The sequence below is a fragment of the Acanthisitta chloris genome, unplaced genomic scaffold, assembly GCF_000695815.1.
Source record: "Acanthisitta chloris isolate BGI_N310 unplaced genomic scaffold, ASM69581v1 scaffold11369, whole genome shotgun sequence".
Taxonomy (NCBI): Eukaryota; Metazoa; Chordata; class Aves; order Passeriformes; family Acanthisittidae; genus Acanthisitta; species Acanthisitta chloris.
The window spans coordinates 1-53841 of record NW_008692009.1 but is presented as its reverse complement, the minus strand read 5'-3'; the positions used below and the strand labels follow the sequence as shown (position 1 = coordinate 53841).

The following is a 53841-nucleotide window of genomic DNA, read 5'->3' as shown; positions in this document are numbered from 1 at the left end:
GGTTTAGGTTGGATATTAGGAAGAGATTTTTTACGGAGAGAGTAATCAGGCATTGGAATGGGCTGCCCAGGGAGGTGGTAGATTCACCATCCCTGGAGGTTTGCAAGATGAGACTGGATGTGGCACTTAGTGCCATGGTCTAGTAATGACAGTAGGGTTGGACTCTATGATCTCTGAGGTCTTTTCCAACCCGGTTGATTCTATAATTCTATGATTCACAGCTTCCCAGTTCATCACACAGAAGCCAGGCTGCTGCTGGCTTTCAGCAACTGCTGACTAGGCTAGATTTGTACCAGCAGCCTCTAGGTTAAAACCTTCAGCAGCTTTAGCTCTCTGAAACAGGCTGTCCTTTCAAAGACATGAAACTTTCTTCTGTAATCCATTATAGAGCATCAGTAAATACACATTACAGTACAGTAAATTTCTAGAACTTTCTCCATCACATTAGGATGTCATAACAAGAAGAAAGAAAAAGACGCCTTATTTCATGAAAGTACATTTAAGGGCCAAACTTAAAACAGGATTCCCAACAGGTCTTGAAGAGTGGAGAGGGAAAACGCAATATATTGTGTTACCACCTTCCCCATTCCAGCCCCTCTATCAAGCAAATGAAATGAAACACATGAACCATGTCTTGGTTTGCAAATGAAACTTGGTATATGTATTTGCTGCCATGTCTCAGTGTGTTGTTTTTCATTTTAGACTTTGCATGGTAGTAAACACTGCAATGCTTTACATTTATTAAGCTCGGGCCCATTTACTCTGTGCAGGCAAAGCAAGAGCATATATCTCAGACCCTTAAAGCATCAGTTCAGAGTTACACAGGAAATAAATGAGACTAAGCCAGAAACCCAATTTCCAGAGTTCAGCTCACTAAACCTAAACAAGCACCTCAGATAAATATAGCCTATTCTAAATGAAACGCTAGTGTAATTTGATAACTGTCAATAATTCCCTCATTATGCTTAAATGAGCTTGTCATCCAAGAAGATTGCTGCATGGCTGCTCTTAATTTGCTAATAAAAACTGCAGAGAAGAATTTCAACTAAGCTGGAACTATTTGATTCATAAAAGTGCAACAGTGCACTTTTTAAAGCATTCCTTCCCAGTCCTGGCTCCTCACTGGCTGAAGCCCAAAGCCAGTTTGCTCTGCAGCCTGTAAGAAGGCAGCTTTGCTATGTAAGAACAATGAGTGATTGTCTCTCTAAATCACTATTATTCCTTAGCCCATTATAGTTAATTTATTTTTAATCATGTTGTATAATAGAAATAAAATCATTGGATTAAGCATATATCTAGCAGCGGGAGCCCGTTATCCTATGATAATGTTCTGTTTCATTGACATTATATCTTTACTGTAGACAGTTTCCTTGCCATCATTAGTCCTAAAATGACTATTGGATTTCAAGGGTTTCTTCCTAATCCATAATAAGATTTACTTGCTAACAGCAGAAAACAAAACAAAGATATGCTTCTATTGTTTAATGCTGTGTAATTCTTATTTTAAGCTATTCAGAAAAGTCAAGTACAGATCCAGATATTAAAAGTATTAGAAGTTTTCCTGCACAATTCTGATTCAAGGGAAAGCCTTGGCAACTTTGTAAGCTTTGGATCTTTGTTACCCATTATGGCTTTATTTTACTTAAGCAATCACCAATACTTTGTCAGTTCTTGAACCAAGTTCTACTTATTCCTTGCACAATAATTTTTTCAGACCAGCTAAAGGAAATCTCAGTACAGTCCATTTTCTCCAGAAAGGCTACAAGGGGGTCATCAGATTCCTTGGGAAGAAAGAGGGAGAAACGTTGCTGCTAAGGTTGCCAGTGATTGCTCTGTGGTAAGTGCTATGTAATGCACTCATGTTAGGAGGTTAAAAACTCCTCTAGCATGCTGATCCCCATGGGGTAATTCAATGGCTCTTAATTTGTACCAATGGCAGTCACAGTTAAATCTAAAACTAGATTTTTCCATACCCTATTAACACCAGCATTAGAATGCAGCAGGGACCATCCGGAGAAAAGAGCATTTTCTGTTATCTCATAGTTATCTTTGAGGAGGTGGCAGATTTCCCTGTGAAAATTATCCTTATAGATTGCCTCTTATTTAAGGATATGCTGGTACTATCAAGGGTGCTCTTTTTATGCTAAAATTGCCAGCAACACTTAGGAGTCTCTGCACAACTCTTTCAGCAAGGAGAGCAGCTTCAATAGGTACCTATTTTCCATATATGTAGACAAGCTGTGACACTTTCACCCATACTGACATGATCTGCATAAGCCATGTGGTTTCCATTAAAAAGGGTCCATTCAATTAAGTCAACTCACCATTATCTTGGCTAATAGGAGAATAGAATAACCCAGATAAAGGAAAGACATGCATAATTATTACTTCCAGATAAGAGCCAGCTCAAATATTTCTGCACTGTTCTCCCCAGACAGACCTTGTACTTCTGTCAGAGCTTCCCAACTTAGAGTTTATTAACTCAGGCATTACCTGCATCCATCTGATACAAGCAAGGCAGCTTGGGTGTCTTTATGATTTAATCACCCGACAAGTATTTTACTAACTGATAATCATCTTGGCTATAATTAAATAACAACTTCCATATTCACCCTTTCATATGTGCTGACACTGATACAGCATAGACCCAGTCATGCATGGCCAAGTCAAGGTTGAATGTCGAATAATGAGGAAAGGCAAATTATGCATGAAATGCAAGAGGAGTATGTTCAAAAGACAAGGGAATGCAGAAGGCATGCAATGATGTGGAGGGCTTTATATTCACATCTATCAACCTGGAATTAACACAAGTACTTCCTCTCTCATTCCCAGATAGCCCTCACAGAGGAAGCATGCTCAGGATGGTCACGGGTAATAAGTGTGAACTAGAACTAACTTTCTACGAGAATTGTCAGATGTTTCTTTTTTTATTGTGTTGCAATTACTCAGCCACATTGAACTTTTGTCAGTTGTGAAATGTATAATCCCCACAGATCTTTTAGTACCGATACATAGCCCTCTTGATCTCAGCACTGGTATATAAATTGCATTGTTCAGTCACAAGAGACACGCAGTTCTCTCACAGATATATGGACAAAACAATGTCTTCACCACTATAGAAAGAAATACAGATTCTCTTACAAACAAAATGAAAATGGTGCAAGTAATTTTTTCTTATGGATTCTTATGGAAGGAAAGGGATTATAAAGACATAAAATAAGACTTAAAAAAATCAGCAACATCATTTGTTAAACATCGAAGTGAATCATCTTACGGAAACAAAACCACTGCCAGGTAAGTTTTTAATGGTATACTTGTACATGACACTGTGTTGAGGAATTGATGGTTATATTTTGCCACATTCTGTATTGCATTTACAAATTAGTATTGCCTTGTTTTTTCTGCACATTACAATTAGACAGAGCTACACAATGATGCAAGCCACAGGCCAAGCTGCAAAGGGAAAACTGATGGGTTTGAGAAGTTAGACATCTCATGTGACATAACTGGCCACAGAAAGAGCAACTGACAGCAAATCACAGTGCCACACATATCAAATCCCTAAATATCGGTTCATTTTGCTTAAAGCATCACATACAGTGTTTAAATCGCTGCGGAGGTCCTGGACAACATGTTCTATACTCCTGGTATCCTTCAAAATCTCAATGCTTTGTGTATATGGATTGAAATATACAGAGAAGGGACGATTGATTGATTTGGCGAAGTCCCTGAAAGAAAAAAGGAAATTAACATCTCTTTTTTTTTTTTCAGCCACTAAAGAAGAGAAAATTAGATTTTTGAGTCAAGGGAAATAATTTACCTCATCTTTTCTTTGGCTTCTTCAAAACTTTCTGAAACAAAGTAAGCTTCCTGAAAAGTAGTGATAAGGCATTCTTGCAAACAGGTTGTCTTTGGATCAAATGTTTTCACATTGGCCTTGTCAGAGAGAGCATGCTGCAAAATACACCACAGGATCTGTTAGACCATATTTTGATATTGCTGTGTCTTCTTATACAACTGTTCACATATACAGCTTTTAGATTGCTGTGCTGTATGCTTCCCATTAGTTGGTAGCCTCCCTTGTTTTACATACAGTGGTTTTTTAGTTTGAACAGTAAACAGAATTTGCTAGTTAAAAAACCTCTTACTGTGGGAGAATTGTTTTCCCCCCCAAATAACAGACAGGAGATCAGAAATGCACCTGCCATGGAGACATACAGACCAAAATGATGAGCTGGAAACAGGAAAGTCATCAAATAACCATTCCTGAAAAGTTATCTATACAACTACAAATACGCATGTCCCTAAAATGTCACATATCTGGCAGAATTCATTATCATCTTGGTGGGTGAATTGAGTCTGACCAAACCATTCATATGATGTGTGCTTTACATTTTCAGGCCAAAATCACATACTATTTTCTTGTCAGTGAGTTTAAGAGTGAAATCATGTATCTGAAAACCCATTAAATAACATCAATTTATTGCATGATGATGAAATGCATTGCCCTTCTGCCACATACACCTGAGCAATAATGCTCCATATAGTACTGCAAGGAAAAAATAACTAAACAAACAGATATAGGTAAGTATAAAGCAGACACTGGGCACATGAGGCATCAAATGTTGCTATCCAGAATAGAGATTTCTTATTAGCCTTTTTCTTTAAATGACTTGCACAAGCCACTTGAGAGGACAGATTTCAGAACTGAAAATCAGGTACTGAGACATTTTCCAACACAATCTTATCTAGCTCCCCTTTCCACTTGAATACTTGTGTTAGCTTTTGGATCTACTTTATCTTCTAGAGCACACATTTTCATTCTCAGAGTTCTGTTACAGAAGTACAAGGTATGGAAGGAGAGCATATTTAGGTCATCTTTCAACCATCTTCAGTCCCCTAATGTCTATACATAGTGCAGATGGGCATGAAAAGCATAAAGAAATGACAGGGAGGAAGCAGATCCCTGAGGTCTGAAGGTGCCTCTGATTTCTTCACTTTCTATCTGCATGGACATTACTTATAGCAGAGTAAGGTATTAACCTTAAGGTATTCACCACAGCTTTTAGCCAAGCTCTTGCTTATGCTCATTCCTAAATCCCTGCAAAAGGCTCTGAAAATATCACACTAGCTCTCAACCTGCAGTCTCCAAATAACAGGACAGAAAACTGGAACAAGAGCCTCTTCCTCCCACCTCCTCTCTCTCCAAAAATAAATACATGAAAAATTAATCCATGGAATCTTAAAATGTCAGGGAATTAAATTTCTTTAGTACTTGTATCTTTTCCTTCTCGCAAGGTTTACTGCTTCTAGCCAGCCATCAGTTAAACAGGTTTGAAAACAAAAAAAAAGGTCTAGCAACTTACATCCTCTTCTAAATGGCTTGAAAGAACAGGCACACCTTATCAGGCCCCTGCCTATTATCCCTGTGGTCACTTTCTCTTTGCAGAGCCATGATGTCATTGAATGCTTGTAAATTTAGGCATTTAGCTCCTCCTATCAAAATGAATGTGTTTTTCTTCACTGGGAATTATAATAGATTCCCTGGAAGGTTAACTATAGATTTAAAAAAAGTATCCACTTATAATGCCTTTGTATTTCCAGGTGAGACTTGATGCCTCAAATGTCTAAAGCACAAAGTTTTAAAACTCTGAGTGGACTGAGTGAAGCCCTATGCAGGGAATAAAGATTATGACACAGGCTATGATTTCTTAGGAACTGAATCAGTAGGTGGCCACTTCTGGCTCATGGATTCTTTCCTGCACTGTGACAGCTTCAACAGAAAGGGTGACAGTGACCTCTGCTGGGCCAGGCCTTATCCCTGGGACTGAAGCCATTAGGGACAAGAAAGGATTCAGCCAGTGGCTCCTATCATGCACAGTCTGCACTAATCACTGAGCCCTAATTTTATAAAAGGAGAGAGTTTAAAGAGAAGGAAAAGCTAATTCTTTATCACAGGGGGGCGTCCTCTGAGAAAGCCTTTCTAGTTATTTTCCTCAGATTACCCATATGAGATGGACACATGAGCAGAGCTGCTGCTTCACAAAGCAACTCTGCAGAGACTGGGATGTGAAGACACCAGAAATATGCAACCTGGAAATGAAGGGTAAAGAATTCAGACATGCCTTCAAAGTTCTGTGACGACTGATCAGTTATTCTTAAAATGGCAGTTTGAGAATGAAGTGCCTAAATTCTTAATTCCCACCCAAGATACCTGTCTTTCTTCTTGGATATGGTCTTTTGGCTCTTGAATCAAGTAGGCATTGTCATGGCTACCAAAGCAATGTTTCCATCTTTGTAAATCTGGCTGGTGTTTTTAAATTCTGCAGCCTGGCATCTGTAACATCTACTACTGAGCTGATATGCTGAGACCAGCAATGCCAGAGTTCAGGAACTGAACTGAGCCTGCAGACAGACCTTAAGAGAGACCATAAACTGTCTAGTGTGAACTAGGATGTCAGGACACTGGCTCAAAGCTGACTAGAGAGTTTTTCAGAAACATTACAGTGCTCTAAAATATTAGTCCTTGGCACTCTCAACAATATGAAGTATATAATCTCACAAAAAACCCCGTGGTCTGGTAAGTCCAAAAGCTTTCAAGTTGAGGCCTGTATTTTTTAGATACATGCTATTTTCATGCATTGGTTGGACATCCAGTTCTTCAGTGAACTCAGATTAGTAACTACTCAATATGGATTTCTCCATCAGAAACCTCTTGTGTTATGCACCTCCAGTGAGATGTCATGGCTAACACTCATGGAAAATAGCTTTTGGCAAAATAAAGCATCTTATCATCTTGTGGATCTGTGATTAACTGTCTCTAATGGCCCATTCATACAAATCATATTGCTTATGCTAATAGAACTATTGGTGATTCTCCTTCAGTTCAAGAAACAAGAGTTTGGAATGAAACTTCCCAATGAATCACCACTGATTCCCAAGAAAAGTAGCAGTATCAAACAACTGGAAAGTTTAAGAATTAGACAACTACCCATACTGAAAATAAGGGTAACAATAAAGAAATGCCTCCACTCCCTGCTAGAGCAAAGGCTAAGAGTGATTGAAGTACATAACCACTGGTGTCGAGGGCCTAGGTTGTCTAATGCATTGTACAGAAGATGGAAGATATAGCACAGGATCTGAAGCAGACATACATTTCTGGAGTGGCAGCTGATCAGAAATACTGGGGCATGTCAGATGGCACTAGACATTTACACTGCACAACTGTGAATCATTTCCTAAGTGACCACTATCACTGACACATGAAAAAAGAGTTTTGTCTTGTAATATCTCCTTTGAGTAAAAACAAATGCAGTGTAATAATATAACTCAGAGCTTTTCAGTTTCAAGAAAAAGAAAAAAAAAAAACAAACAACAAAAAACAACAAAACCCAAAAAGTAAAATCTTCAGCTAGCAAGGGGAAAACTTGAGATGAGTTATAAATACTGCACTGTCTGATGAGTTACAGGAGGGCAGAACACAGGTGAGAAGTTGTGTGTGTGCCAGTAATGATTTTACCATCTTGCTATTCCAGCAAGTGGGACAGAGTCTTGGAAAACCTGCTCTTAAATGTTTTCTTTCTTATCTGCAACACAGGTTGCAAATCTGACAGTGTCCTGATATTAACACAAAATCTTTTTCAGTGCTATAATTTTATATATTGTTTGGACAAATAAGGAAAAGGCTCTCTATTTGAAGAGTACTGAAATGAGCATCTGGGATGCAGGAGTTGTTTTCTTCATCCTCTTAAGAAAACAGCCAAAATTTGCATTTGAATCTTTCTGGTTATAAAAGCTAATGCTGTCTCTTCTTAAAACATTAAAACAAAATATGAGTGGATATTATATTTGACTTTAAAAATTGATACAAAAAGATTTGAAGTTTACCTCTATGTTTCATAGAAGCATACAACATGACTTGATCTACAGCCAACTGAAGTTGATAGGAGACTCCTTTAATGAAAGAGTTCAAGAGAGCATCATACGAAATAAATGAATTAAAGTTTGTGAAGACATTTGAACTGCCTTTTAGAAATTGTTTTAATAATTGAAATGTACATTATTTCTGCCTTATCTCTAAGCCCCAAATACATACTGTGTAATAGCGTTAGCTAGAGTTAACCTGACTATATTAGGCAGAACATTTTATAACTACTTACTGTATTATTTGTTTTCCCCCAGGCATCATTTTTAATTTTCTCTCTCTCTCCTTATTTTGTTGTTACTTGATATTTCCATAGCATGCACATTAGGAGATGCATTTTTCAGTATCTGAAATTTTAAGTCTAAATATTGAGCAGAGAAAAAGATCTGAAGGGAATACTATATTGATAGGTTGGTGCCCACATTTCTCTAGCCTTTCCAATTCTTTGTTACTAAAGCTGCTGACCAGATTTGCAGAGTGGAGCAGTGTAACACAGAAACAGCGATGGCTGAACAAGTCATTCCCTCATCTGAAAGGCCCAAATACTGTTGACCATTGCCACCCTGCAAATAGCGTGACTCATTTATTTCTAGAAATTTCTAGAAATTATACATAAAATTGGCCCCCATTTTGTTTCCTGTGAATACTGCTGCATTGAGAAGACAGCAGACAGGAACAGCAGTTGGAAAAGGGCTTTTCTTCTTGCTCACAAAAGTATACTAATAACAAATGCCTGTGCAGTCTTGAGTGCACCCTCAGTAAATTTGCAGACAATACCAAGTTGGGTATGAGTGTTACTCTGCTGGGGGTAGAAAGGTTCTCCAGAGGCATCTGAATAGGATGGATTGATGGGCTAAGGCCAATCATCTGAGGTTCAACAAGGCAGTGCCAGTCCCTGCCCTTGGGTCACAACAACCCCATGCAGCACTACAGGCTGGGGGCAGAATAGCTGGAAAGCTGCCCAGCAGAAAAGGACCTGGGGATGCTGGTCGATAGCATACGAACACGAGCCAGCAGTGTGCCCAGGTGGCCAAGAAGGCCAATGGTCTCCTGGCTTGTATCAGAAATACTGTGGCCAGCAGGACTAGAGCAGTGACTGTCCCCCTGTATTTGGCACTGGTGATGCCACACATTGAACACTGTGTTCAGTTTTGGGCCCCTCACCACAAAAAAGACACTGAGGTGCTGGAGCGAGTCCAAAGGAGGACAATGAAGCTGGTGACGAGGCTGGAGTGCAAGTCTTATGAGGAAGAGCTGAGATAGCTGGGGTTCTTTAGTCTGGGGAAGAGGAGGCTTGGGGAGACCTTATCACTCTCTACAACTACCTGACAGGAGGTTGTGTCCAGGTAGGGGTCAGTCTCTTCCCCCAAGTAACAAGTGACAGGACAAGTGGAAACGGCCTCAAGTTGTGCCAGGGCAGGTTTAAATTGGATATTAGGAAAATTTTCTTCACTAAAAGGGTTGTCAAACATTGGAATACACTGCCTGGGAAAGTGGCTGAATACATCCCTGGTTGTATTTAAAAGACGTGTGGGTATGGCACTTGAGGACATGGCTTAGTGGTGAACTTGGCAGTGCTGGGTTAACAATTGGACTAGTTTGTCTTAGAGGTCTTTTCCAACCTAAACTTTCTATGATTCCATAAAGTCAAGATAGCAAAATTCAACATTCAAACAAGATCTGCCCTCCTAGAGACAAGGATAAATATTTGAACTTCTTTCACAGAAGTGACTATGTGCTCACAATCACTGCTGTCTTAAGAATGGCAGTAGTTATTTCTGAAAGAAATAACTTCATTCTGACACCTATGAGAAGTACAGGTGTTGCACACACAATGGGGAGACTTCATAGCAACAAAACCTGAGTCTCCTATTCATCACCGCTCACCACTGAAATAGCCAGTATTGTTATCATTTTCAGATCATTTGCTGCCATCCACCAGGATTTCAGTTACAATCAGGATAGCCTGTTGGCATTATTTTTCAGACACCTTCAGATCAAGGAAGAAATTTGCCCTCCCAATAGGTCTTAAGAGAAAAGGGTGGTAAGGGAGGTTGTTTTCCCAGGAAACAGCGGAGACTGGCAATGGTTTGATGCAAGGCTGTGCACCAAAGTCACAGGCACCCAGATATTCTCCTTCCTAAGCACCTGCTTAATGTATCTTGTTGACAAGAAGCACATTCACGCCAGGTTTCGGGCCTAGAAAGAGCTTCTCCCGTGGTCAGATTAGCAGAAAATTTAGGGTTTTTTTTTTTTTTTTTTCCTTACCTCTTACCATCTTTTCTACCCTGGAACATGGTCACACAAAGACTTTGAGAACATTTTTCACCTTATTAGTCTGTTCATGGAGACTATGTCCTCTTGTAGTATGGTGCTGTTTGATTCCTGTAGCACACAAGTGCTTAGTTTCTCAGCAGCTGAAATGTCTAACTAAAGTCTCTATGCTCAATATATGCAAGATTTGATGATATTTAAAAGCTTATGAAACATAAGAGGTCAAACCAGATGATCTAATAGTCCCTTCTGGCATCACATCCACAAAATATATATGTATATATATTCTACTAATGAAAGGACAACAATTTGACTAATGAGCTTTACTAGAAATATTCTCAGTTATAGATGAAACAAGCAGCAAAAAGAGACTGAGATACTTTTATTAAACCGCCAGGTAGTTCACTAAAAGACAGTCCAGAAGGGTGGCAAGATGTTTAAAGACAAACAAACAGTATTGCAAAATAGCTTGTAAATACTATTCTGTATATGCTTTCTAAAACCAATTTACCTGCAAAGACACCAAGAGCTCATTTTGGTCTTGGAAGATAGTACTCCCCCTCTCTCCTTACCTTCCCTCCCATCTTGCCAAAAGAGGGAAGGTATGTATTATGTCTCAAAATACTACACTTGTGACAAAATACCTTTTAATCATTCACTATGTTTTCTAGGCATAAAAAGAGGCAATAAACAATCCACTACAACTAGTCATACCATGCAAAGTTAAATACTTTCACCTTTGTAAGAATAGGGGTCTATGTATTGTCACACAGGCAAATCTAGCATGAGCTTATATGCACTCCTTAATTTTAAATATGATTAGTCTACTGAATTAGGGACCTTAATGAATGTTAGTCTTTTAATATCAATAATGAATGCATTCAAATACATTGGATTACTTACAACAGAATCATGTCTGATTTCCAAACATTTTTTGTGGGTAGTAAAAATATACGCTTCTCATCCAAACAAAGCTTTTGGAGCCCAAGGCACCCTTCCCTGTTAGACCTCATGAGCCTCCTTTTACAAGAAATGAAAATTCAAACAGAAATAAATTTTGTGGTTTACAGTCGCTTTGGTACTTTGGGCCTTACAAGTCCATTTCATGCTTCAAGTGCCAGCTGATACTTCAAACAAAGCTTTTAGGGCAGTTCCACATTTTAAATATAAGCGTTTTATCTTGAGAATTTTAACAGTTATTTGAAAGTCGATATATTTATATCCAACTATTATTTTGTTAAGATTAAAAGTTGATTCTGCTTAAAGGTACATACCTTTAATTCTCCAATAGAAGACAGAAGTCCTGCCCCATAAGCACGTAGTTGTCCTTCTTGCTTGCAAAGGCCAAATTCAATTGTAAAAAAATAACACTGTAAAATAAACAGATATTCAGATACATATCGTGTAGCTGCAAACAGGCACTTCAGCAATGACAATCAGTACCATATTCACTCTCTTGTCTCACTTCTTCAGAATTATCTGTCTTGGATATGAACTCAGATAAATTATATTATTACTGCTAAATAATTTAAATGTCATGTTCTGCAGTAAGGGAGCTTTGCACAAAAATGTGAGATTCTGCTTTTTGTCTGGGCACTCAAGCAGTTCACAGGAATGGCCAGTTAGGAACAGACAAGAAAGATAATTTAGGTACCAAGGTGCTGACAGTAATCTGCAGAGATTTTTGAAAACTTCCGAAATAAATGAGATGCCTTAAAATAAATCTTGCAAGGTAACTGGTCTGCCTGTCTAGGAACCTCTGAAGATCTCTGAGATCTAGTTCAGAACAGTCAGCTCTAAGCTCAAGCTGATCCCACTTCAAAGTCTGCAACATATTTAAGTCCTGTCTTGAGTAAGAATGAACTTACTTATATGCATGTGCTTAAGAGCCTTCTTGAGTTGAGGCCTTAGTCATCACTAGATTTTACTCTGCCATAAATGAAGAACTAATATGGCACTTGGCTTCTCAAATTACAGAAAGAAAATTATAGGCAAATGAGTTCACTTGACTAATCCCTTACAATTGTTCTTTAGGTCTACATTCAATCAGCTAACATATCTGAGCTGTAAAACTGATGAGAAGCTGTGAAAGAGATGCACCAAATCAACATAACAGTACTATATCTTAACTTCGCTGTACCCAGCCAACAAATTTAAATGTTAGGAAGACCATAAGAAGCACAGAAAACCCACTGTCCACTAAATGCAAAAGACAGGTCACTTCTGCTCCTATAGTACTGAGTTTTAGTTTGGTTTTGTTATGACACATCAAAATTGCTCTTTGATGCTAGATCAAGCAGTTGAGATTAAGATAGCAAATATTTCTACATATGAGGGTTTCAGGAAGTTGAATTCTAACTTATACAAAAATATTGCATATACACACGTGTGTGTCTGTGTGCTTATTGCATTATCTGACAGTTTCAGGTTTTGTGCAAAGGAACATAACTCCACTGAACAGAGAAGGTTTACATGTCTTTGCAGGAAATACGAATTTAGGATAAGAAACAACACAGTATTTTGTACTGAATCTCAATTTTTAAAGATAACTTAAGAATGGATCCTAACACAGTTAATTTTTTCCATCCACTTCCTCCTTAACCCCCCACTCTTCCAGGCTGAGTACCATACCAAATGTAGAAGAGCAGAAATTAACAGCTCTTTTAAGTTCAGCAGATGTTTAGGAATTGAAAAATTATTCATTTCTTTGCCTCATAAAAGTTCTGTAGAGCTAGTGATTCATGCAGTACGGCACTATGTAGAAGGGCATAATAAAAGAAGAATAAAAACATGAGCCCTGTGTCTGCTTCAAACCTACTAAGTCAGCTGGGAAGGAACAGTTGCAGAGACTTCAAATGTCTTAAGTCGGATTCCATCACAGCAGTAAAAGGCACAGATATCCATAAGGGGTGGACATCATCAACCGGAAAAAAAAAAGTAATCACAGCTCTACCTCTGGCTTTGCTATTCACTCAAAAAAGTCAAGCTGGTATAAAATTTTTCATTATATACAATGAGCTGATGTCACCACTTAGAAGGCCAAGACAACTGGTTTGATAAGCATCATCTCAGGGACAAACGGCCACGTACACAAAATGACAAAGGCATCACTGTAGTAGTGATGAGTAAAGCTGAGAGACCTACCACCGAGAGTAGCTTCCCTACCTAAATATTTTGCCAGAAAAGCCTTCAGAAGACTACAGTTCTGGTTCTGTACATGCTGACACTGTCAGCAATGAACTACTTAGCTTTACACTTAAATTCCACTAACATCTTTGAACATGCCCCTTCCTCCTCAACTCTCTTAAAGAAATGCATTAGGTAGTAGTTCTTATGCTGTGAACATGCACATTCTGACAGATACACAGCAGGATTGGGCTCCTGATAAAACACAGTCATCATGATCATTTTCATTCTTAAAGCCAACAGCAGCAAAAAAGAGAAGGTCTGGTGTTTGTTACAGATCTGTAAAGGCAGCCATGACTTTGTTCCCATATGTGGAACACCTTTACTGTCAACTTTTCTCAGGCTGTGGAAGACCAAACCAATGTCACGTTGCTCTCAGAGAATGCCCAATGCTCACTTAGCAATCTATAGGGCCAGCTGAGAGAGGGAAGAGAAACATCCTTCAGTCCCCTGAGGATGTGCACTCCAGGTGATGGCAGGGGCAGAAGGCAGAGAGCTAGAACAGGCACAGGAGAGAGCAATCCCTGATGTCCAGGGGTAGGGTGCTCATAAGACAGGGAGACCTTGATTCCACTTCCTCCTTGATGGATAAGCAATACAAAGAGGGAGATTTATTGTTTTATTTTAGTGTAAAAATTATACAACTGTTACTATTATAAAAGGGAGTCATATTCATGAGCCAAGACTTGCTGATGAGAGCCAATCGTCGGCACTTATAAGACTTGCACTCTCAGTATAGCTAACTCAAACAAAACACATACAAAATAGCAATACATCTGCCTACTACTAACTTGTGGTACGAAGTTAAAGTATTAAGAAAAGCCGTTCAATTGAAAAGCAGATTTTTTTATAAATTTGCCATATGCAACAACTACAATTTTGTATTTAAGAGAGCTCTGCTTAGCCAAGAAAGTGCAATAGCTCACCCAATACTGCCATCTTCAGATCATTAGTCAGTGATACATGACTCCCCCCCCAGACTTCCCACTTACAGATACACAGAGGTGGCTTAGTGCATTAACAGAGTACACAAGCTTTGGTAAGCTGTGCTCTCAAATCTACAAACATCGAGGCATACTGATAAGAAGGTTATATATTAACTATATAGAGACACTTTTTATAGACCAGACACACAGATACCCACTAAATACCTCTCTTTGTATAGCAAACTACACCAATTGTGGTACTGTATATAACTGCACTGGAGTGGGAATGACTAAACAAAGAAATGGCTGTTGAGAAGAATACATATTTTAAAGCCTCACCTGAAGACAAATAGCTGATTATTACATTGTTGTTACATATAGGCTGGAGAATGCAAGCAAAAATGGGGGCACCCCAGACTCTCGTGCTCTGATTTCAAATATTGGACCTATCTCTGGCATACTCCCTAGTCTGCAGCACCAGACATGTGGCTCCAACAATATTCTGTCATCTGCCTTTACACTTTCAGTTCCACTTCATCTTTGAGACGGAGTGTGGCTTTACTACAATCTATAGATAGGGTCTTGAAGTAGGAAAGATGTCTTTCCATGTTCTACAAATTCTGTAGTTCCTGAAGAGCCCTACACTAAAATGCTGCTCCATTAGCCAAATCAGCAAAACAAGATGAAGAATCAAAGTGCCAAAGAAAGGATTAGAAATAGCTTTTATGCCAAGTGATATCAATCTAAGTAATGATCAAGACTGTGCCAGGAGCACAAGATAGCATTCGATATGATTTTAATTTATTTCTCTTATTTGTCAAAAAAAAAGCAAGATACTTTACAGTCATGCTCATGAAACACCATCTACAGGGGTTCAAAAATTTAATTAAACAGATGCAAGAAAGACAATCCTATTAAGGACTATTAAATACTAATATAACAGATTTCTGCCTTTGGAGCCCTTGAATCAAAAGTCATTGGCAACTAAAGCAGTATATCAGGAAAATATCACCGTATGGTTTTAGACATACACTGTCCTCCAGATGCCTGCAATTTGCCTGTGTCAGAGACAAGATACTGGGGTAGCTGGTCTAGCCAAGTATATGTGTGATTTTAAGAGTCAGATAAGCTGTCCTCCTATTGAAAGATACAGAGAAGATCAAGCCCTAGCAAACTCCAAACCTGGTCTCCAGGGTAAATACAATGTCTATCCTTCATGTTCAGGCACTGCCCTGCGTTATAAACTGGACTACTAAAAGAAAAAAAAAAAGAAAAAAAATCAGTGACAGCTATGACAGCTAACAGAAAAAATCGTTATTCAAGGGTGTTTAGAAATCTTCAAAGGCAGGAAAAAAGGTCTGCTAAGCTCAACTCTCCTCACCTGCCTGGTTTCTAAGGCTTTGAAAATCGCTTCTGATACCACATCATTTTGCATTTGAGAATCTTTCTCCTGGTACCTGTGCAAAGAGCTTGTTTGTGCATGGTGTTGGGTGCTAGTGTCACAGAGTCAGTGGTTCAAAATCTGACTTGTCCATAAAAAGGCCTTTCAAGCCATTCCACTTCGCTTAGTTTTCTTATGGTATAGCTTAGAGACCAATACTTGTGTTCACTGGGCAATTTACAGCATGATGTATAGCATGAGATTTTATCTGTTCTCTAAAAGTATCTTATAAAAATGTTGTCAGGATGAGTCCTGAGAACACCAACCATGTCAAGAGCTGATTCACTTGTGCTCCCTGTCAGAAGGGGGGAAGAAGGAGAGTTTGAGTAACTGCATGAGTGAAACCCTGGCACATAGGCAGGAAGACTCACCACTACAGAACTGTTAATTGGACAGGGCTACAGGCCCAAGATGACATGCAACAGCACAATCACTTTGTATGTATATAAAATTCATTACTATGAAGACAATACAACTACTAATGTATATAAATACTTGCAAGACCAGTGCCAAATAAACACCCTTAAGAGAATATCTTACATTGTTTCTACTGGATTTAAGATTTCAAAGGATATGTGAATGGACCACTCAATTCAAATGCATGTGATATGCTCACAGTATGCAAAGACTAATCCATTTCTCTGTAGAAGACCTTTGATAGAGTCTTTTAGCTTTAAAAATATTCATCTAGAGGTTAAATCTCTCCTATAGTTGTAATTATCTCATAAGAAGATAGTTATATACAACTGACAGACTTTCAAATATCCCACCGTTAGAAATTAACCTAAGAATTAATGAAATAAAGGTGTTTTCTTACCCCCTGTAGAAGTTGCTCAAATTGTAAGTGAATCTTGATTCAGAAATACCTATGACTCTCATTTGTGCTTTCTTTCTTCATTCACAGCTGGTGCAAATAAATTTTTGAATAGTTGCTTATTTTTCAATCACAAAGACATCAATAGTCACCAAAAAAACCAGCTGGCATTTCACATTTGACTGAATTATTCAAAATTTACAGTCTGTTGAATAGTATCAGGAATGCTCCAGTACAGGAAACAGATAGATGTAACACAGGTAACCCAGGCAACTAGCCAATACAGCCCAGTGTTGGAGGCCAGACATCAAGCAATACCAGCTATTTGACAGCTATTCATGTGGGAACGTTATTGAGTAGAAATGCAGGGAGATTTTTGAACAACAAATAAATCTCATGATGAGCTTGTGAATAGATCAAAAGTAGAAAAGAAGTAAAATTCAATAGCTAAGTCTCATTATAGATGATTCACCTACCTCCAACAAAGGCAGTGACCCTATTCACAGCCAACAGCATTTCTAAATAAGAAAACAAAGTTTAATTTTTCAGAGTTACCTTCTGGAAGCATTTTGTTTAGTCTGCCACTTTGAAATGTATTTAGACTCACTCAAATGGGGTTTCCTTTGGGGATTTCAAAGTGAACATATTTAACAATAGTCTCCTTTTTCCCCTCATCTGACTGCTTTGCATTCAAACCTTTCACTAAGGGTGAATGCTTGGAACAATCTCTTTATAAACAGCAGAGTAGATGTGGTGCTGCTCATTGGAGCACTCAGGGCTAGATGCACACCAGCCTTCACACTTCTGTTGACAGCTATAGCACACAGTACCACTGCATTCAAACTCCTGTAACGCAGAGGCTTGACATACTCAGAGAAAGCATGACCTACAGTGAGCACAGTGGGGCTTAACCCCATGTGAATACTTTGAAATTAGGTTTCTTTTTCAAGAGTTTCTGGTTAAAAACTCATAATGGTAACCAAAATAATATTATCATCATTGAGTCTGTACAGAAGCAGAAAATGTACCTCAAACGACACAATGCTACAGCGGTATCAGTAAGGAGGTAACTCTATACCTCAAACACTAGGGAGCCCAGCCAAGACAAGACAATATATATGGCAGCTGCCTATCTTTCAGGTACAATATGACTTTTGGAATAAGGTCTGGAGGACACCTCTACTAACAACTTTGTGTCTCTTGAGAGAGTATGTCCTGTTGTTCATTCCTACCTGGAGGAGGCCCTCTTGCACGGTGAGAATGGAGGATGAAGTACTTCTGGGATTTTTATGCTATTCCAAAAGAAGTTAGTTCCCACATAGTTAAAGTGACTGGATATCCTACTCCATGCTTGAATTACTCAAAAATAATCTGAATTTAGGTTTGCTCTGCATAAAGATTATGTCTGTCCAGCCCTCTCATTTTATCTCAGTTGAAAACCTTGGAGACCTTTGGAGGTGCAGAATCAGAAACCTCAACACTTAATGCAGAAAGTCTTTCTGTGCAAAAGGTTGGTGTGTCCTGGCAAGGCAGCAATTCCCTTCTACCAAAGGCAGTTGTCACAGAGATGGTGCAAAAAATTAATGCCACAAAAAGCACACATGCCTCAACTGTCTCAACATACCAGAGAAAGAACTCCTAGTATTTTCAATATAATTAATTAACAGTGCTGAAGCTTATATGCAGCTAAGGAAATGAAACCGTTGAAACTGTAAACTGCTGCTTAGAATATTTGCTAAACGTAAGGCACTGAAGCCCTAATGCTTTGCCCTTCCTATTTCCACTTCCCTATCATTTGACTCTTATCTTGAACAACTTCTAAACCTGGAGGTTTATTAATTTCATGTGGAGTTAGTAAAAAAAAATTATGTACAATAACAAGGCATTCCCCTTCCACTTTATTTTACAGCATATAACATGAACTCACATTCAGCTCTCCCTATGGTAGCTGAAGTATTTGCTCATTTCTTTTTCAAGCCATTGCTTCAAATTTCAGCCATCTAGAGATTTCTCACAGGTAACGTAAGAGGTCTTTCAACATGTTAGCTGTGACCCCAGAGATGTGGTCCTCTGAAAGTCAAACTAAAAAGAAAAAAAAAGCTGAGTAAACATGTCACTTCTGTCCCACCACACTCTTCAGTCCATGTTGCCTCATACCACATGCTTAGTTCATTATAATCCTTCACAATTCACAGGCTGCAAAAGGAGGGACTGTCTTTATGGCTTTGCAATTCCTGTTTTCCAGGTCTTTGTTCTGTTACTCTTTGTGTTACTTTGCATTAACACAATTTATCAAAGCAAAACCAGTCCCAATTTTACATGCTACAGGGCCAAGGGCTCCTTCAGCAAAGAGATGGGGATTTGAACACTGACAGGCTGGCAAGAACAAAATTTGAAACAAATACACATACAAGAGATCATTGATCTTGTCCACTGCCTGACAACATCCTCATTTCATGAGTCATTGACCCTAGGACTGTTGCCCCAAATTGTGAATTGCATTGCTTAGAAGAATACACAGAGAACAGACAAGAACAACTTCAGACCCATTTCTTCAGAAAGAATCTCTACAGAAGTCTAGCTCAGTCCTCAGGACTCATTTACCACAGCTACCTGTAGACCTCAGCACCAATCCAAAATCATTTGTCCTTTTCTAAAAGACCAGCTTCCACTCCCCAGCCAAGTATGCTAAGAAAAAGTCACAGAAGAGAAGGCATTAAGTTGCAGCACTCCATGAAATAGGAGGAAAACCTCTTCCATCTGGGAAGGCAGAGTTCATTCTTTTGAACATGCTGCAGTGCTCTAAGGAAACAACCTAAGGGGAAGAACTGTCACAGGATTCTCTTCCACTTATCCTGGGAAAAGCTTTTGACAGACTGGTAAAGTAAGTCCACAGATTAACAACAAGCAAAGGTGCAGCAACTAATCACAGTACAGGTAAGCCTCACTTTATAAGCCGAGAGTTTACTGAATCACTGCCCTGTGCCAATCCACTGTCAGAATTAATTACTGCAGGCTGCAAGGCCTCTTTAATAACTACACTTGGCCAGCCCAGAAACAGACCCCCAGTGTCCTACCCAACAGGCATTCCCCGGGGGAAGGCACCAGGCTCATGTGGTGCTTCTCAAGATGCCACTCCCTGGAGCAGGTTGTGTCCCTCCTAATTGCCAGGCCAGTTACTGCATATGACAATTGCACTGCAGGGAGTGATACAGAAGAGCCACTGAGCCTCCCGTGGCATTTTAGCAGAGGAGGGGTATGAGATTCTCGTGTTCATGATCAGCTGATGAAGTCCTAATGTATCTACTAATGAGAGGAAGTTATATCTTCAGAAAGGAGAGCAGCCTCCTGAGCCTGAAAAGATCTCAGAACTTTTCCAAGTCCTGAAATTGTGGGGGCAGAACACATTGAAGAGACAAGGACAACTGGCCAGCAAAGTTTTAAAATTCTTATTTCAAGGAAAAAAACGCACTATTGCTTTGCAGTCATATCAATTTCAAATTTATTTCTAAAGAGCAAAAAAGGTTAAGACTTCATTCCAAAATTACCACCACCCACACTAATTTCTAAACATTTTAAAAATAAAATGAAGTTCTTAAATCAGTTTTCAGTAAATAGATGCAATAGGTAAGACTTGCTTTCAAAAATCACAGTTTCTAACAGCAACACTGCATTTAAACTCAATGTTCTTTTAATCACATAACTGCAAAGGGACTCCCAAAAGCTTTTGTCACTCTTAATGCATTTGCTTAACCTGTCTTGCAAAAAAGAAGCAAAAAAAGATAGGAGGCATAAGCACAAAAGTATAAGTTCTATTCATGTCAAGCTGACAGACAGATCAAAGAAGAAAAGTAGCTCAGGGAATTTTAAATATCTTTTAATTTTGCTACTAAAAATATATCCAAATTGAAGATGTTTTTCACAGCCCCAAACAAAATCTTCTTCAAGTGTAGAGTATCTCCTTGCAGCACCCTGATTTTCAGTAGTGAGAGCATGTAAAATGCATCTATCATAACCACAGAGCAGTCAACTGAGTCACCATTGAGTTACTTGCCAGAAGTGTGTAAACACAAGGTGAACCACATTAACATGTATTCAGCAAGGTGGAAAAAAAGTATTACTGTACCTGTGAGCTGAGAGATCACAGATCTTCACTGTACTCAAGCCCGAGGAATTTACATAGGTTGTGCTCTAGGAGTGACTTACCCCATGCAAAGATCACTCTGAAATGGTCACTAGTGATCAGGATCCCACTGATATACTGCAATTCTCTGCTTGTATGGATCCTAAAGTCATTCCAGAGGTATAGCATGGGCCTGTCTATAAGCTAATATGTTTATTTAAAGCTGAAAAACTAATCCTAAAAAGGGGTTTACATTCTTGAAATATAAAATGTCTTGTTAAACTATTGTCTTAGCCACTTCTATGTAGTGAAACAGTATAATTATTACACTTAGAGCCTACTGATTCAACGGAGGGAAGAAAAATCTTTGAGAAAAACAGAATAGTATATTTTATGGGGGGAAAAATTATAATCTGTGAGTACCCATTCTTTCCAGCATGTCTTGAAAAAGCTCTGAGCTCAAACTGCTTTATCTAGCACTATTAGTAGATGCAATCTTAATGAACGCCACAGTGATATTCTACACAAAGTTCTCTACAATGTACAGAATATATCAAACTTACAGCTTACAATGGAAACAAGGTTACCCAGTCTAAACTAAAACCTTGTCTGATGCAAAAGCAACCTAACAGGTTAAGGGATTGAAGGAATTGTTCAAAGTGTGCCTGAAAGGGTGCCATCACGTTGATGTTCTGCTGACCTCACACCAACAACTTCAGCCACAGCCGGAATCAAACCAAAACAACCAAAATTAACAATCACAAGACCTTTCTTTGTAACCCCTTCTTTGGCTTCTACAGTGCTCACATGTTTAGAGTATTTGCCTTAGCAAATTAAAAAATACCTTTATACAGTAACTTCAGAAGGCCTCCCAGCTCTAAGAAGTAGCTAACCGAATTTGTTCCATGCTGTAGCACAGGAGTTTGAACAAAGAAAGTGACACAACTACAAAATTACGTGCCCTCCAGAGTCAATTCCTTCCCCGCAGAAACCCATATTCCTAGATAACAGGTTTCGGCAAGTAAATTATGAATATAATATATAACATATATATATTACATATTATATGTATTCTAATTACATATAATATATAACAATATCATTAAATTACAAACATGCATCAAAAGAAGCGCAACCAGCAGGTCAAAGGGGATGATTCTCCTCCTCTACTCTGCTCTCATGAGACCTCGCCTGGAGTAATACATGCAGTTCTGGTGTCCTCAACATAAGAAGAACATGCAACTGTTGGACTAAGAGGAGAGGAGAGCCACAAAGTTGGTAAGAGGACTGGAGCACCTTCCCTACAAAGACAGGCTGAGAAAGTTGGGGCTGGAGAAGAAAAGGTTGTGTGGAGAACTCACAGCAACCTTCCAGGATCTGAAGGGAGTCTACAGGGAAGCTGGAGAGTGATTCTGTTAGGAATTGTAGTGACAGGACAAAGAGCAATGAGTATAAATTGAAAGAGGGAAAATTTAGATTGGATATTAGGAAGAAACTTTTTACTGTGAGGGTGGTGAGACACTGGAACAGGTTGCCCAGGGAGGTAGTGAATGCCCCAACCCTGGCAGTGTTCAAAGCCAGGCTGGATGAGGCCTTGAGCAACCTGTTCTGGTGGGAGGTGTCCCTGCCCATGGCAGAGGGGCTTGGAACTAGATGATCTTTAAGGTCCATTCCAACCCCTTAACTTTCCATGATTCTATGATTAATTTTACAGCAACAAATTCTACTTTCATTTGCATGTGTACAATTCTATTGGCTTTTAGGAAATGGTACACATGGAAACTAGGTTAGTATTTAGCCTAAGGACTTAAACTCATTGAAAGTAATGGCAAATTGCCCCTTGGCCTTCTGTAGCATCAGCATTGGACTATAAATATATAATTAAGCTATACTTACAAAATCATTATGGTAGATCAGCCAAAAACATCTCAGTTAAAAATTTATGGGACCATATTTCATCCAGAACTTTGATGCCATTTGATAGAAAGATGTCGACAGGCACAAGAACCACTTCCAAAGCTGCAGCATTAAGTAATTAAGCCCTAGGCATAGTTAATTCTTTATGGGCATCAGCCATATTTTGTCTTACTTCCATACTTTTATCCATGCACACAAAGAAAATATCCAGGAACATGCTGGGTGAGAGAATTAGACTGAACACACGAGGTATGTCCAGTCCTTGAATTAGTATTTAAACAAGTCGTGTTAGCATGGTAAGCTAGGATTTTTTCAGCTCTGTACAGATATGTATTTTAAGACTATTTCCATAAGAGAGTATTTGAGTTATGCATAGTAGCTACATGTATGAATGTCCCTTCCAGAAGCAAAATTATTTATTGAATCAATATTTCAGACAATAAAAAGATAAGTGTATGGTTTGAGGACTTTAGTGATGCCACATCTGGAGTACTATGTCCAGTTCTGGACTCCTTGGTACAAGAGAGACATGGAGCTCCTGGGTCCAGCAAAGGGCTACGAAGATAGTTAAGGGACTGGAGCAACAATTTTACAGGATAGGCTGAAGATGGGCCTCTTCAGCCTTGAGAAGAAACTACTGAAAGGAGACTTCATTAGTGAATTGAAGTGTCTGCAGGTCCCAGCCAGCTAACTGGGCAGCTGCATTCAGGGAGGTGCTTCCAAGAGAACCCTGCCTGCAGTCACCAAAGCTATTTTTACAAGGCACTCCTCAGTTGCTCTGGCTCCATGGAAAGCAGAGGTAAAGCCAACTCCTCCACCTGCGCACCCACAGCACAGACATTCCCTCAGTCCTAAGTAAGACCTAGATATGGCTGAAATGAGCTGCCACATACTGAACTCCTTCACTTCCCCATATATTTCTGTGCTGCTGCTGGAGAATGTCCATGTCTTGTACAAATGACTCAAATGATTAGCACTCTATGTTACAGAGTCTTACAGATTTAAGTTTGTAAACAAACATAAAAAGCAGGGAGCATTATAAAATTTAATTTCTTACTTTGCTTCGACATCTATATATTCCTCTAAGAATACTTCTTAATATAGTATGGAACATACTATGGTAGACAAATATAGGTTTAGCTGCATGAGACCCCCACAGTTCTGGACTGCATGTGAATGTATTTTACAAGGGAGTTGCACATGTATGTGCTACAACCAAAGGAAAATAAGTGCAGCACTGTCGGTATGACCAATACCTACACAAGTAGGTGTAGGTATCATAACCCAGGATTATCTCTTTTCTTCCACATACTGGTGAAAGCACAGGGGCAGTCAGGAACAGCGGTAGCAATATATTCCAAACCTTTCCTCTATAGCTTTTCCCCCCCCCCCATCTTCTTTAATTCAGTTTTTATTCCTGCAACATATGATGTGCTTTATTTGTAATTGTTACTCAAAGTGTTTGTCCTATTGCTGCTCACTGGAAGCTGGTCCTTTCTTTTGTCCCAGTTACGTAAGTTCTACAAAAGACACTTCATGCTTTTTTGCTAACACATTATCTACTGTAGGTCAAAAGAGAAAACAAATATGCAAAAAACCCTATCAAAATTCATAGACTCTTTTCACCTACTCCTCAACCTATCACAAGTGTATCCAACACCGAAGCGGCAGACACTTGCCACTTGCATGCACTCCTAAATTCCATATTTTTTCATAAGCTATTTTTGAAACTCACTCTCATTATTGCTGTAGCAGAGCGAACATTCAGAGTGCAAGCTACTGAACTAATGGCAAAGATTACTATTGCAGAATCTGCAATTTCTTACCAAAAATTAAGTTGCTTCTGAAAATAAACAAACGTAATTAGCAAGCCAGTGCTGTGTGAAATTTGCACCATTCTCTTGTTAACCTATATGTCAAAATGTATTACTTGTGTGCATGCAGACTTGCATTTGCAGTTCAGTAACCTCACAGATTATGATCTAACCACTTTTAGAAACAAAATGCTACGAGAAATAAAAGCAAATCCAGTGTCTAGCTGCAATTTGTTATTTTAATAGAGCCTTTTTCTTTAGCATTTCTAACTGCTTAGGGCTTGATCTTCATAAATCACATCCTGTCTAAAAGGAGCTATATTATTTCTATGGCAAAATTTCTAATTTCTTCCCTGCTCCCAATCAAGTCAAATTAGTTGTCTCTTGCATCTAGCTTCCTCATTACAGGGCTGGGCCCAAACATACAAACTTACAAGCACATCATAGACCAACACTATTTCTAGTTATTTGTTAGCACAAAATTTTGTCTTTTAAGGCAACCTGAGATCCTTTGAAGAAGCAGACCAGAAGACCTGACGAATTGGGCAGTCTTATAGCCACAGGTGAACTCTCCCCCACCTTCTTAGCTTTGAGTGACACAGTACAAAGCACAAGATGTTTCTTTTCCAGATTAATACATCCTGTGTTGACCTATCTTTTGTATTTTCTGCTGATCAGAAACTGCAGGGACTCATATTCTTGAACAGCAATGCAAGATGGATCCGCTGAATTCTACTTCCCTCCTGCACAGAGCCTGTTTCTTCCGTCCCAAAGCAGCAAACCATACCAGCTCTACACCACCAGATCCACTGCCATAGAAAGGCACCCAATTCTACAGCAAGCACATCCAAAACTGGCTTAACTCCACAGTGCTACTCTTAACCAAAACTCAAATTATGGTTCAAGCTGCTCATTTACCCTGCTCCCCAGTCTGTTAACTGAGATAGCCTCTCTCTTTTCCAGTTCTAGCTGGAAAGGGTTCAGGGAAGGAATAACATGAGGACTAACTAAACAAAATATTGGTTTTCAATCCAGAAACAGAGAGATCTAAGTGAAAATATGAGTTCTGTAAAGGCATGATGGCAGTCAGAAAGTCTGCAGGAATTTGATCGTTCTCTCTTCAAATACAAAAAAATCTAGTAGGAATCAGGTTGAAAACAACAAAAGGAGATAGGTCACCAGACACTGAATAGTTGAGCCATAGAGCTCATTGTCAAAATTACTGCAGGTACTAAAAATTCATGCATCTTCAAACATAAACAGCTGTCTCTGGACAGAAATCCTTTCAGGATAACTAAATGCACAGATATCACATTTGACTCAAGAGTTCTTCAAGTTTCTGAATGTTCAGAAGCTTGGAAAGCATTGGAAAATAATTGGATATGCTCAGCCTGTTCTTACATCTCCCCCCTAAATAGCTATATGACTTGGGCAAAAGGCACCAGCCATGGCCCTGACCATCACAGTAGTTCTTACAGATCCAAACCTGGAAACAGATTCTCTAAGCCCACAACAAAGGCCTTATCAAACTGTCACAATTCCTGCAGTAAACATTGAGCATTTGCTCCCATTCCAGCAACAGAATTCTTCGCATTAACCTTGTAGTAACTTCTCTGGAGTGCTAGCTTATTTTTATGTAATACAGAGCCACTTGGTTTTGAGCTACAAAGCTAGTTAGGTATCTCTGCTGAGATTTTTTTCTTATATCACAAATCTCTGACTTGATGATTCTGAAAATGCACTGTTGGGAAACACTGCAGTATTCTAAAATACTGAAGATTTATCCCTCGAATATACAAATTTTTTCCCCTTTAGTCCTGTTCTGTGTTATTTTTTTTTCTGCCCACCTATTTGATTATGCATACTGTAGGAAGGACTTAGCATCAGTGCTTCAGCTACTTTATCAAAAGTATTGCTGAAAGAAAGAGACTCTTTAAAATGGACACCACTACTTTTTATTAATTCCTCTAGAATGTTTTGCAAGAGCAAAACCACAATTATGGAACGCTTTTTGTACAGTAGCCAGTGTGCTCAGCAACACCTGATTTCCTTTGAATCAAAGGAAAGTAATCCATCAGTAAGTTATCCTTCTCTCCTTATTCAAACACCTGTGTGACTTTGTAACAGTTAAGAAAGCCACGGATTTCATCAGCTTTCTCTTCTGCTTCTTTTATAAGTTTCAGGTTCTGTGCTTGGGCAATTTCCAAATACATCTGCATATGAGTGGTTTTGCCTGGTCAAAGTCAGGAACAGAAACACAGCCCAGGCCATCTACTAATGAACAATATGGATCATAGTATTTTGAGTCTCATGCTGTGTAACAGGAGAAAGTCTGGCTGTAGTCATCCATTGTACCTGATTTCAGCTTTATAGTCCTAGCTTTTACCCTGGGAATTGATTGATCTTCCCTGACACACATTCCAAATCAGAGTAATATCAGATGTCTCTTGTAAGTCCATCAAAATTTACTCAAGTAGTTTTAAAATCATATTCACTCCCAGATCTTCATGCTGCAGCTCCTTTATTCATTAACTACAGGTGTAGCTGGACACAACTCCTTTGCAAGACACTCCATTGTGTCACCACTGGACTTAAGGTACTCACTGCATGTGCAGCTGTACACCTGGCATCAGTCACACATACATGGCATGAAATTGAGATTCAGAAAAAAGACCATGCAGAGATTTCAATGTGCAACTTCAATATGCTCAGTGACTGCCACAGGTCTTGGCTGTAATACCATGTTTCAGTTGGCCAATACATAATTATTTTTATATGGCAGAATAGCTTCAGCAGGGCAGTTGATCACAGACTTTCAATAGTGTTCCCTGTCTATCATTCTGCAGCTATAAATGAGAAACACACAAGCAGAGTTGATTTTTCAGATTTACAGTGGGAATGTTCAAAATCTCAATTATTTTCAGTTTTCTTCTCAGCTCCATTTTCTCATCCATGAAGGAAGACAGTAATCCAGTCCACAAGCTGTACTTATGGCCTAGCACTACTAAATAGCCCTTCTGGGAAATCTAATCTGCCATTTGTGAAGATGAGAGACTGCAACAGCCTGCTCTGTCTAGTGAGACCATGAATGCTGTATCTACCATTAAGTTACCAAATGCTACTCTTTATCTGCAACACTTGCATTTCTTCCATTTTCGTTACCTCCTCAAACATAATTCATTCAAATTCAGAAGCAATTATTGTGGTTTTAAGCATAATAGATAGCAAGAACAAGAGAAAGGTCTTGACTTCTACTGTTCCATGCTGTTAAAATACCAGAACAAATATAATCAAGAAAGATGAAAAGGTGACAGTTTTACAGTTCTAGAGGACTGAAAGTTTAAATGTAACTTCCAGTGAGAAATGATTGGGGAAAAAATTAGGTCCTAATGACCAAACTAATTAGGCCCTAATGACCAAATTCTTGGGTGGAAAGATTTAGTGATAAACTCCATACAAAAACACTCTGCTAGCCTCTTTTCTGAATCATCACCAGTTAAGGTGCCCTTCTGGATTTCAGCTACACAAACACATCCTATACACACTGCATCTCAAAAGGGCAACCTGAGCTGTGCTGAAACAACTTAGCAGGAGTCAGGAGTCAATCCTGCCATTAGCAAGAGAGGCAGGTTCCTGCTTATCAACTTGCAGCTTTACAAAGCCAGCTGCTCTCTGGCTCCCAAGTCCACAAATTATAATGCAACACTGAAATGCAAACCAAAATGTATTTTTTGTACAATTTGCCTGTGAAAACCTTACATTATGTGCTGTTAAACATGTTGTAAATGATATATTATATAAATTAGTTGAAACACCCCATGTCAAGTCCTCTCTACAGCTTGTGGTTTGATAGGTAAGCAGAAAAGACAGTCTTTTTTATTTTGTACTATGTGAAAGTAGAAAGACCATACATGCTTGAAAAATTAGGTCAAGAGTGGTTTTAGAAAGTCACACAGAACAGCACAAGACATCAGTGGTGATCATGATGATAATAATTAGCACCCAGACATGCATGACCAATATTGTATTTCCTCAACTAGTAACCACATTATACCACACTGCATGCAAAAGAGTGGATTGTACAAGTGTTTTGCTCTGTTTCAGTAACATATCTCTCAGTTGCGTTTTTTCCATATTTCCTCTTTCTTTCCTAAAAAATCGTAAAGGAAATAAAAAACTCTCAAAAAAACCTCACTACAAAGAGAGTCTTTTGGCTCGTCCAATATTCCACTCTCATGGTGAAGCAGAAGCAATTCCTTTCTCCTGTCCCCCATCTGACTAGCAAGCTCCAAGAGGAAACCATGAAGAGAACTTACATACTTTCTTTTCAGCCCTTGTCCCCTGCAGCCATCCTTCTCCCCCCAGCTGGCCAGCACCAGAGCCCTTGCAATGCTCTCCCATTTAATCCCTGCCCTTCAGCAGGGCTGCACAGCTGTGACTAATTGCAATTTACCGAACACTTCTAGTCTGCCCAGGCACCAGGCTCCAGCTTGCTTTACATCCACTGTAAGCCCTTCAGGGACAAAAGCATCAGACATTTCCTTTGCAGCTCAGGACTGATGGGGCACAAAGAGCAGATCTATCAAAGCTGATACACAGCATCTTTTTGAGAGCAGAATGGAGAAAAAGATTACAAAATCACCTGTAATAATTCTTCCCTTTCTGGTCTGAACTCCTAAGAGGTGTTTTCTTCTCTTCCTAAAGCCATTGTCCTCCCTATAATGGCTTAGCTGTTAATGTCACTATCTTTTGAAACAGGTCATGCTAATGGCAAGCTAGCTTTGGGCATATTGATTCAAGCTCATTAATATGCATTCTCTCTCTCCATTCATTTGTTTCTCTATTTACTTTGAAGTTGCCTTCTTGGAACCTGAACTGCTTTTTCTGTGTCAAGAGTCTTGGCTGGCATTTCTCAGCTTACTGTGTCTCTGGTTTTTATCTAGGATGGAAATGGGACTGAATGTTGCAAAAGTTAGTTAATAGCACCTCAGGTGACATTTGGTGCCCATCTGAATGAATTTCTTAGCCTCCTTACTCTCACCACTGAGAAATATTCTTTCTACTTGCTCTCAAGTTGGCTGTTTACATTGCACATTTAAGGGCAAGTAACATCTCTGTATTTGTCAAGCATTTGCCCCAGGGGACAGCCCCTCATTGTGCTTCTACAAAAAATAACACCACCTGGGTTACTTTAAGTCTCTCTCTAAATGTTTCTTTCACCTGAAAGAGCTATTTCCAGCATAGGAGGAGAAATCAACTTTGACTCAGATATCAAATTTTCAGTATGATAAGGGAAAGCGATTCAGCTGTCTTCTTTTATTTTTGGCTTTGTGATTCAGGAGCAGCTCCTTGTTCAAATGACACAGTCAGTCAAAACTGGGAATTTCTGTGAGGGGGAGGAGTAAAGCATTTATATAATATTCACAGGTCACTTTATATTAATATCTCTCCCCGAAACAGGTCAGTACCAACTTTGTCCTCTGCAATAGGCCCATGTCATCCAAGGTTATCAGGTATCCAAGGGTGTCAGGTTGCTTTCTGACTCTGTCAGTGATTTCTTTTTGTACTGTTGCATTTATTGTTTTGTTTTTCCTATTAAATTGTATTTCTGACTTGGAGTCTCACTGGTTTGCTTTCAAACCAGCACAGCAAGACATTGACCCTGTCTAACTAAGGAGTGAAGCCAGTTTGAGTAACTGAATTTAGTGGCCTCTTCTGGAAGGCTACAGCACTAAAATCAAATAAACGGTACAAACACCTTTTTTGGCAGATAGGACTCTAAGCCTCTGCAAAGCTAGTGCACCAAAATTTTTATAGTTTAATTGAACCTAGTTTGACTCCACCTTCAGCACTGTTATTTTCAACCCTTTCAATCACCACTGCACTTCTTGTGGAGAAAAGCAGTAGTATGATGGATAAGTTCTAAAGGAACCAATTCTTATGCTCGATCTCACAGATTTTTTTCACTAGATAAAATATATAAATATGGGGTGTTTTTTTAATCCACTTTGGATGAAATATTTTGACATATGGTCTTTTGATGAAAAGGGAGGAAAAGAAGATTGAAGCGATTGTTTGAATTTATTTGCAATATTAATTTTACCAAGATCCACAAAAGGAAGCAGAGAGTAAGTTAGCACAATCAGAGAGAGTGGTATAGACCAGGGGTCACTAACCTGTGTCATGATACAAAGGGTTGCATATGAGTTACTGGAATATGGCAATAGAGCAGGGCTGACATGCAGTCAGGAAGTGGGTCCTGACAACTTGACAGGATCCCTCACACAAGGGCCAAGAAGGCTCTACTTGCAGTAGCATTCAACAGCTATAGCACACAACATCTTTCAGTTCACACTATCTACTGGCTTGTGCCTCATTTGATGCAATGTAGAATCCATCTCCCAGCTGCTGCCTGAGGCACTTGATCTCGGGTCTACAACTACTGCTGCACAGCCTTGGCTTAGTAACTACATATTCCCCAATAGGAGCAGTAGCAAGGATGCAGTGTCATCTCAAAATCCATCACACACTGCAATACAACTAATAGCTGCAAAACAGAACAGTGAGGTCAGAAATACCAGTCCTAAGAGTCAAGGTGGCCACCTGTGGAGGAGCTAACCTGAGGAGAGCACACACCAAAATGTTTTCGATTGGGGTTTTTTTCCAAGATTACCTCGCTTACTTGTTTTCAGCACCTTAAAGCAAACAAAAGCCAATTCAGCTAGCCCTGAAAATTGGTGGTTATTGCATGTACAAAATAAAATTGGCTACCTGAAGACTAGTGTGGATCAGCTTTTCTCGTATCAAAAACAATGGAAAAATACATAAAGCTCTGTGATTGTCACATCATAGTCATCTGGAACCTGAAAATACAGCTCGAATAAGAAAATGCACATCACTTCATCAAACAAAGAGGAGGACAGATGAGAGAACATGTCACAAAAAGATTTTGACTCACAGTGGCTAATTTCTGAACATCTTCATCGGATGCTCCCAGTGAAGCAAGTCCTATCTCTTGGGAAAACTGTGCAAACTTGGGATCAGCAAGTAGAGGCACATGTCCCAAGAGTTCATGGCACGTATCCCTAAGGGAATAGAAATGAAAGAGAGTCATTACAGAAATTAATACCATAATAATTCCATAATTAATATTACATAAACCATTTTATATGGGTCTGACCCCTACTTTAAAATTTTTATCAGGAAACATAGTACTTACAATGCAGTAATTCTGCATACACACATAATCATGTGTATGCTTTCTACATGTATGCAGAAATACACACATTTGCTTATGTTAAATAGGTTATATGTCATTTAACCACCTGTTCTGTGATTTCATCATAATTTTCAGACTGAATGGGAGAGCCTGATCTGTCTTCCAGGCTTAGTGCCATGAAGACTGAACTGCCCAAAGGAAAGCCAGATGTCTCACAAGTACAGTTTTCAGCATTTCTCTCCACATGAACCCAGTTTAAAATCCAACACATTAATCTTTCCCCTTCTCCATTCCCCTTTCTGCACCTGGGTACAGCTCCACACCATTTTGCCACCTGCCCCTAGAAATTTGGGGCAATATTTACAGAGGTTTCTGTGTGCTTAATTTCTCAGTCCTGAGATCCTACTGCAATTACTGGGTACTTTTGTTATGCAGTCCACTCTTCACTGAGAGGATTTCAGAAAAAGCAGAGAACCTGAATCATTTCAGAAAGAACAGCTGTTCACATCTGTAAGTGCATTATTAGTCATGACGAAGTGCAGACATAAGTGTACAAAAAACTGATAACAAAAGTGCACATGCATCATCTACAAAAGCTCTCAAACAATTCTGAAAGTTTTGGTGCATTTGTTCACAGAAAATAATGGACTTGGTAGTAAAGTTCACTTTAAAAATCCGATCTGACATTTCCTTTGCTTCTGTCTCTTCAAAGACATTTCTTTTTTTTTTTAATCCTAAACTGTAAACAAATGTTTTAAAGGCAGGGAGAAAACATCAAGTTTTCTGCCTTCTACCCAAAATCATCCAATTTGTCTTTAGAAACTATTTTTGTTTGAAAAGACACAAACCTGACATGTCAGATAAATCTTCAACAGAAAAACAACCTCTATATAATTTAAAAGTCTTCTTACTCAGTATCTTCACCAAGAAGTTTGCATCAACTATGTCTAGGTAGATAGCAGTAGGCAGTAGTTTCTGAATGCATGCAAATGAAGATTAACAGCTTTGGTAGTCCTAGTTTGCCTCATCAAAAGCTTATCAAATATAGTTCCAGTACTGGATGGTCACATACAAGTCTCCCTTCTCAGTTCAAGTGGCCTTGCTGAAAAAGGAGTAGCAACATTTGCTCGTGTTATAGTCACACTTCTTGGTGAGACAGACACTGCTCTGAAGTTGTGTGTTACAAGTTTGAGCCAATTTCATATATGAGTAATTTGTTCAACAAGACCCATAGCTTAGATAGTTCCATTCTCATTGGAGCTCAGACTTGAAAAACTGGTTAGCTCTGCATAGTGTCCATCTCTTTGTTCAGGAGTGGATAACCCTTGAGTGGATAACCATCAAAGGCTAATGACCCTTCTTTAATTCAGTTCCAGACACAATTTTTCCAGACATCTCCTGCAAGACTTAACTCACTAAGAATACAAAGAGCAGCTGGGAAATGGAGTTTGCAGTCTGACAGATACACACTGAAAATTCCCAGTACCAAGCAACTCACTGGAAGAATGTGACTCCTCCAACTATCACCTTCCAACACAAAAATGGGCCACAAAGCCCATTCTCTGCAAGTCCAGCACTCTAACTCCAATTCTTACCTTCACTGGAGAAATCAACACCAAGTGCTGTCCACCTATGCTGCACTGCATCAGTTCAGATATCTTTAGCTTCATATTAGTACTTCAAACAGCCAAAGAAGATACAGTGGAACTGGCTCCAAGTTCCTGGCTTCAGGTAAGCACACTTGTCTGCAGGCAAGCTTCTACAGCAGCATCGCTGCTATTGATACCCAAGCAAGGGTCTAACATCCCTATTTTCCTGTGCTGAAGCCACAACTCCCAGAAGCAAAAAAAACAAGATGTGTTAATCTTAGTTCTGCACAGGGACACAGGGTCTTTGTTACTTCCACCCTTGCAGACAAAATGAGAGCAGACAAGGCCTAACCCCATTAACTTGTCACTCTGTGCTAGTTCAGGCTGAAGTAGAGTCAACTTCACAGTGGCTAGTAAGGGGCTATGTTTGGGATTTGTGCTGAACACAGGGTTGATAATGCAGAGATGTTTTTGCTATTGCTGAGCAGAGTTTACACAGAGCCAAGGTCTTTACTGTATTCCATACTGCCACGCTGGCAAGGAAGTTGGGGATACATGGGAGATTGGGAGGAGACACAGCTGGGACAGGTGACCCAAACTGACCAAAAGGATATTCCAGACCATATGACATCATGCTCAGTATATAAGGTGGGAGGAAGAAGGAGGAAGGGGGGACGTGATGGTGTTTGTCTTCCCAAGGAACTGTTGTGTGTGATGTGCCCTGCTCTCCTGGAGATGGCTGAACATCTCCTGTCTGTGGGAAGCAGTGAATTAATTTCTTGTTTTACTTTGCTTGTGTGTGCAGCTTTTGTTTTCTCTATTAAACTGTCTTTATCTCATCCCATGGGCTTTACTAGCTTTTACCCTTTGGATTCTCTCCCTCATCCCGTTGGTGAGGGAGTGTGTGAGCATCTGCGTGGGGCTTGGCTGCTGGCTGGGGTTAAACCACAACACACTCTCGGCAAGGGGAAGAGAATGAGGAGGAAGAAGATACGTCTTTCATGTCTTTAGCTTGTAGATTCTTCCATTAAAACTATGCAAAGTAGTATTTTGAATGTGCAGTTACAAAGAGCAAAAACATATGAACAAAACAAAACCAAAGAAACCAAACCCACAAAATCTTTCAGCAGAAACATGTATCGGCATTTGGGATTGTCACTGGAGTCTCTTAGACTTCCCTGCCAGTCTGGCCCTTTATAGATAGTCTAAACAATATAATTCTTTGCTTAACTACCAAGGATTGATTCTTTTGTTTTGTTTTATTCAGAAAATAATTAAGTTCCTTTAATGTATTCACACACATTGCTCAGAGAAAATAAGATTTTTGTAATGTACTTTCTACCGCAAAAGATTTTTCTTGGAATAAATTAGTTAGCAAAACAGAGGAGATCTACACAGCTCTTGAATGTAGTAGAAACATAATGAAACTCAGGAAGAAATGTTTTTAAATGCATGTAGTAGTGATACAGATCAAACCAAATGAACTCTCTAATTTGTATCAAGCTCTATAGCTTGGGTGTTAAATCTGATGGAAAGCCCACTGAAGTCAAAGGGAGCCTTTTTTTCCAGGTTTATATCATTGAAATGCAACATTCACCAGCCAGGGACCTGCAGCAAACCTCATTATGGTCATATATATCAACCAGCAGATCTCAGGGCATTGCAGCTACTGCAGAAGATGAAGAGCTGTCCCCACTCAAGTCAATTTAGCTTTGCGACTGAGTTTAAAAAAAAAAGCCAGGATTTCACTCTGCATATCTGGTAACACTCACTAGATGCTCTATGCTATAAAAAAAAATTTAGAAACATTTAAAAGGGATTTTCAAAATATTCCTATGGAGTTCCTCAAAGTCAGTACAATTTAGTTAAATAAGGTGAACAAGCAGATCTGCAAAAAAAGCATAACATCTTTAGAAAATGACAACTTAATTCCTCTGTTAGTCATATTTAGAGGAGTTAAGACCTTAACCAGAATTTTTAAGTTCTGCCCAAATAAGGAATAAAAATCTTCATTCTAACTGAACTATTATTATTACACAGTGACTTTACAGATACCATGACCAGAAAGGCTACAAAAAAAGCAGTTGACATTACTCCTAAGGATCAGCTATGACACACTGCATAATTCTAAATGTAAGCAGCATCCTGAAAACTACAGGGCTCTCAAATGCACAAATCAATGAACCAGAGAATATCAGTAAAAGCACAGACACACTTAATTGCTTCTTGGAAGATGTTCATTCCTTTGATCGTGTTGGAGTTTATATACCTAAATCTACCAGTAGAAGAAAATGTTCTTCTAGTTTGTACAACGTTAATAAGTGTCATAATTCTTTTGCTGAACATTGGTACATGCTGCAATCCGAAACATTGGCTGCCCACAGGAGAGGAAATCATTGGTGCAAACCCTGGCACTTCCCAAGTATCTTTTCTTTTATTTATTTATTATCTACAGATATTTTTAGACAGACCAGAAAAGGTTCAGCATCACATACCCAGGCCCTTCTTTCAGGATTTTACATTGTAGCAATTTGCCTACAAATTTAAGAGATTAAAGTTCTAATTATGGAGGTTATAAAAGTGCATTAATTCCTTCAGGGATCACCACCTCCTTCCCAAAAGAAACACGCACACAAAACTAGCCTAATGGCATTTCGGCGAATGCTTTACTCAATTCAGACGCCGAGGAAAAGGGTAGATGAGTGTCTAACAGCACCACCTGGTGACTCCTGCCAGAATAATGCCAGATCATTTTTAGCAGCATTGCGTCTTACTATGGGGTTCCATTATACCTTTTATACCTGAAAATATTACTCCACGGTTTGGGCAGTCTATTCATTAAATCAAAGTTAGACTTGGCTCCAAAATGTTTACAGGACTGGAGCTGAATATATATGTATGAATCCTTTGTGTAAATTTGGGCAAAATTCAAATACACTCACTAGTCCAATCTGACTAAACCACAGCTACAATTTCATGCTAACTGCCTAATGTCTGATTCACTGCAAAAATATCATTCCAGTGGTTACAAGATCAGCAGATGCCTTTGGTAAAACTGCCTCCATATTATCTAACTGACACAAGACAAGAGCTACAATCGCTTCGATCTTCTTTTTCTCCACTTTTCATCAAAAGACCATATGCCAAAATATTTCATCCAAACTCGCAATATTCTGTTTTGGAAAAGCTGCAATGGTGTCCCATGAAAGTCATAATTAAAGTGTTTGCTATTGCTATCCTGTTCCCTGTAACAGGCATCATATCTAATATTCTCTCTGGGTGAGAGAATAGTGCCTCATGCCTTGCTTGCATTGTGTTACAGGAGAGAAATGAAGTACAGCTGTGGAGCCTGGCCCAGAAAAAGAAAAATTGGCACACAGAAGACCAAATTATAATTCTAAAAGCCACTTTTTGGGAAGGAGATTCAGGGCTTTTTTTTTCTCAAAATCTTCTTTCCTTAGTTGTCCAACAGAAAATAAAATTTAGCCATTTTTTCAAAAATTTTAGTTGAAAACTCCATCTTCCAATGAAATATAATCCAAATAGTATTTCTTGACCCACTGTATAAATAAACCAGTTATTTAAGACTCTTACAAAAAGCCACAAAAAAAGTCTTTGAATTAAATTCTGGCTCGCCATTGTGAAGGATTTTGTCATCAACAATGTAAGCAGTTTTTTACATTTATAGGAAGGTTCCTCTTTTCAATTTTGGCCAATTCAGTTGGATCTTTTAAGAATCTAGTGAGCATATTTTTTTCAGCACTAAAGCATATTGAGCAACTTACGGTTCTGGTGTGTAGAGAGGATCTGAGCCATGTCGTATGTACTGGGTGCAGTGAAAAACTCTATATGCTAAGCCAGCTAAAAAATCTCTGGGAGACAGGTATCCAGCAACTGGTCTCACTGTGAAGCCAGACCTTTCTGAAGTGAAGGAGATAATAAAAGACTACATTATATATATATATATATCACTATATCAAGCATGGCACAAAGAATCTTGACTAAATATCACCATACATCACTTTCACCTGTTATGTACAAGCAGTATTTTGCATTGCTAGCATATGTTTCATAAAAACTGCTTGAGGTATTTCAAAGTGGGTTTGAATACCTTTGCCTAGAAAAAGTGCAAAGGTACCATAAATGATGTTTTTAAAATTTTTGTGTCTGGTACCAAATGGGAGAGAAGTTTCCACATCAGAAGATGACTTCTGTAGAATATATTCAAACCTAACAGAACAGGATAGGATTAAAATAAATCTGTCCTTATTTCTATAGATAAAAGACTGTGACAATAAAATACTAATTTTTACAGCTGAGGTCCTCATTTAAATATTTAAGGAAGTGTTCCTTTGTCAGATTGGAACAATTTCAGACTCAGTTAAAAAAGCACGTTTCTCTCAAAAATTCATTCCTTGCTCTTTCAAGGTTTTTACAGGAGAATGATTCAAGCTTTTCTTCAATAGATACTACTTTTGCTGTATGTAGCCTGAAAACATATTTCTGGAAGAAGTGTGAGACTTTGAATTTCTAGCTAGGGAGAAAGAACCTGTACAATTTAGGATCATTCCTTAGAGATCCAGAAGGGCACAACCCAATTCAAAGAATGATGAGTCAGCTATTAGTGAAGGCAGACATTCACAAACAATAGTTATGGATGAAGCACCGACTGCCGAAAGTCTGTCATAACAAATTTTCTATTTCTTTTAGCTAAAGATTATCCATCTATATCTGGGACAAAATGCTTTGCTAATTATTCTCTTAATGGCACATATATTTTTTTTTTTCAAACATACACCTTTATAATACTTTAGTTCCTGAGCAAGAGGATTAAGGAACAAGTACATGTGGCTGAAGAAACTCTTGTGGAGAAATTAAAACCTCAGATTAACTCTTTGGTGGCTTTTCCTCTAGAGCTAAAAGCAACAGGTTCTTGTCTGCCACATCTTCCATATAGGACACATTTACATTACAAAGGAAAATTAAGACTATTTTCACACTTAAATATGTCATATACTAATCTTTTAAAAAATAAAATGAAAGAGAAGTACCAGATCACGTATGAGGTACCATATATTTTTTTCAACCTACAAATATAATTACTACCTTCATGAGGTGTTGAGTACTCAGGAAAGCCTCATATTCATCAGGCTATACAACAATGTGCCAAACCTGCTTTCCTCTTTAAATTCAGTTATCTTGGCATTTGACTTCCTCTTTTACCTGCCTGGATACTTGGGGGATGCCCACTGTGGTTATCAGAAATCACATCCTGTGCCCTGAGAGAGCAGAGCATACTAACAAAAAAGAGTGTTTTCATGAAACCACGTCTATTGATAAACCAAATATGAATCTTACCTTTAAGAAAAACAGAAACATCTTCCAACTGAGGCACATTATCCTCTCTGTATCCACAGTACTTGGTCAGCAGAGGAAAGTTTTTTAGATATTCATGACAAGCATGAGTTGGATAGAGTTTACTGAGTTCCCTAAAGACCACCCCCCACGTTTTAACTTCTTCAGCTGTGTACTCTATTCTGGGAATAGGTTGACCACTGTAAAGAAAAGAAATAATACAAAATACATCTGAATACAACCAGATTCTAGACAGATTGTGGATAGTGACATTTCTGCAAGAAGTATTTTAAAATAAATAAAGGCAAAGACAATTAAAATAATTTAAAGCTATTTTAGATTGACAGCTAGATGCTTTTTTCTTAGAATTATTTCTTGATGTCAAACTGTACGTATCATTTTCTTAAGAACTGTGTTTCACATTAAACAAGTACATCATTTCTTAATCTTTGTACATATCACAGTAGAAAGATGGATTTCCTATATTCCTATTCCAGACTAATATTTCCCCACTTATTGCCACTGATGCCTTTGTAAGTGGATAGCTGAAGATGCTGATTCAGTCCAAAGCGTAGATTCAGTAAGACCTACAGCACACTGCATGCTCTATGCATTCTTTAAAATACAAATATTATATACATAATCATTACTTAGCATTTTACAAAGTTAAGATTAAGCAATTACATAGATGCTCAGAAATGCATGCATTAATTAAAATATATATTTATTTATTTATTGTTTAGACTACTCCTTACATGTGCAGATATGTTTGGAATCTCAAATTCATGTAGGACTATGGCATGAGAATGCTCACCTCAGAGCCAACAGCCCAGCCCAGGCAAAACTCAGCCTGTAAATACATGTCTCCTATATATTTTTGTTCTGCATGGTTCCTCTGCCTCCTCTCCCTTACACAGGTATACAGAAATTGCAAAGCAGGAGCCTTCCACAATATCTGCTAATCTGTTTCTGACATCCAAGATTTGCCTTGAGTAGTTACAGCTAATTCAAAACCCAATGACAGTGTGAACAGTGTGAAGAGCTCCTTTCAACTTCCACTGCCTTCTATTTAGCTGTAAGGAATTTCCCATGTCATGGTCATGGGCCATCATCTCATGTCATTAATTTTCCCTAGAAACATTATCATCTTTCTCTGGATTTAATATTCACAACCTATATGTAATCTCTGCAATCTGCCTTCTCCTCAGGTATCTTCTTTTGCCACACTATAATCATGTACAGATGGTCAAAGGGATTCACAGGATCCTTCTCCACTCAATCAGTCCTTATCTCCCACTTCCTTGCAACAGGGCTGGCAATGTGGGCACTCTAAATCCAGTGCTGCAGCTTCCCCAGTATCACAGACAGCAGCTGAACAGGTATATTAGGCATGGGGAACCCCACTAAAGCAGGAGAATTGCAGTGCTGGGCTTTTATTGGCAGTTGGCTCTCCATTTCAGTTATTGCCCAGTTCATAATCTCATCTCCACTGTACGAGGTAACAAGGAATAATCACCTCACATTTGATTGCTGCTATGCAGTCTCTTCATGCACAAGAGAGGATCATCTGCCCTACATCCATTGTGGTTCTCCCCTCATCTTTATTGAAAACTTACCATTCAATCTCCTTGCCTTTCACTATATCAAAGGATTCTTTTATATCAAAAGGATTTTATATCAAAGAATCCCTGAGGAGAAAGACTTGGGAGTGATGGTGGATGAGAAACTCAACATGAGCTGGCAGTGTGTGCAGAAAGCCAATCAAACCCTGGGCTGCATCAAAAGGAGTGTGGCCAGCAGGCTGAAGGAGATGATTCTCCCCTTCTATTCTGCTCTCATGAAATCCCACCTGGAATACTGTGTGCAGTTCTGGTGCCCTCAACGTAAGAAGAGCATAGAACTATTAGAGCAAGTCCAGAGGAGGCCCACAAATTTAATAAGAGGATTGGAGCATATCCCCCACGAAGACAGGCTGAGGAAGTTGGGGCCATTCTGCCTGGAGAAGAGAAGGTTGCATGGAGACCTTATAGCAACCTTCCAGTATCTGAAGGGGCCTGCAGGGAAGCTGGAGAGGGACTCTTTGTTAGGAACTGCAGTGATAGGACAAGGGGTAATGGGTTCAAACTCAAAGAGGGGAAATTTAGATTAGATATCAGGAAAGGTTTTTTTACTGTGAGGGTGGTGAGACACTGGAAGAGGCTCTCTAGGGAGGCAGTGGATACCTGAACCCTGGCAGTGTTCAAGGCCAGGCTGGATGAAGCCTTGAGCATCCTGGTCTAGTGGGAGGGGCCCCTGCCCATGGCAAAGGGGGTTGGGACTAGATAATCTATAAGGTCCATTCCAACCCCTTAACATTCTGCAGTTCTATGACTCTATGATTTTGATCATGGCAGTCAGTCAAAAGCTACTTTTTATGAAGTACTCATGTTTGTTAAGGACTCATTGAATATCCACTACATCCGCTAGTTCCCTGTTAGCCACTCTTTTGCAGCAAGACAAAAATTGCAAAACATTAGTGAAGTATTTCTCATCCACAGAACCTGCATTGTGTCCATGCCCATCCTCAGTGGGAGTCAGTCCTGTCCTTCCCCTTAACAATTCATCAGCCTTAAGCTGCCTGCCAGTTCATGGAAAGCATAGCACAGCTATTCTAAATTGTACCATACATGACAGATACAAGCAGGTTGCTACTCCATCCACCTGGGTTTGCCAGAATTCCCAGCCTAATCCCTTTGCTTTAGACCCGACCTCTACTACCAGTACTGTCAGTATGGGTCAGCACTGGCCCATCAAGGACTAAAATGTGTGCACCAGTGGAAAAACATGTTTCTGTTCAACCTGTCACTAGGAAGGCATAAACACAATCAAGGATCTGAAGCTTGTTCACTGCTTGCTAAAAGGTTTATAACTTAGTTATTGCTTCAATTAATTCATTAGTACTGAAGGTTCACCAAACACTGATTTCTTAATAGGATTTATGCCTAGGAAAGCTGGTCTTATTTCCAGCTGACCATGATATTGCTTTCTTTATCAAGAAAATCAAAGCAGCCAGACTTGGGGGAGGACCTCAGGTACCTTTCTCCCTCAGCTCAGTATACCTCAGTTTTCTAACTCTCTTATTTCAACAAGCAAGACCCATCTTGCATTCAAATATTTCAACAAATCATGGAAATGGCCAGTCTGCATAGGCAGCCACTTCCTTGTGGCTGAGCAAGATGACTCTAAAAGCTAATCTATCCTGAATTTTTATTTCTCCTTATTATAATAGGGTCTTCCCATTTTGCCATGGTCATGAGCAAACAACTCATATTATGAACTCCCTTTTAAACATCATATGTTTCTTCCAGATTTAATTTTCTCAACACTTTTCAAATCCTTAATCAGTCTCGAAGAACTAATTAGCAAGATTTTCACTATCTTTAGGATAGAAGCTAAGTGAACGAGGGAGGAATATGTTTCTTTATGGGTTTTTTGGTCCATTTGTTTCATACAGCTGATCTTCACTGCTGTGCTCTATGAACATCTTCCCCTTTAACACTCAGCTCAAATAAATATCTGCCCCTCCAAGTTCACTTCTTAGTGTTTTTTTCTCTCTCTCTCCACTACAGAGGCCACTTAATGTTCAAGCAAAGCAGAACATCTACCACTACAGAATAGTAGCAATTCATAAAGGAAATGCTGATCTGGGATTTTTCAACTCCATTTTTTTTATGGAGTCAATTCTTTGCAGCCAAATCTCTTTGCTATTTTTTTAAGGAAACAAGTGTGGTTTGCTTTTTTTTTCACACTGCAAAAAGTAGAAACACACCAAACCTCAGTAAGTGATGGCTGAGAGGTGTTTATCCCCAAGGAAAGCAGCCCTTATAACAGAGTTGTTCTCTTTGTATAAATAAATAAATAGTCATTAGGCCACAGAAGAGAGTGTGATGAGACTGCGATGTAGTGCCGAGGCACCTATATTAACTCTGAGCTCCACAGCATGGATAGCAGAAACAGCTCAGCTGTAGCAGCTCGGAGTCCCTCCTGAGCTGATCTGCCTTTTCTCAGCATGGCTTAGGCTGAGCTGCAGCAGGATGCAGTGTCTCCCTGGGCTGTCTCTACAGACACCCAGAGACAGACTGGCTGTACAGACCAGTAGACATGGCACATCCCTGGGATTAAGGATGAACACTGCAGGAGACCTGAAGCATGAATGAGATTTTTGGCACATGTTAGGTAAGTGCCCTCAGCAATGGTCTCCCAGCCCATTTTGTGGTCCCTGGCTAAGAATATTGCAAACATCTTGTTTTCTCTCTGATCATAATAACATGGTGAGTTAGAAATCTTTTGAAGATTTGAAAACATGAGCAGAATGAAGGAATACAACTGAGTGGTTCTGCTGAAGTACAAGATTTGGCCCCAAAAATCTCTGGTTTGGGCTGTTTGATTTTTGCAATGTGCCTGCAAAAATCATTCTTAAGCCATCAAAATCTGAAGAATGAAAAGGTTTTCCCTTTCCTTTATCTGGGTTTTTTTGTTGTTTTGGTTTGTTTTTTTCTGGGAATATGCAGAATAACTTCATGTGATTTTTGTGAGAAGAATGATGTTTGTCACTGCTTTCAGGGGAGAAAAAAAAACACACTTTGAAGTAGAAGACCTACTACTGCTTAGTAAGCCAGCTGAATGACCTTTCCAGCACTTAGGCAGCTGACAGGGAGAAGGGAAGAAGGTATTTCCAGCAAGTTAGCAGGTGTGAAATGCATGGCACTACTGCTACCGTCATGCATAAATGGAGAACTATCCAACTGAAAGAGCCTAGGAGCACACACAGCCTGCCCTCATCCACGCCTGACATTTCACACTGCAACAAATGTTAGGAAAGGAGTGCTAACTTTACTGCAAGCAGTCTAAAAACGAGATAATAAATCAATCAGTTGAAAACAAACATACAAACAAAAAATATCCCTCAATTTACATTTGAAAGCTGAGTAAGTACTAACTCAGGACTTACTTGGGCAGCCCAGAAAGCTCCTCTACCACCCAACACCCTGCCCCAGCAGCTCAGTGTGCTGGATGGATGTCATGAGCACTCAGCTAAACAAATGCCACTGTGGGCCAAAAAAAAAACCAGGGAACGAACACTAGCACTTACACATTTGTTAGACTGGTAATAGCTTAACGACAGGAATGGGACAACAGTAAAGGAGAAATATAATCAGAATTATATGGTCACAAAGCAGAGCTAATCCTTCTGTCTCCCCAGCCTTCTGTGGGCTGTATACTAGCCTTATACTGAAAAACCTTCAAAAATCCATTTTTTAATAGCTTCCTGACAGAATGTGCTTTCTATAAAGGGAGAAAAAAATTGTGTGTTTCATATTCTTTAAACAATGTAGGTAGAAATCTCAAAGGAGAAAAATGAAAAACCTGAAGAAATGTGGTAAAATGGAAAAGAACATGAAATTAGTATGTTCTTTCCCTTGAGAATGAGGCCTTAAGCCTGTTGCAAATAAAACCAAGAGTAGGATTAGAATTAGCTGAATGCTTCTATGACAAGAAAATTGCAACACAGTAGGTGTTTGTAGGTAGAAGAGAAAGTTTCCTGACTTCCAGGGGCTGTGGCAAATTGAAAATACTGACTTGAAATGGGGAAAAGAGAAAACACATGCAGTGTATTTATGCACAGGCACCAGCTCTACTAACTACACAGAAATGCACTGAATTCTAAGAAATTTGGAGCTGTGCTGGTAAAATTGATAAACAGCATTTTGCAGCATCCAGGAGAATCATAAAATCGTTAAGGTTGGAAAAGACCTCTAAGATCACTGAGTCCAACTCTTAGCCCAGCACTGCCATGTTCACCTCCAAACCTTGTCCCCAGATGCCACATCCACACACCTTTTCAACACTTCCAGGGACGGTGATTTTATCACTTCCCTGGGGAGCATATTCCAATGCCAGACCACTCTTCTGGTGAAGAAATTTTTCCTAATATCCAATCTAAACCTCCCCTAGTGCAACTTGAAGCCATTTCCCCTTGTCCTGTCACTTGTTATCTGGGAGAAGAGACCAACTCCCACCTCACTACAACTTCCTGTCAAGTCCTTGTAGAGAGTGATAAGGTCTCCCATGAGCCTCCTTTTCCCCAGACTACACAACCTCAGCTATCTCAGCTGTTCCTCATAAGACTTGTGCTCCAGACCCTTCACAAGCTTTGCTGCCCTTCTGTAGACATGCTCCAGCACCTCAATCTTTTTCTTGTAGTGAGGGGCTCAAAACTGAACACAGGATTCAATGTGTGGCCTCACCAGTGCCAAATACAGGGACAAAATCACTGCCCTGGTCCTGCTGGCCACATTATTTATGATACAAGCCAGGATGCCATTGGCCGTCTTGGCCACCTGGGCACACTGCTGGCTCATGTTCAGATGCTGCCCAACAATACTCTCAAGTCCTTTTCCACCAGGCAGCTTTCCAGTCACTGTGCCCCAAGCCCGTGGCAGTGTATGGGCTTGTTGCGACCCAAGTATAGGACCCAGCACTTTACCTTGTTGAACCTCATACAATTGGCCTCAGCCCAATACAGTACATGTACCAGAAGAAAATAATAATATTGGGGTTTAGTGAGCTCTTTCAACTAAGTAAGGATGCTAGAAATGTGTGATTCAGCAGTACACCAGTTTGTCAGTAAGACATGCAAACATTTCTAAAATCTTTTCTTAATTTTAAGCAGCTGTGAATAAAAAGCTGAAGAGAGAGTATTTGCCTTTCAAAGGCTTTACATGTCTGTATCTGTATCAAAAATGTAATGGGATTCCAAGCATCAGGTTTGTAATATATAGGCTACACTAAACTAGTCAAAGTTTAAAGGATGACTTTCTCTACTGTTGAACTTCACCCTACCGAATTAAGTAGAGCATAAATTTTAACTAGTCAGCAGCACAGGGAAGAATTATGCCAGTACTTACTATTTATAGCTCATGGCAACATCCACAAAGTACTTTCTTCTCTGTCGATAGACATTGTCTTTAAATCCCTTAAGCAAGGAATAAGATAGTCATTTACAATAAAGACAGAAAATTCGCTGTAAGAATTATAAAATAAATCATTAAAGTGTTTATTTAGTACTTAATTGTATTGTATTTTCATTAACACTGCCTACTGGACTGCAAGAGAAGATAAGGATTTCTTCACTTTTTACCCCACCGAACTCCCACAGGAGTTATTTCAATACAGTTTTGTGCATAGGTACAGTCATTCATCCAAGATGTTGAAAAATGAAACTTTTTTCTTGTCATTTCATCTCACTCAGGTTTTCCTTGATCTGAACAGAGATCTACATGGAGGCACATAGCAGAAAAATTTGTCTATCCCTAATACATCTTTCTTCAGAAGTGTCTAGAGATCACACACAACTCATTAGAAGATTTTTATTTCAGCACTTGCCACCTTAACCAACACCATCAGCCTTCAGCATCAAATAGGCATATTGCTCCAGTTTGAATTACCAAGGAAGAGGCTCATACCTTTTCATCATTAAGCACAAAAGAGTTGTATAACATACACATTGGCCAGTTACAGCTCTTTGATCTATTAAAAATTAGAACAACATCTCTTTTATACCTGTAAAGTATTTAGATACTTCAGGTTTTGGACTACAAGAAGAGTTAACTATTTTCAAGGTAGAACTGCCAACCTCTTGAATATGAAAAAGTGTAAACAGTTATCTAAGTTCCCCAGTTAGTATCCATGAAGTACATTTAATTTCCCCTAGTCAAAGCTGAAAATTCAAATGTATTTTTTCCTTAATTCTCACATACACAAACACAAATCACTGAAGGGAATTGAAAAGGTAACATCTCTTGACTTGAAATATTTGTATGAGCTTCCACAAAACTCAGTAGTCATTTTAGTGGCCCATAACCTAAGCTGTGTTGCTGGGGCAGAGTAAGGGAGCATTTCAGAAGACTGCAGAAAATCTGCAAGCCTTCAATCCTACACAGAAAAGTTTTTTTGACTGGCAAAAGGTTGCTGCAATCTGGGGGAGCCTCTTTGTCTCCTTAATACCTTTTGACATAAATGCTGAGTTACTCAGCTGAAGACCACTCAAGACCTGAAAAGTGATGGAAGAGAGCACAGGGGACTTAAAAGCCTGTCGTGTGTATTAAAACTGAGACTGAAATCATTAGCCAATATGGAATGGGTTAGGGCTGTGCTGCTGAAGTGGTGCTATCCTTACAGCTTCTGTAATAGAATGAATAATTCTCTTTGGTCCTCTGGCACCTACATGCCATTGTTAAAGAACAGGGCAGGCACCTGAAGTGGTCTTTCAAAGGCCAGTCACAGATTTACGTTTTTCCCCCCATTTCTAACATCTAGAATGCTGCATAGGCTAACACATGGTGTGTAAATTATGTTTATCAGAGTTCCCCCAAGTGTGAAATATATATTCATATAATGCAAATGTCTTTTTTTTTTGTTTTCTGTAAAACTGAAGGCAAATTTTCAGCAGAGTGCTCAAGTATTTAATGAAGGTACCAGCTCAGAACATAAAACAGTATCTAATGGCCTGTCACGGTCATAAACTCAAAGCTGGAATGAGATGTCACTACAACCTCTGTTTGAACCAAATTATGGTCAATGGTTGAAGATAATCAACAGACTTTTCTGAGAAAATGTGAAGTAAATGCTAGTTCATCACGAAAATGTACATGGCAGAAACCAGGATCCAGTGACACGCTCCCTGACTGTGGGTCTGCAGTGTGGGAAGGGCTCACACATGGTAGAGGTGGCTGAAAACAAAGCGAGGTGATGATGATGATTATTATGGCTGATATGTGACACCAGAGACAGAGAAGTGGGGCTGCCAGGGGACATTGTGATGGTGTCCATTTGGCTTGTGTGCACAGGTGTGAGAATCTGTGCCTGAGCTCCACCAGAGCACAAAATGTGTACAACAGAAACCAAAGGAGACTATAGCTTACAGCTAGAGTTTAATCTGATTCTACCACAAGACAGTCTTATGGTCACATGTCTTAATTCACTGCCTACTTCCTTTCTGCTGGAGATTCCCTACAATACTGGTTTAATCCAGCCTATTTTAGGAATGAATACGAGTAGCTACCACCAGTATCTTTCAGCCAAGCTATCCAGAGGTAACTTGGATTTATAAAAAGGGTAAATGTTGTAACATAAATGCTTTGAATCATCTGCCATCTAATGTCTTAGAGGTTAAGCATTTATGGACACAAGAAAGAAATAAAATAGTAAAAAATCTATTTTTCTGTCTTTTGCATTAAGCATTTGGCAGGACTGCAGATACAGCTTATGCAAAATACAGGCTTGTCTCCCGTCACCAAAGTCAGGAAACAGTGCAAGACACCTTCCCATCTGTTGCATTCACCAGAAACAGGAATATATTGCTCCATTTTATTTTGTAATTACCTCCTGAGTGCCAAATTATTCCTTCATAATTCTTTCTTCTCTGACACCTAGGTTAGTATCAATTCTTAGCCAAGAGCTACTTCTGGCAGAACTGAAGGTCACCTTGATCTAAATTCTTTGAAGTTTGAAACCTAGTTTCAACTAGTTGATTTTTTAAAAAATGCAAGCAGTACAAAAGGGGACATACTTGTTAAGCAATAAATAAGCAATAAGTAATCCTTTTTGCTTCTACAGAAAAGGAAAATTAATTTGCTAAAACTACTGAAGAGAAACCAGTCCCCATGTTCAGAAAACAATCAGCAGTCAACAGGGGTTTTATTTGACTGGCAAGTAACCTGACCAATTGTCTATAGGACCATTTTGTGTTACACTTACAGGGTGATCTGCGTCCAGTTCAGATCCATACATCAAAACTCTCTGTGAGCATTTGTCTAATTCAGATATCTTCCTGGGGAACCAAGGGACACAGTCGAGATCTGTAGAAGACAGAATATGAGTTGAATGCACCAGATTATGGAGATACCTGTGCAAAACGTTTGTCAGTATCTAAACCAAATGATACAAAACTAGCCTTGCCTTCTTCATCAGTCCAGATGTTTTCTGGTGGATTGAGAGATACAATATTAGTTTGAAACTTGAGCAACTGGATTAGGTCATTAAATTCTTTCTTACTGCAGTCGCAGTCCACAAAAATTTCCACCTCTGAATTCCTTCTCTTTGATTTTCGTGATTCAATATGAACCATACTCACATGTTTTTCCTGTGGAAAGATGAAATAACAGATGAAGCACAGACATACCAGCTAGAAGAGCAATATTGATGGCATATTGCCCAGGGAAGTTTTTCCAGGTATTAAAAAGCCTTTTTATTGAAAGTACTCACTTTGTATTTACACATTTAGTTAGCGACGCATAATAAATACTGATGACAAAAAAAAATAATCTGTACAGTAAAAATAAAATGTTAATGTTAACGAAGTACGCCAAGTAACAATTTAATTTTATCTACCGAACAATCTCTTACAGAGGACAGTAAAACATAATTTAAAACAAATATTGAATGCAATTTTCTATTTACCTCTGCCATAAATATTATATTTTAATGCAATTTTATTAGGCAATATGTGTAATAATAATGTTAATTTAAAATAGATTTGAGTGATCTTCTTTAAATAGATGCCATTAAACATGTACTACTTCAGTATCTCTTATGAACAAGCGCGGAAAAAAGTATTTTTGTGAGGATGACTGTATATCATACATCATCTATCTTTTGTGCAGCAATTATCAATAACCCAAAGTGTCAATAGCAATAAAATTATAATAAAATTAAAATCTAATTCAATTTATTCTCTATTACAATGTCCTCATCAAACAAAAGTCATGCAACAAACATGGGAGTGTAAATACTTGCATGAACCCTTTCCTATGGGGTATTCTCCCACCACAACTACTGGTCTGCCAAGGGTGTCATGCAATGACAGAGAGCCATAGTGTACTATGACTGACCTGATCTAGTGTTGCAACAGACTTTCTTCATAGTAGAAGGTTGGATTAGACGACTGCTTGCAGCCAATACTTCTGCTGACACTGATTTTTCCTTTTTTTTTTCTCCAGACAGAAACTATGTGTTACTTTTCACAACTGTCCTTTCAATTACTCAGTGACTTCCAAACAAAACTTCATGCTTGTACTTCCACTAACCTGCTGAATTTTACATAAAATGTCCATTTCAGGTGAAGGTCTCCTCTGGTACAGTCAACCAGCAGCCTCTGCTTTTACACCTCTGGATATAACTCTTTCACTGGCATGCTCCATAACCTATGTATACAGTGTAGCTAGCCCCATCATGTAACAAATTCATTCTGATCTACCCTGGATTACGCAGAGAACAAAAACCCTGCACTCCCCACCACAGTACTCAAATTGATAAGTGATTACATGAATGGGGGTGATATCTTTGCCACATCTTCCAGCCATGTTTTAAGAGATCAGCATGAGTTATATATCTACTCCCAAGAAGGAGTAGTTGATGTGCAAATCCAAAATTTCAGGTATGAACCTGTACAAGCACTTAAGCCAGAGCTGCAATTAGACACTTAACCCTTGGAGAGAAGCTGCATTGCAAACATGACTCTTTCTGCAACTTCTGTTTGCTCACTTAGGCTTCCTTCTTTCTGTCAAACACCCTACTTCCTGGCAGCCTCCCTCCTGTGGGTCTAACTCTTCCCCTTTCCTTGGCTGGGGAATCTGCTCCCAGAGCCAGACCCTGTGAGTGAGGACTGGTAATGCTCAGTGCTCCCACACTTGGACCTCTCTGACAGTTTGGCCTTAGAGGCAGGCTCCAAGACACTTCTAACTTTCTCTTCACTGCACTGCATAGACTGAACAACCTAAGCCTTTTATCATACTGGTTTGTTTTAACTCCCCTCAGACATGCCTCCAAGCCCTCTTCCACTTCTTAATAAGGCAAGGAGACCATGTGCAGTAGTAGCAGTCTGACCGAAAATCACCAGTTGCGTGGGGATCTGTGTGGGAACCAATGCTTCACAAATCCAGTTACACACACAAAGCCCTGACCCTGCAAGCACTTAAAGGTGTCTTTAACTTCATGACCAAACACTGCCCTGCAGCAAGGCTTCCACCATCACCTGATTGTATGTAATTTAGTTTCCAAACTACTCTCTGAAAGTGCCTCCTTTCGCTGTGGCCTCCACAGACAACTTCAAATCTGATTTCTGGTGTTGAGAATCACACACCAGAAATCTAAAGCAAAGACTGTGAGCATCAGCATCCATGTTAAACTTCCTTCCAGAAAACCCTTCATGAGCCCAAAATGCCTTGCTGAATGGTCCATAAAATTTTAAGTTACTTTTATTCAGTTCAGCAGAGTGAGTGTAACTGCACTCTATTCCTTCTGCCACAGTCCATTAGGTTTATACCAACAAACAGCCTGACCTCAGTAGCCTTCCTCAGTCCAGTCAGCATAATGATTTGTAAGCTTTACCTGGAAGAGTCGAAGGGCTTTCACCAATCCACCAACTTCATTCTTCAAGGAAAACACCACTGCTGTCTTTCCACCTTCAGAGTCACCTTTCCCATTTCCTTTATTCCCTTTCTTTTCCTCATTTTTCCCAGAACTTGATCTGTTTAGCTACAAATCGATAAAGAACATGATCAACTCAGATGAAAACAGGCATTTCCCAAAACTGCATCTTTTAAGCAAAGAGAACTTTTTGTTAGAAAATAGCTGAACAGAACTCATCCAGACTTCATTTAGTAGTGTGTTTATTTGAAAACAGAACCACAGATCAAAGGCAGCTGCTAGGGGTGATTATGTGAAAGGCTAGTCCATAAAAAGCAAAAAGAAAGCTTAAGGAAAAGCATAAAAATGTTTAGGATACAAATAGGATGGTATTATTAGAGCAATGCTATCATTAGCAATAAATATGAAGTTAATGATGGTCTGAGTTACTGGAAAAACCAGCAGCTCTGCTATTCTAACCTGTACCAGTCAATTTCTGATGATTTGTGCTAGTCTATGTCTTTGTATTAAACATTACACTTAAAACATAAACTTCATGTTTGCTGTCATAGTACAATTAATGTTGTTGTGCAATGTAATTTTTCCTGAGGAAACCAAACCTCTGCTGTTTATACAAACAAGGACAGAAATACATGCTTAGACTGCATCATGGAGTATCAAGTTGAAAGGGACCCCAACAATCCTCCGGTCCAACCTTTCTTGCCAAGAGTATAGTCGGGACAAGATCCCTCAGCACCCTATCCAGCTGAATCTTAAAACTGTCCAGTGTTGAGGAATCCACTGCTTCCCTGAGGAGATTATTCAAATGACTGATTGGTCTCACTGCGAAAAACTGTACATCCCATATAGGATGAGTTAGCTGAGGAACTTGGCCACTCCTACCTTCTCACAATTTGGGAGTCAATGACTGTTTTAAGCCAAATATCAGCTAGTGTTTTCCAGAAATGTAAATTTGTCAGCCTAAATCTTGTTGAGATGCCAACAGTACAGCCTTTATAGACAATTTTTATAAGAGTGACTATAATTTTCAAAACCAGCCTGCATTTTCCAATACCCAGGTTGTGGCTCATGGAGAAGTTAAATCTCCAGTGAGATGCTAACTGTTTTTTTATAATCCATAATATAGTCACTAAAAAAATATGAAGATAGAAATTAAAAATCATATACAACTATTCCACATGAATTAAACTGCCCTTTAGTAATTTGTAAATCATCTTACAGAAAATAACCTGAAAATGAAGCTTTTTAAAACAGGTCTTATAACACTCTTTAAATGGCATAGGTTAGACCAGACACATTTAAACTAGTTACTGAAATATTAAGAAGTCTCTCTGGTATTTTCTCATCATTTATTATACTACTAGCAATTACATTTGCAGAATGATATATGAATGGTTTAACACATTTATTTTTTAGCAATTGAGCTTATATGATTCTGCTCAGTAGGAGGTTTGCCCAGGAATAGTTACAAGAAAGGTCACTTTTGTTTTAACTTTGGTAACATTTGGGATTTGGCTAAATCCTTTTCATACATATCAACTACACAACCTCCATATGAAGTCACAAAGGTGTTATTTTTATACCATCTGTGTTTTTTCTATGTGCGCTGTTTCTAGAAACTATGTACAGATGATTGTGGAATCAACTGAGTGTCTGAGAATCTCAATATCGTCAATGCCTCTGGGAAACAATGGCACTTGGCACCTTCCAAGACTGTTCCCTAATACTCTCATTACCCAAAGTGATGACTGAAAGACCCTCTCAAGCATATGAAAACTAGAATACCTATTTGTTATGAGCCCAGTAGAAGCTGAACTCAAATCTTATCAGCCATGCTCATTAGTATACTTCATAATTAAGTAACAACTAACAGATCAACTTTCCTAATGAAAATTAAATATCCGTAGGAAGTGCAAGTACTCAGGAAAAAAAGTCATCTATAGCAAACTCAGTGAAGAAAGCAATGCAAATATACAGTAGAACAAATTTGTTCCATTTAATTCAATGCTTCCAATAGAAGCAAAGTATATACAGAGACATTCCACATTTTACTAGAAAGAATACAAGACAGTTCACTACTGATACAAACTGGCGCATTCTGCTGGATCTACTCAAATGATCCAGATTTTCATGTGCTGCAGAATTTTATAGGGGGCAGTCTTTATACTCCTAAATATCTGACATATTCAGAGCAGGTTGCATTATTAGCCCCTATTAGCACTCTTTCATTAAAGTACACACACATTTATCTGTAAGCATACAGAAGTTTATCCCATGCCTGAAATCAGCCAAGCACCTGTTGCACCCATATCATCCCCAGGGAAGGTGCAGGATGCTCCGGGCGCTGCGCTGCCCGCGGGCAGAGGAGGCACAGAGCGGCACAGCCCGCGGCACCAGCGACAGCGAGCGCCTGGGACTCGTGTCTCGCCAAAAAAGCTTCACATACCGAGCTGGGAGGTCTAGGAGCGACTCGAAAGGTAAGTTCTGCTGATGCGTACAGCCCGCAAGAGTAAGCAAAGACTTCTAAAATTCAAGTATTTAAAACCACCCGAACCGGACCCCAATGCTTTGCTATTATTCCAGCGGCAATAAGGTTCGTTTCTGCAGCACGGTGTGTACTGGGAATGAAACCTTTCCCGCTGCTTACAAACTGTCTCAAGGCAGCACTTTGAACGATGCGACAGCAAAGCGAGTTTCACCGGCCCCTGCGGCTGCTGAAAACCGACCGACTGCGGCGAGAAGCGCCGACCGGCCCGGAGCTGTCCCGAGCGGCCCGGAGCTGCCCTGAGCG

General features: G+C 39.2%; 1 protein-coding gene across 1 annotated transcript; it reads right to left on the bottom strand.

The window, feature by feature from the left end:
- Positions 1-2927: 2927 nt before the first annotated feature.
- On the bottom strand, positions 2928-51697 carry TPH2 (tryptophan hydroxylase 2). Its single transcript, XM_009082491.1, has 11 exons — positions 51683-51697; positions 51012-51158; positions 48582-48765; positions 48381-48481; positions 45530-45597; positions 38586-38782; positions 37013-37148; positions 31378-31504; positions 11473-11568; positions 3821-3954; positions 2928-3728 (listed from the first exon to the last, which is right to left on the bottom strand). Exons 1-11 carry the CDS (start codon positions 51695-51697, stop codon positions 3554-3556), a joined length of 1380 nt encoding a protein of 459 aa, XP_009080739.1. The 3' UTR covers positions 2928-3553.
- Between the last annotated feature and the right edge of the window lie 2144 nt (positions 51698-53841).

Excerpts from the sequence above, each read along its gene's own strand:
- TPH2 (XM_009082491.1), bottom strand. Across the intron at positions 48,482-48,581 it reads CATCTGGACTGATGAAGAAG|ATCTCGACTGTGTCCCTTGG; the intron begins GCAAGGCTAGTT and ends TGTCTTCTACAG. Across the intron at positions 11,569-31,377 it reads ATGTTCAGAAATTAGCCACT|TGTTATTTTTTTACAATTGA; the intron begins GTGAGTCAAAAT and ends TTTATTTTACAG.